The 63,773-nt window shown below is 59.6% G+C and overlaps 3 long non-coding RNA genes across 47 annotated transcripts; 1 reads left to right on the plus strand and 2 right to left on the minus strand.

Annotated features, from left to right (window-relative positions):
* The first annotated feature begins 31,333 nt into the window (after positions 1 to 31,333).
* LOC117199311 (uncharacterized) lies at positions 31,334 to 43,836 on the plus strand. 43 transcript variants are annotated; one of them, XR_007477456.1, is made up of 8 exons: positions 31,334 to 31,712; positions 31,814 to 31,908; positions 37,745 to 42,260; positions 42,669 to 42,783; positions 42,976 to 43,017; positions 43,283 to 43,371; positions 43,637 to 43,704; positions 43,752 to 43,836. It is a non-coding gene; the product is annotated as an uncharacterized LOC117199311 (long non-coding RNA). The 43 variants fall into 43 exon arrangements; XR_007477462.1 differs by having other exon boundaries at positions 43,637 to 43,683; positions 43,773 to 43,835; XR_007477461.1 differs by lacking the exon at positions 43,637 to 43,704.
* Positions 33,692 to 36,632, minus strand: LOC125964450 (uncharacterized). The gene is made up of 3 exons (XR_007477489.1): positions 36,268 to 36,632; positions 36,142 to 36,204; positions 33,692 to 35,952 (listed from the first exon to the last, which is right to left on the minus strand). It is a non-coding gene; the product is annotated as an uncharacterized LOC125964450 (long non-coding RNA).
* LOC125964449 (uncharacterized) lies at positions 42,159 to 44,005 on the minus strand. 3 transcript variants are annotated; one of them, XR_007477486.1, is made up of 6 exons: positions 43,894 to 44,005; positions 43,622 to 43,825; positions 43,268 to 43,356; positions 42,961 to 43,002; positions 42,654 to 42,789; positions 42,159 to 42,239 (listed from the first exon to the last, which is right to left on the minus strand). It is a non-coding gene; the product is annotated as an uncharacterized LOC125964449 (long non-coding RNA). The 3 variants fall into 3 exon arrangements; XR_007477487.1 differs by lacking the exon at positions 43,268 to 43,356 and having other exon boundaries at positions 42,961 to 42,981; XR_007477488.1 differs by lacking the exons at positions 42,961 to 43,002; positions 43,268 to 43,356 and having other exon boundaries at positions 42,654 to 42,763.
* Between the last annotated feature and the right edge of the window lie 19,768 nt (positions 44,006 to 63,773).

Consider the following 63,773-nt stretch of genomic DNA (forward strand, 5'->3'; position numbering starts at 1 on the left):
ATTAAAACCTCAAAAAATTCTTGGGTGGAACTGATTTTCTTCAAAGATCTCTTCCATCGTCTTCTGATTTCCATTGTTTCCTTAGGAAAGTTAGCTATGATCTTGGTTTCCTTTGACAGAACTTGCCTTTTTTCCTGCTTTTAAGATTTTCTCTTTGTCTTAGTTTTCGGTAGTCTGGCTCTGAGATGTGTGTGGGTGTGTTTTTCCTCAAATCTACCTGATCTTGCCTGGGTTTGCTCTGCTCACACGCAAGGGCTGGCTGGCTGAGGACTCAGCACTGCTGCAAGCTTCCCCCTCCTCCATCAGACCGGCATGGGCATGGTCTAACGGTGGTGGCAGAGACACCAGATGAACACGCCCAGCCGCACGCATGCCCCTAAAGCCTCCGCTTGCATCACCTTTGCTGATCTCAGTGGCCAGAGAGTCCCGTGGCTGGGCCAGTGTCGGAGCATGAGGGACCTCGAGTCACACAGCAAAGGTGGGAACCCAGGGTGGAGAGTGTGGTCCATCACTCCAACCTACCCACTTCTTCCTCGGAGCAGCCCTTAGGGCAGGTGTTATCAAGCACTCCTGTGTGTCAGGTGGCTGCCCACAGCACACAGCAGCCTGGAGTAGGGCCGGGACCCCACAGTCTGGCCCCAGAGCTGCTCCCTTGGCCACCACATTCAGCCAGGCTCTTAGCAGATGGCTGTCCCCACCCCATGGTCCTCTGTGAGGGTCACACCCAAGCTGGCCAATTGAGAAGGGCCACCCCAGCTTCATCCAAGTCCAGGGGTGACACCCACAGTACCCCCACTTCCGTCATCCCTTTTCAAATCCAGACACCGTGGTAACGTGCAGAAGCTCTGGGTTGTCTCCCCTACTCAGCTGGCCATGAGTCCACGGGCCTGCAGTACTCTTGGCCTGAGATCAGATCAGCAGGTGTAAGAAAGGACGAGGCTCTCGACCCCCCACCAAGGTCTGTGGTCACTGCTCCCCACCTGGCCTGGGCCAGCAGAACCCTCAGAGCTGGGCTTAGCTGTGGACCCCTCCCACAGGAGGAACTTGGGAAGGGGCCTGGAAGGCCATGTGGGGAGACAGTGGCCAGAGTCCCGGGACCTGAAGTCCCAGAAGCCCCAGAAGTTGTGGGATGCAGACCGGCAGTCCACAGCAGATGTCCCAGAGCCTCCCAAGGACCAGGGCGTCTGTCAGCCCTGGATCACCCTGTCCTCTGGCCCTGCCTGCTCCAGGCTCCTGGCCCTCATGAGAGGGTCCAGTTCCTTGGTCACCAGATCAAGTCAGGGTCAGGCAGCAAAGGGGGTGGGATTGGGATTCGGGGAATCTGAGGAATCCAGGAGGGTGTCACTTCCTCAGGACTGGACCCCAGCCTGGGATGGGGCCCAGAGAACACACACGGGGCCACCATGAGGCTCCCAGCACTGCCTGGAGCAGAAGGAACCCCTGGAGGTGGGCACTGTCCAGAGACACACAGGAGCGCTGCAGGAGGGAGTGGGAGACGGAACGGCGACCCAGGCCCCGAGTGCCCGTCCTCCGGGTGATGTCACCCCTCTCACTGCCACGTGGAGCCCAGAGAGCTGCTCAGCTCCTTCCGGGTTCCAGGGCCCAAGACCCCAGAGCCCGGGGGATGGGGGGGTCACACCATGGAGCTTAACATCACAGTGGGACAACTCTTTCCCACACTTTAACCCTCCTCAAGTTACAGAAGAGAAAAGGGAGGAGGTGACTCAGCAGACTCCCAACACCCGACCCTGGAAGAGGATGAGGGCGTCCTGCGGGGTCTCAGACTCTGACGGTGCAGGGATGACTCCACGGGGCCCGCTCGCCGTCGGGAGGCCTGTGGTTTCCGCCCACCCCCAGTGCGAACTTCAGCTCCTGAGAAAGGAACTCAAGCGTCCGAGTTGTTTTGAGTCACTGACCACAGGCCCCGGGAAAGGCTGGGCGGCCAGCAGTGCCCCTGGGGACGGGCCCAGGAGCGGCACAGGGGCTGACGGGACAGGTGTTCCTGTTGCGCTCCTTCCAAGGAGGGGAGAGCTGGCCGCCCCCCACTGCTGTGTGTGCATATCAGACCCTGCACCTGGGGGATAGCCCTGTGTCCCTTTGTCAGTGGTGGTGGTGTCACCCTGGAGCTTGGAATGTCTCTGTCTCTTGTTATCTTGGCTCGGGGTGGGGGGGGGGGAGGAGGGGAGGGGAGGAAGGGATGGGGGAGGGGAGGGGAGGGGCCATCTCCTGGAATTGTTTGAGACCACCTAAAAGGGGGATGTGCTCACAGGTTTGGGGGCTGCAGCGTCCTCACCCGACCTTACTGTGCCGGGAGCTGGGAAAGCCGGGAACGCCAGTCAAGGCAAGTGGCCAGGCTGCTGGTGTGTGCGTGTGCGTGTGTGGGTGGGTGTGAGGATGTGTGTGTGTGCATGCATACCTGTGTGTGTGCACGTGTGAATGGGTGTGATTAGACCAGACGCCCACGCTTCCTCCCACACAATCCTTCACTGTTGTTCAGGCCTGGTTTTCCTTGAGGAAACCTCCAGATGGTGACCCGGCTCAGCAGACGCACAGGCTGTCTGGGGGCACCCCCCAGGCTGAGGTCAAGGCCCCTCTGACAACCTAGGAGGTCTTCGTGGGAGGGCTGCCACTCAGCGGGGTCCCTGATACGTCTGAAGGCCCGTCCCCCCTGTTCTGATGGGGGTGACTTGGAAAGGCCTCCTGCCCCCCAGCAGCCTGGAGGCCGGGAATTAACTCGCGTGTGCTTTTTTGTGTCTTATGCTGTTTTAGACACAGATGTGACGTCAGGCACTGGCTGCCTGCAGGGCCCTCCCTGGAGCTTAGGGGGCTTCAGGACAGGGTCCCCCAGGCCGGGAGAAAGCTCTCACTTGAAAGAACGGAAACTGGCCCGGGTTCTGAAGGGCTCGTGGAGGAGACTTTCCCTGGAAAACCCACCTGGGGACCGACCTGGGGGAGGGGTAGAGGGGGGAGGGGTAGAGGGGGAGGGTCATTCTTCTCCCTCCATTAACCATGAACACTTGGGTTTATTGTGGTATTTTCTCTGACATTTGCTGGAGCCAATGTTTATTTGTTAAAGGAAAACAAACATTAAAACATTTGCTTTGTTACAAAATAAAAGCCACATTCCAGGAAGCGCACAAAGGCCATTACCCACCAAGAGGACCGCGAAAGTGACCTCCGCGCTGTGAGCACAGCCTCCAGGACTGGACAGAAGAAAGAGGCTCCAGCCAGCCCCACACTCTCCTTTTTTCTCCCTTAAAGACCCGGAGGAGAAAACAGTCTTCATTAACAAACACGCCCCTTGAGCTGGACTCTTACTGAAAATTTAAACCAGCCCCACGGAAGACCCCGAGTCAATCAAGTGCACAAGCCCTTGGGCCAGTCCTGGACACACGGGGCTGCAGGGGGGGAGTTCCCTGCTGTTTTCACCCCAGTACCCGCCATGGACAACAGGAAAGGGGCTGCCTGGGCCCTCCAGGCTCCAACTGCGCACGACAGAGCGCTGTGATCTGAGACCCCGCCGGGCTCACAGATCAGCTCCCGGAGAGGGCCCAAGACCGCCTTCCCCAGATTCCCCAAATCCTCTCCCAGCCCACCCAGCCCCACCCTCCCCGGGGTCCAGGTGAGGGAGCCGTCTGCACTCAGGTCACCATGAGACCTCCCACCCGCTCCTCAGACCTCCACGAACGTCCCCATCCTGGGTCCCCCATGGCAGAGCCCGCGCTGACCTCCTCATCGTGAGGGCCGTGACCTGCAGTCTCCCCACCGAGGACTCCTGTTGGCCCCTTGGCCTTGACCCCACCTCTACGCCCCTCTGAGCCCCTCTGTCCAGCTGCTGTCTCGATTTCCTCGCCCACACCTCCCCAAGCCCCTCAGACCCGACAGACCCCAACACGCCCTCCCCTCTGCCCCGAGCCGGGCCTCTGCCCCCCCGATGGCCACCCAAGGGCACAGCTGTGGATGCGGCTCCCGCCAGCGGCCCCACCAGGGGGGCGAGGCTGCCGAGGACCCCACCCGGGGACGCGGAGTGGGATGGGGGGCAGTCTGGCTTGCCCCAGACCCCAGATCTCACCGCTTCCCAGGGAAAGCGCACGTTCATTTCCCGTCTGTCTTCCCCGATTTCTCCTTTTAGCCAGTAACCTCCGTGTCTGATCCGGGCCACCTGGGAGCACATCTGACATTCCCCACCTCCCTGTGCAGCCCACCCCTTTTCTCCCACAGCACGTGGCCCCATGTGGCCTGGTCCAAGCCTCGAGCTTCACCCTGGTCTCCAGATGCGTCACTCATGGTCTTGATGCGGGGAGACTCGACTCACGACAGAGCCCGCAGCCCCCAGGACAGGATGCGCCCCGTGTTCCACGAGGCCCTGGCAGGGCAGGCCCCTGTCCTTGCTCCGTGTGCCGGTCACCCACACAGCACGCCTCGTCACACAGACAGCTGCTGCTAGAGGGTGAGTCGCAAACTGAAGACAGAATGGGGGGCAGGGGCACAGGGGCACGGAGGGGAGTGCAGAGGAGGGGGCAGCTCAGCCAGGCCGTGAGACCCGCTACAGTGACGAGGAGCCAGAGTCCTCGGTGGAGACACAGACCCCGGCGCCGGGTTCAAGGAAACCTGGTGACGCTAGAGTTTCAGCAGACACGCGCTTGGCTTCTAGAGAGAAGCCCAGAGCCTGGGGAAGCGCACGGCGGCCACAGCGGGGATCTCAGCCACCAGCCACCCTCCGAGAGAGCCTCCTTCCCTGGGGTGCCATGGGCCCCACAGAGAGGCGCTGGCGGGAGCCAGGCCTCTGTGCCAACTGTGAGCTCCCTGAAGGAAGGTCCCGGAGAAGCACCATCTGCCCTGGCGGAGGATAGGGAGTGGCCACCCTGCAGGAACGTCCCCTGTCCCGACGAGAGTGCCCGGGCTCCTGTTCAACTGCCAGGAGCTGCTCAGTGGAAAGGGCTCCAAAGACACCAGTCCTAACCCCCTGGACACGGGCGTGACCTTATTCGGAAAGGGGCTCTTTGCAGTGGGATTAAGTGAAGGGTCTTGAGAGGGGAGACCACCTGGCCTATCCAGGGGGGCCCTGGAGACCATCACAAGTGACTGCGAGGGGGGGGCGCAGAGGGAGACGTGACAGATGGAAGGGGCAGGGCTGCGGTTCTGCGGAGGGGCGACAGGTGAGGACCTGCCTGTGCTGGTCGGAACCGCTGGGGGCTGGAGACGCAGGAAGGACCCTCCCTGGAGCCTCAGGGGGAGCGCAGCCCTGTGACACCTTGATTCTGGACTTGGGGCCTCCAAACACTGAGACGATAAATTTCTGTCATTCTGAGTCACCTGGTTTGTAGTAACTTGCTGCGGCCCCAGGACGCTCACAGGACAGAGAGGCCGAAAGAGGGGGGTCTCGGCAGAGTCTTTGGGGGCGGAGCGGGTGCTGGGGGGCAGAGGAGGGAGCTGGGAGGAGGGGCTGCAGCGTCTGTGACCATGAGGGGACTTACCCTGCCTCATGCCCCGTGGATGGGAGGCCTGTCTGAGGAGCCTCAGCCCATCTCTCCACCCTCCTGTTTCCCACCTCAGGCCCCAACCCCCAGGAGGGATCCACGGACCACAGGCTGCGTGCTGCTCCCAGTTGGTCGAGCCCCGTCCCTGCTGGGCCAGGCCTGGCTTGACCTGCACTTTGCAGGAATCAAGGTGCAGAGGTGCGCTGGCCTCTGTCCTTCTGTCCCTCTGTCCGTCCCTCGGGACCCACTCCTCCGACCGCATCCCGTGGGCCCTTGCGGTAGGCTCGGCTGAGATGCTGGCTGGTCGCTGGTCTCTCCATGGAGATGAACACAGGCTGCTCCCTGCGTTGGCACCGAGGCCGGGCATCCACGCCCTCAAGCTTGACCCTTAGGTCATCCAGTTGGCCACTGAGACAGAGGCCATGAGCCCCACGTGGGGACCGCGTTAACCGAGGATGACAGCAGGGTGAAGCTCGAGGGAGTCCTTCCCCATCTCCAGCTGGCCTCCAGCGAGTGGTGACGACACAGTCTCCATGAGAGGCCCTTACCTTGCCCTGTGTCACCCTGAGGTCACACGCCCTTTGGTCCAGGGTCCTCAGCCCAGGCTGCACAGCACCTTCGCCAGGCTCTTGTGAAACCACTAAGGACCCTCCACCCAAGACTCCACTCCTGTGGGTGGCCTGATTCCGGTGGGCTTTCAGCTCCCAGGTGACTGCCCGCTGTGCCACGGGGCCTGAGCACCAGGCCAAGCTGGCCCTCAGCTTCAGTGGAGAGGACCTGGCACAGGAGGGAGGCACCGCAGGGGACGGAGCAAAGGCCCAGCACCTGGAGGCCCCACCGCCCGGACGGTGGTCTCAGCCCTCCCTCCCCACGCCCTCCCTCTGCCTCCTCCTCTGAGAAGACAGAAAATCTCTCTCAGGGTTCCCGAGAGGGTCGGCAAGGGCGTGTGACGGAGGTTCCAAGAACCAGAGAGGCTTTTTTCCTGCCTAAGAGGTAAATTCTCAGATGAAATAAAACAACAAAACCAGATAGGGATCGGCAATCTCTCGCTGAAATAGAGGTGTCCGATTTCTCTGACTCAGTTAAAAACGGTGCCAATAGAAACACGGTAATGATGCAAACAGGAGAAGGTCTGGAAGCGGTGAATGATGGAGCAGTGTGCTGGGGGCCCCAGCTGACCTTGGCAGTGGTGGCCTGGGGGTGCTGGTCACCTCGGGTAACTGGCAGACGCAGGTGTGTGCACGGCTCGTGAGGAGCATTCAGGGAGGTGGGGCCGTCTTGCTGCCCCAGGACCTGCTTGTGTGCTTTTCTGTTTATCTGCCCTCAGCTCTTGGCGGAACAAGTCCTCTGGTTTCATTTTTCAGAAAAGTACAAAACGTGCTTTCTCAGCAAAGACAAAAGCAAACTTATGTTCTGACGCACAGACGCCTCCAAGAAGGAGGAGAAGAACGTGACCTTTATTTTCCAGGCGCTGCTTCAGCTGGGCCTGAGGGCTGACACACTGGGGTCAGATCAAAATTGCCGGGGCTGGCACACATGCCATCCCAGCCATCGGTGTCTCCAACTCCTACAGGAAACTCTGGCTCCACACTCCTTCCTTCCTCACCAAAGGCTTTCACCACCCACCTGCCAATTCCCTCGCCCCCTACTCTCTACCACCAGAGCCAAGGATGTGGCCACGGGGGTGACTGTGGCCAAGTCCCAGCCCAGGGTTAGCATCATAGACCATTTCCAGGGTCTGCCAACCCCAAAGCATTGTGACCACATCTGAGACCACTTATTGCTCGATTAAGATAGATGGAAAGGACTAAAGATAGAGCTAGAACTAGGGATAGAGATGGAGATGGAGATGAAGCCAGAGATGAGATGCAGAAGGATGTTGAGATGGAGAGAGATGGGGATGGAGATGGGAATGGGGATGGAGGTGGGGATGGGGGTGGGGATGGACATGGGGATGGGGTTAGAGAGAGACAAAGTGGAGGTAGGGATAGGGATAGGTGTGGGGGCTGAGAAGAGGATAGAGGTGGAGAGATAGAGGGTTTGCTGTAGGGTGGAGATGGGAGAAGATCCAGTCTGCCCCTGAAGATGTGGGTGTCCCAGTGGGGAAGGCTGGGAGGAGTGGGGGTGAGATCCTGCCTCTGTCCTGCCCAAGGCAGACCCCCTCCACTGTGAGTGAGGGATGCTTTCAGGCGGGCATCTCTAGGCAGGAACCACCAAGTTCGGAAGAGAGCAGGCTTTGTCCTCCCACTTCAGTAGCTGCTTTAGGGCTCGGTGAGGGTGTGGGCCGATCAGACCGTGCTCTTGAGGGACCCCAGTCAGATGTGTCACACGGGGTGGGGTATCTCTACGGAAGCCGTACACTTCTCAGGAGACGCTGTGGACGCACCACAGTGCCTTGCCGAGGGTGGTGGATGCGCCAGACGGTTCCCTGGGGCGTCAGAGGCTGATCTGGTGCGCACATCCCTGCTGACTCAGGCGCAGACAGATGTGTCTCTGCAGGCACTATGCTTTCTCTTTGCATGCAATGGGACAATTTGGTTTTAAAAGAATGGAAACAAAAGCTGAGAGACCATTTCCTACACAGATTTTATCAATTTCTGCATCTCAGAGGCTGTGGCCCATGACTGCTGAGCCTGATGTGGGGAGGGGCCCGAGGTCCGGGGAGCAGAAGCACGTTTCAGTTGCACAGATGTGTTCTCCAAGGAGCCATTAGTCCCAGGAGACGGATTCCAAGCGCCGCCCCGGCTCTGGGCTCCCACCCTCCTGGGGATCCTAAGCTATGTGAGGAATCCGATTCAGTGCAGCACCCCCTGCGTGCACCAGCGAGGTTGTCCCTGGGAATGGGCGCTGTGGAGTCAGGCCCATCCTTCCAGAAGGAATTCCCAGCCAGCAAGTCGGGGCTTCCAGGCAGGTGGGCAGGCGGCCTGGGGCGGCCACCCGAGCTGGCCGTCACCTGCTGGGCTCACAGCTGCGGCTGTGGCTGCGGCAGGTCTGTGGTGCCAGGTGGGGGGACACACCTGGGCTGTCCTTTTACTGGAAGTGCTTTTGCAGGAAGCCCTTAACCTTCAAGCTTTCAATCCTGTTTCCCCGCAGCAGCCCCGCAAAGTGCTCTGCAGATAAAAGATGTTCTGAAAGCAAATCTAAACACCAGCGCAGCCCCCAGTTCTCCTCCATGTGCTCGTGTATCTCAGACCTCACTTTGCCCTAAAATAGACCTGGAGAATCACCGTGACCTTGACAAAGTCCCGACTATTTTTGCATTAGCGTCTCGGGGGACTGCAGCAATGACTCACCCATGACAAATCTTTCCTTTATGTTCCTCTGAAACCCACCCCACCCCTTCCAGAGATACACAGCTGATGCGGAGCCTGATGGTGTTTGAACGCAGCCCCACACGCTGGCTTTCACACAGGGGGAAACCCGCTTCATAAGTTGCACAAGAAGGGTGTCCCCGCCAGGCCCATCCCCGTCTGCCTGCACGGCTGTGTCCAGGCCCCCACTGACTCCTGCTGGTGGACGGAGCCCCAGAGCCTGTTTCCTGGAGAACCTCCCCGAAGCCTTTGTTTAGTTAGAGCTCTTAGAATTCGGCGCCTCTCAGCCACTGAAGCCCTTGGGGTGGGGCCCGCCGCCCGCCAGGCCCACCAGGCCTGGGTTTTTCCGATGGGTGTAAGTGCAGGGGAACACGCCTTCCCGTAAGGCTGCTGCCTCATTACTTCTAATCTCTAAGTTTTCCTTCAAAGGAAATGATCTCAGTTCCATGGCTCACAGATTCTGTTCCTGTAAATTCACCTACTCCCTGAGATTTACTGGAGCCACAGATCAGTACTGTGTGCTTCCGTGGTCACTGGCCGCGGTCGTTGCAGGGAGCGCTGGTCAGCTCGAGTCCCAGCGCCCGTTCCCAGCCGAGGTGGAGCGGCCAGCTCTGCCTTCCCGGTTCAGCTCCGACTGTGGGTGTCCCCTTCCAGATCTAGGTGGTGGCCGCCTTCTGCATTCGCCGGTGGTTTCATTTTAAACAATCCGCCCCCCTCCCGAGCTGGGGCAGGGCTGAAGCGCTGCCTGGACTCTGGGCGCAAGGGTGCACCTCAAGGGGAAAACCCATGTTAGAACAGGCTTCCCGCAGCCGGAGTTCATGTTGCCGCACGAACAGTACGTTAACGGGGAGGCTTTCCATAGCGACAGACAGGAAGTAGGTCATCTGTTGGCTGGTTGATAAAAATGTGACTGTTTCCCCCAGAGCTAAGGTTCAGCGACGGCTGATTCACGTTTGAGGCCACTTTCTAGAACACAACCCTACCAACTCTGAATCGACCCCACCGAGGACTCCTGAAACCTCACAGCTTTCAGTCTTCCATAGACGTGACTACTTTCTGTTCTGTTTCACCTTTAACCCCAAGGTGTGTGAAGCCACAGGGCTGACCGGGGCCAGGCTTCTGGGCACAGGGTGCAGGTCCTATGGAGGCAGCTCCGCCAGGGCCCTCGGGGGACAGGGCTGCTGTGTGCGTGAGGGCGCACGAGCGTGTGCGGACGTGTGGGTGAGTGCGTGGGGGCCAGGGCTCACCGTGGCACAGACAGCCCCCGGTGAGCACCTCTGGGCACACGCGGACTCCCCGTCTGTGCCGGAAGCTTCTGGAGTAAAGGTCTGCTGTGCTCGCCAAATCCCACTGAGCTCAAAGGGAAATCAGAGATGAGTACTTTCCCCCTCTTTCTGGGCGAGAAAGAAGAGCCTACACATCAAATCATGGCTCTGGGGACCCAGAATGTTTCCTGGAAACCTCAGGCCCCTGAGCTGACGTGACTCTCCTGAGGTTGCTGACGGGGTCCAGGCTATGAGCAGCGCCAGGGCTGGCGACCGCTTCTGCCCACTTCTGGCCTCACCGTGTCTTCCGGACACTGTCCCTGGTCCCTGGGGAAGGGGGAGTTGGGGCCATGTGCAGACTCCCAGCTTCCCGCTCCTGGACCAGCTGGGCCGGCCCTGTCCCCATCAGAGCACCCCCCGCTCCAAGAATGGCCCAGCTGGCCCCACGGCACCACTGTCCTTAAAAGGAGCTTCTCTCGGGGACCCTTATGTTGGGAATCCCAAGCTGGAGCTGGAGGCAGGAATCCAGGCCCTGGGCGCATCCGTCCTGTCCCCAGAGATCTTCTCTGCTGAGGTCATGGCTTTTTCCAGCTCTGAGGCATTCTGGATCCTTCCCAGGGCAGAGGCTGACAGGCAGGATTGTTCCAGGACAGGAAGAGGCCGTGGTCTTGTAATCCTGCCTAGAGCAGTGGGGAACGGAGGGGGCCCCTAGCCTGGGAACCCCTCAGGAAGTGAGAACAATGGGGAAGCCACCCCTGCCCGCCCGCCTCCAGGCTGCAGTGCAGAGCTGGTTCGTGGGGGTCCTTGAGCCCAGACTCTCCCCTCACTGGTCCTCGCGTGGCAGCGGCTGGTGGGTGTGCGTTAATTTGTCTTACGCTTCAGAAGAAGGTTCCGAGGTAGCAGGGTTTGCCCTTTTGTATCGGGGTGACTGTGATCCTGGCTCCTGCGCAGCCTCTGTGCACCCATGACCCCGCCCACATTCAGATGTGCGTGTTGTCAACCTCTTCTCCCGTTACAGCCTCTGTCAGCTTTCTCCAGGGTGTCTTCACTAGCGGCTCTTCCTGTAACCCAGTGCGGCCAGCCAACCGCTCCCTCCCAGGTGTGCGGGTCACTTCTGGCTCCTGCTGTCCTTTGCAGCCCCTCACACCTGAGGTGAGGCGTGACGGTGGCCTGCACCCTGGCAGCTGCACTTTGGCTTCTGGTGGGCTCCTCCCTGGGGGACGCCAGCAGGAGTCAAGACTGGGAGCTGGGTGAGGCCACAGACGGACTCCACAGGTGCCCCCACCGCTCACTGAGGGTCAGTGAGTCCCTCCACCTTCAGGACCCGCTCCCCACAACTCCCTCTGGCTTCCTGAAAAGTCCCTCCCTTTCCCTGGTGTTACCGCCCAGTGTGCCCTGCATCCTATATTGGGTTCCTTACACGCTGCCCACATCCTTGTCAATGATCTCTTCCTAAAATTCTCCACAAATGCTTTGTTCTGAGTGTGCCCTGTTTCTTGCCAGGACACTGACTGGTACAGTAGCCACACCTGTGCACCATGCTTGTGAAATCTTTTCCAACCTCAATGTCTAAAAGAAAGTCATGCATGTTTTCCACTTAGAATTTACTGTTTTGTCTTTAACATTTATGTCCTTAACCCATGCGGAGTTAGGTATATCTTTTTTGATGTGAGTAGCCACTTTTTTCTCGCTCCATTGGCAGAGGGTGTCTCCTTCCCCCTCCCCACCTTGCTCTCTCTTCTACTCACATGTATGTCTGCTTCTGGGGTCTCTATCCAATCCCGGTGGCCAGTTGTCTACCCACACAATAACCTTGAATCACCTCAATTACTGTAATTTCATGGTGATCCTGACATGTGGTAGGGAAATCCCCACTCCCCTTTCAGAAATGCCCTGTATATTCCTGGTCCTTTATCCTTCTGTGTACATTTTAGCCTGATCCCAGCATGTCCCATGAAATACCCTGTTGGAATTTTGATTGGAAATGCATTGAATTTATGCATCAATTTGGGGAGAATTGTCATCTTTATAACATGTGCCCCTATCCATGAATATGGTATGCCATTCCATGTATGTCTTTGAAATTTTTATCTTGATGAAATTTTATAATTTCTACTGCAGAAGACTTAAACTTTGTTAGATTTATCCTTAAACACTTGGTATTCTGTGATTCTGTTGTAAATATGTTTTCTATTTATTCCTTTTCTGGGGAATTGTTTGCTACTCATGTACAGAAATCCAGCTGACTTTTGTACATTAACCTTCTATAGAGTGACTTCACTAATCTCTCCTACGTATAATAATTTGTTTGTAGACTCAGGTTTTAATGTAAACAACCATAGCTCCTGAAAACAGCAGCTTTACCTCCTCCTTTTCAATCCTTGGTGGTGTCACACTGAATGTTAGATGAGGTAGAAGTTACAGGGTGGCAGATTGAAAATTCATACAAGAAGGAACTTTCTAACAATAAAGCAGCATAAAACAGGGGGCCTGCTGACATCAGTTGTTTTCTTTGTGAAGGGAGCACAAGTGAGTTTGGAGCAACCCATTCCTCAGAAAGCAGGAAGGAGTCTGGTGCAAAGGTAAGGCAGGTGTAGGCGGTGCTTAAGTGCCTTCCAATGCCCCCCCCCCCGCGCTTTTTGAGGTCCTGGTTCACTTCCTTCCCAGAGGGGCGCTGGGGGTGGCCACGGTTCTCAAGTCCAGAAACCAGAAGTGCTTGGGGCAGCTGCCTAAGGTCTGGTTCACAAGTTCCCTGTCTGCCCGAAGAGCAGAGGCTGCAGGAGGCTCTGAAGCCCCGCCACACCCTGCGCCCAGTGGCCCATCTGGAGGCACACTCCCCCCGGGCTGTGGCATTCACGCCTCCCTGCCACCCTGCGCCCTCGGCATGGAGGCCAGGCACTCAGGGCACTCTTCTGCTGGAACCCTGCCCAGCAGCAGTTCCCCAGGCTGGCCCTTCATCAGAACAACTCAGGGCCCCATGGGACACCCAGCCAAGCCTCTCTCTGCAGATTCTCATGTTACAGGGTCTTGGGCAGAGCCTTAGAATCTGTATTTGTAGAAGCAACACTCGGGTGATTCTGACAACCAGGACGCAGCCCCTGGTAGGGACCACCCCATGGCCATCCTGTGGGACCACCCATGGTGAACTGACGGGCTCCACTGGACCTCCCACCCACAGACTGCACCTAATGAAATGTTCTTACCTGAACTGAGAAGTTCTTATCTTAGTGTGGCCCACCCTTGCCTATGAGGAGGTTTCTGGGGACCTGGGAGAGGGTCCCAGGCAGGCAGGAGGAGGGGCTTAGGGCAGGGCAGAAGGTGGAGAGGTCCACCCAGAAGGTCCATGGGGTGGAGAGGGGAGAGAAGAGTGATAGCATCCCCAGTAGAGGTCCTGAGCCCTGGGGGGCATGTCTCGTCTAGTGATGGAGGGCTCGGCTGAAGGGAAGGGAAGGGAAGTCGGGGCTGAAGAGGTGAAAACAGCCGACGCCAATCAGGCTGATGTTGGAAGCACTTCAGCAGGTCCCTGTCAGGATAAAACCCCAGCTTCTCAGCAGAGCCATGACATCCCGAAGAACCTAGGCTCTGCTTGGTCTGTGGCCTGGCTCTACCTACCACCTCACCCCAGGCCAGCCGGGCCCTTGGCCGGTACCCAGTGCATGTGCTGTTTCAAGGGCATCGGAACTTGTTCTGATCCCACGTGCAGACGTGCAGACACAGAAATGATGTCATGAAGGAAGAAGTTTATACCCACAGACCCCAAGAATCAGGAGACACGTCACACCAGTCAGGGCCACACACGAGGAAGCACCAGGGTCGGTCCGGAGGCAGAGGGAGTGAGAGGAAAAGGTGGGCAAGTGTTAGATGGTGGTTTCCACAGGAAGGATGGGTGAGCAGGGTCAGCAGGCTTGGGATTGGCTGGTCTGAGTCATTCCAGCAGGTGCTGGGCAAAGGGGCTGTCCCCAGGTATCTGGCACCTGCCCTGGGTGATTATGGCAGGTGGACACTGGCCCAGAGTGAGAGTGCCCTGCAGGGTTGGGGGGTTGGGGTGTGGGCTCTGATTGGTGCCTTTGCATTTGAAAGAAATGTTTTCTGTCTCTAGGATTAGCTGACCTGGGCGGGGCAGGCCCTCCAGGGGCAGCAGAGCCCCGATTTCAAAGCATCAGACAGAAAATAAAAGGCGTGCTCGGCACACGCGCACACCAGGACATCATACCTCTTCACGGATGTTCCCCTCTGGGGGGCTCTTCTCTGGACCGATCAGGGAATTTAACATCAGCTCTGGCCTGAGCTCCATGGAGCTGAATATCCCGTCCCGGTGTCCCTGCTTCTGTGCTTCACAGAAGCCCCCTTCTTCATCTGGAAGGTCCTCTCCCCCTCCCTCACCCCGTCCACCTGGCGTCCACCTGTGTGCTCTCCAAGCCCAGGTCAAGCGTGACCTCTTGGGTCGACCCTTCCCCGGCCTCCATCAGGTGAGATGCTGCCCGTCGGTGTGGATTTCCAGGGACAGGTCGTGCTCATTTTTCTGGTGTAGCTTTCAATAGTGACCCCTTCACTCTCCCAGCTGTCTCGGTTTAGACAGTGAATTCCATAGTCACCCTACATGATTACGACTTTGTCACGACACTTGTCCTTTTTGAAATTGCATGAGTCTCTCCTGACCGACTGTAAGTTTCTGGAGACGGGGTGTCATTTTCCATTGATTTACTCTGGACCATAAATATTTATAGTTCTCAGGCGTATCTCCACTCCTCCTCGTGAGAGAAGGTGGGGGAGGGGAGCACGGAGGGGAGCTTGGGGGTATCCCCCCGCCTCACACCTGCAGTGCGTGTGTGGTTGTCTCTGCCCTCCGCTAGTTTTTCTGTGTCCAAATGTCGCTATAGTACTAGACATACTGTGGACTCACTTTTTTGTTCTTTTTTATTTAATAGTAAGATGTGATCCACATATTTTATAGACTTTATTGCAGTCATTTTCAACCTTGCATCATGTTCCGTTGTCGACGCGCCCTAACTCACCCAAGTCATTTCCAATCGTTGGTCGTTCCCATTGCATTTTGTCGGGGTACATAACGTCCTGCTGAACCTCTCTCTGAATGTGTCTTGGGAGTCACCTGAATCACTTCCTCACGATTCAGCCCAGGAACAACACGGCATTAGAGAATCTGAACATTTGTATGACTCTTAATCTATGTTGACAAAACGTGCTCTCGACATAAAGAAAGAAAGAAGGAAGGAAGGAAGGGAGGGAGGGAGGGAGGGAGGGGGGAGGAGGGATGGAAAAGAAACCAGGTTACACGGCTGTTGGGTTTCTGGGCGTGAGAAGAAAGACTTCATGCCTTAAAAAGGGTGGTAGACCTCGGAGTTACTATAAGAAAACCAGAAAACACTCACGTACCCACACACGCACACACAGGCACACGTGTACACGCATGCCCATTTGATTACCAGGCGTGGTCCCTCGCAGCCCCCAGAACCCAGGCAAGCACCACGGCCATGTCCCCTTTCCCCACGGGGCCCTGGGCAGTGCTAGCCGCAGATATCCCCTGAGCTCAGGGGTTGGGCATGCTCGTTTGCAGGTGAACTGAGGTTGGTTCCCCTGGAGGTGCTGGGTGAGTGGGAGGGTTGAGGCCCAGCTGTCCCTGAGGGAAGGAGTCCACCGTGTGTTTGGGGATCCCAGGCACCTATCCCTCCACCACCAGTGCCGCCTGGGTGGTCAGAGGGCGTTCTCCCTGGCCTGTCCCCACTGGGCACCCTGGGAACCTTCACTGGGCTTTCCTCTCCAGGCCTCCTCAAGGGGCGCAGCACCTCTGCCACCAGCACAAGGGGTGGGGCCCACACAGCCAGGAAGGAGCTCACACCTGCCCAGGGGCCCAGGCGGCTCCCTGTCACGGTATTTCTGTAGCTCGCAGCCTGTGACTCAGGGCTGGCTGGCTTCCCGGCCTGGTTTCCTTTTCCTTTCACCATAAATAAAATCAAGACCGGCCGAGGGCGTCTCTACAGGGTCTTTGTACAGGCTTGTCAGGGTGCAGACAAGGGCCCTGCAGCGAGCGAGCGGGATGGGACCCTCCAGAGCCTCCTTCCCGCACAGGCGGAGTCCAAAGCCAAGCTGGTCAGAGGGAAGTGCCGAGCCTGGCGTCCTTCAGGCCTTGGAAAGAGGGCACAGCTGGCCGTCGGCGTCCTCTCTGCCCGCCAGGCCCTGCACCCGCCCTTTCCTCCTCCTTCATCCACAGAAAGCCCAGAGGGAGGCTGAGGCAGAGAGAAGGGCCCGACAGAAAACAGGAAAAGGGGAAGCAGATGGGGAAGTGGGTGTGAGCTCAGAGGAAGGGGGACAATGGAGGAGGAGGAGACAGAGGGGGCTGGGCAGGGTGGGGGGCAGGCAGGGGCATCTGGGTCCACCCCCTCCTGGGCTCCGTCCTGGGCCAGCACCCCAGGTCTCCCTGCGTGATTCAGGGGGGCTCATGTGTCCCGTCACGGGTCCGGTGGCACAGGACGGGAACTGGTTGGGATGTCCCTCTCCAACCAAGAACTTTCCTGGAGAGTCCACATTGCATCACAAAAATTCATCGCCATTTGTAGTTCTGGTCTTACACATTCTAAGTTACTTTTCTTGTTGTAAAAGACATCATACACCCAGAAGTACGTTTATAATACATACACGGAGTTTAAAGAATAACAACTTAAAAATTGCACCCAAATACACCACTGTCTCTTCCAGTGGCTCCAGCAGCCACTCTGAGATGAGGATTCCAGCCAAGGAGGTGACCCCAGGAGACACAGACAGGTGGGCAGTGGGGCAGGAGGATGCGAGGGAAGCCAGCCTGGGCCCTGGAGACACCTGTGGACCCCGAGGCTCAGGGACGCCCCCCACGATGGCGAGGGAGCCGGCATCTGACTTACTGTGTGGGTCTGAGAAAGCCCTTCGGCAGGTGAAGAACAGACGCTGCTCTTGAATTCCCGACGGGCTGCCCTGAACTTGCAAGGCCCCGGGACTTGGTGGGGCCCAAAGGTGTCTGCTGCCCTGCCACCTTGAGAAGAGGGCCAGTCCCGTCCCCCAGAGCCTCTCCCCATCACTCTTTATAATGAACACCACGCGCACTGGTTTCACTTTCCGAGCTTTATAAAGAATCGTACTGCATGTCCTCTGCTCACTTTCCCCGCTCGGTTATTGACAGAATTTAATGAGGGGAGCTGGACACGAAGGGGAGAGGGCCGAAACCTCAAGCGGGCAACTTCGGGCTGCCAGAGGTGAACAAGGGGAGACGCTGTCACCAGAGCGGGAGCCAGCGGGGCAGGGGGCCTGACCGTGGACAGGCTGCCCACCTACAGGCCCCCTGAGGCCAGCAAGATGGAAGAAGCCCTGGCTTTCCCCTCCTCCCACCCTCCCGTCTCAGCCTGCACCTCCATGGGCTGAAGCTCGACTACAGCCCCTTGCTAAGGGAGCCGGGAAGCGTGGTTCTCAGGTACAGAGCAGAGGGGAGGGTGGGGGTGTGGCTCAGCAAGAGCAGCCGCTTGTCTGAGTTCACATGCACGTCTGTAGAGTACTCCCTCCTGGGGGACTTTGGGTCGGTTCCAGTGTTTCCTCCTATAATCCTTCTTGTGCGTGTCACCCGATACACACATACCAGATGAAAGTGTTTCTCTAGACAGTGTATTCCAAACTTTCTGACCACAATATTTTCATGGTGACACAGGGCACACCCACATGACTGAAACCAATGGTTATGAAGGAATAGTTACCCTAGACTGTGCAGTGTTTGCTGACATTTAGTACCCTGTTTTCTATTATTGTTGTTGTTGTTCTTACCATCATCACCAGCATCATCACCATCATCACCACCAGCACCACCATCACCATCACAACCATCACCATGACCACCACCACATCACCATCATCACCACCATCACCATTACAACCATCACCATGACCACCACCACACCACCATCATCACCACCATCACCATCACAACCATCACCATGACCACCACCACCATCACCACCACCATCACCATCACAACCATCACCATGACCACCACCACCATCACCACCATCACCATCATCACCATCATCACCACCACCATCACCATCACAACCATAACCATGACCACCATCACCACCACCACCATCATCATCATCACTGCTTTCATCATCTTATGAAATTGATTTCATCACTCACTAATGGGTGTGCAGTTTGAAAAACACTGGTCCAGACTATGTGTCTAAGAATGGCATTGCAGCATGGTGTGGCAAGTGTATCTTTAATTCTACTGGGAAATGTCAAATAGTCTTCCAAAGCAGCACCACCCCACACGCCCATCGGCAGTGTAGGATATTTCCAATCGCTCCCCATCCTTACCGATGTGGGGTGAGTACCCAGTGGAATCTCTTAGTAGGTTTAATTTGCATTGTTTACTAATGGGGAAGAGCAAGTTTTCATTTCTTTATGAGCCATTCCTACATCTTTTCTGTGACATTTGTTTTTGTGTTTCTTTTATGTCATTTGATTTTCTCCTTTTAAAATGTGTAGATGTTCTTTATGTATTCAGGATACTAACATTTTGTGGCAAGTGTCTTATCTCAGTTTTCAGCTCGTCTTTTCACTTTCATACTTGTGTCTTTTTATGAACAGTTCTTTAGTGTAGTCGTATTTATCAATCTTGTTATTTATGGATGAATGTTTTGTGTTTTAAGAAATCCTTCCTCCCCTTGTGATCATTAAATATTCTTCTATATATTCAGTTTAAAATACTTTTCCATTTGCATTCCTTTAATGTATTTGGAATTTATTACTATTTTTGAATCGCATTCTGAGAGCAGGATTCAGTTTCCTTCTTAACTACGTTCGTACTAACATTCCTGCACCCTCTGTAAGGCCAATCCTTTCCCGCTGAGCTGTAAGTGCGTTAACTGCATTTGTTTCCATATCTGTGAGGGTGGACTTTGGGGCTTTCTACCCTGTTTGGTTAATCTCTTTGTCTATCCCTCTGCTGATACTACACTGCCTTAATTACTGTATCTTTTAATACATCTTGATACCTAGCAGGGCAAATTCCCCACCTGGATCTTCTAGATAACTTAACAATTCATGGACATTGGTTCTTTCATACAAATCTTGATTCAATTTGTGAAGTTCTAAAAACTCTGGTACTTTATTTGAATTGCATCGAGCCTGAACACCTTTAGAGACACTGGACATCTTTATGAAAATTTGGTCTTCCTATTCATGAACAGGGTATTTCTCTCCATTTATGAATAACTTCTTTAATGAATTTCCAGGGGAAAGGGATCTGCTGTATTTATTAAACAGCTTGCAGGGTGGGCATGAGAGTGCGCTAATTGCTCAGCACTTCCAGAAGAAGCCTCAGGCCAAGAGACACAGGTGCTGACATTGAATTTTAGCAGCCTGTGCTGAGCCTCCAGGGGAAACAGGGGCATCACAGCATCTGCTACCTGCGAGGAACAGGATTTTAAAAAAGGAATTCCTGTAACTGCAAGAAAAATCCCCTTGTTCCAAGCCCACTCATTTGCTACGAGCTTTTTATTTTTTCACATATGGATGCAAACCAAACATTTTGTTTGTCATCTTCTCGAAGTGACCTTCTAGAAAACAGTAGTCCTATTTGCCAGCACTTGGTGTATTGAGTTGAATAGTGTCCCCACAAAATTCATATCCTTCCAGAATCTCAGTACGTGGCCTTACTGTGAAATAGGGTCTTTGCTGGTATAATTGGTTAAGATGAGGTCGCACTGGAGTGGTGGGGGCACTAATATGACAGGTGTCCGTGTACGAAGAGAGAAAGAGACATTGAGAGACACACAGGGAGGAGACACCTCGTAAAGACAGAGGTGGGGATGGGAGTGAAAGCCAACGGACTCCAAGGATCCCGGAAGGGAGGACTGGAAGGACGCTCCCTCACAGCCTCAGAGGGAACCAGCCCTGCCAGGGCCACCCCCAGGCCACGGCCCTGTCAGCAGTGTCCCAGTGTGGGTCACGATGGCTCTGGAAGGCCAGAAATTCTGGGGTGGGGGTGAGGCGGCGGCCAGCATCCCAGCTCCTCCCGGGGGCCACAGGGAGAGCCATGGGGCGGGAGCTGCCCCCCACCCGGCCCCTCTGACGGTGCCCACATCAGTGACTGGCACTCGGCTCTCTTGTATGCCGCCAAGACCTATGCTGGCCACTCGATGGTCGTCACCCGACATGGAGTCAACTCCAGGACACTGGACCCCTCGGGACATGTCCCTTTGCGGTGACAGTGGCTGTGCTTACAGAGGTGTGGGCGCCCAGGGACCCCATCCTGGCAACTGGAGTCTGGGGGACACCAGTCGGGGAGAGTGAGCCCCTGGAGGGCATCTGAGTGCATCATGCTGGGCCAGCGGCTCCCCTGCACTGGCTGCACTGACCTCCTGCCCGTGGCGGAGATGGGCCAGCGTGGCGTGAGGACCCCAGCCACGGGCCGGCGGGGGGCTGCTGGACCCCCCGGCATGCTCCTCGGCTTCTCCTGCCACGACGCCTGGAACCTGCTAGAGGCCAGCTGTGGCACCTCGTGTTCAGTGTCGGGAAGGAAGGACCCAGGAGCTGCTGGCTTCCCTCCTGGTGCCGCTTCAGAACCAGTGGCTTCAGCCCGGTCACTTTCAGGCCGGGCCTCCCACAGGTTCCCTGGGCCTGCTGCCCCCGAGCCCGTACATCCCCTTACCAGGTGGTACCACGTGCCCAGCCCCTCAGCAACATGTGCGCACCCCTGCTGCCCTGGGGTCTATACGCCCCAGGGTCCCTCGCGCTCCCCACCTGCCTTCCTGTTCCCTAGTCTCCATCCCAGTGCAGCCCCGGGTCACTCAGCTGCTGGACTCGCCCTAACCACACGCTGGCCGGCCCTACTGACAGCCCAACCCCCCAGCCACCACCAGCCTCTCCAAGCTCCTCCCCTTCCAGCCCACGATACCCGCAGTGTCCGGCCCACGCCCCGGGCTCCCCAGGCTAAGCCCCCCTTTGCCAAAGTACAGCCCACCCTGTCCTTCCTGCGGCCCCAGCTCAGGGGAGCACCCCACCTCCCCACACGGTCTCCTACCAGCCCCCCCGGTCACCCACCACCTCATAATACTCCTCCCCCCACTCCCAGTCTTCTCGCTTACCAGCCCAGCCATCAGCCGATGACAGTGAGGGGGGCTCGAGGGTGGGCAGACACGGTGGCCGCTGGCCGGGGCAAGGGTGACCTCCGCGGCCCTCCCACCCCCCGGCAAGGCATTGAAGGAAAACCATTCCTCTATGCACAGCAGTTCTGACACCAAACATGTGGGCTCCCCCACCAGGCAATGCTGACACTACCACCCAGAGTTAGTGCAGACCCCACGGGTTAAGGGCTCAGTCCCGCGAGACTGTCCCCCCCAGACACCAGCTGCCAGGATGGGGTCCCTGGATGCCCACACCTCTGTCCGGCTTGGTGACGAAGCAGAGGTTCCCACGAACCCCGCTGCGGATTCAATAACTTGCTAGAACGGCTCACAGAACCCAGGAAAGCACTTTGTTTACTATAACTGGTTTATTCTAATGGGTGTAAGTGAACAGCAGATGAAGGGGTCACAGGGCGAGGTCCAGGGTCCCGAGCACACGAGCTCTGTCCCCGAGGCGTGGGGCGCGTCACAGCCTGGGCAGGTGGGTGTGTTCACCAACCAGAAGCTCTCTGAGCTCGGAACTCTTCCGCGTAGGGCTTTTATGGAAGTTGCAGTGCGCAGGCACGACGGATTAAAGTATTAGCCATTGCTGACGAATACAGTCTCCAGCCCCTCTCCCTTCCCCGGGCTGAAAGGGCCGACCTCTGATCCTGCGGCTGGTTCCTCTGGCGACAGCCCCATCCTCCCAGGGTCACCTCATCAGCATAAGCTCAGGTGTGGATGAAAGGGCTTGCTATGAAGAGCGGAAGACCCCTCTCTGCCCCCCACTCAGGGAGTTCCACGGGTTCTGGAAGCTCTGTGCCAGGCCCAGCCGTGTGTCACAAAGCCCTTTGCGACCAAGTTCCCCGTGAAGTCCTGAGTCCATTTCCGATGGGCTTTCTGTTGTGGTCCCACGTGTGTGTGGGCGGCTCCCTCCTACCCCACCCCGGTGTCCCCTCCTGGCCTGCGGCTTGATGGGTGCGGCGGGGCGACGTGAAGTCCTTAGGGTGATTCCCGCTCAGGATCCTTCCACCCAAGCCTCAGTAGGAGCAAAGCTGAGGTTGCCTTTTCCCTGTTACTTTACTTTTTGAAGCTTAAATAAAGTTTACTAATTTTGACCACCACCACCAATGACAGGGTGGCGTTTGGTTATAATCTCAGCTAACGGCTATTTACCGTGTGCTCCCGGCCAGGGTGCCACTGTCTCTAGTGAAGAGTTTGTAATAGCTTTATTGACGTGTAACTGACATACGATAAGCTGGCGATACAGTGTGCATTTGATGTGGGTGGCCTCTGTGTACACCTGGGAACCCGTCAGCCCATCCACGTGGTGGACAAATACATCAGTGTGTGATCCGCAGGGTGTCCTGGCCATCTGTCATCTGCGCTCCCTGTTCCCGCCCAGCCCAGCCCAGGCACTGGCGCCCCTCTGGTGCTCCCAGGGCCTCACAAGGACGGAGCCATGGTATGCACACTCTGTCTGGCTTCTTCACTTGGCACGAGATTTTGACGTTTACTGCTTTTAGTGCAGATCAGTAACTAATTCCATTCTATTGCTGAACGGCGCTCCTCTGCAGAGAAGTTCCACAGCCTGTTTATCGTCTCACCTCCTCGTGGACACTTGCTTGTTTCCATGTTGGGGCTATTGTGCACTTCGGGGTAGGGTCTCTGTGTGGACAGAAACCAAGGAGTGCGTGGTTGGATCGTAGGTAGGTGTATGTTTAACTTTGTAGGAATCGGCCAAACTGGTTTCCAAAGTGTTTGTTCCACTTTATACCCAAGATTAGTGGCAAGAGTTCCGGTGCCTCCACACCCTTGGTGACACATGGCCCAGTTGTCTTTAAATCCTGGCCCTTCCGATAGGGGTGTGGGCATCTCCCTGGGCCTCAGCGTGAATCTCCCCAACAACGGACGATGTGGAGTGTCTCCCGTGCTCCCCCGGCTCCGTAGCCGTCTCTCTCTGTCGGCCCTCGCTCCCCTCGCCTATATGCTTCTCCGCAAAAAGTATTGTTGGGTGGAGGGTTCAATAAATATCAATGAAGTCTAGAGAGTTGACAGCATTGTTCATGTCTTCTGTGCCATTAGTGATTTTTCTGTCTACTTGTTCTAACAATCAGTGAGAGTAGAGTGTTGACATAACGACAGTTGGGACTTTATTCCTCCCTCCCATTCTATCCGGTTTTGCTTCATATATTTGAACCCTGTTGTTTAGGTACACACTCGTCTGTGACTGTGATGTCCTCTTAGAGAACTGACTCCTTCACCATTACTTAATGTCCTGCTTTATCTGTGATAATATTCCTTCTTCTAAAGTCTGTTGATGTCAAGGTAGCTACTCTGACTTTATTTTGGCTAGTGATTGGCGTAGTTTTTTCATCCTTATACCTGAAACTTACATGTCTTTGTATTTAACATGGATTTCTTGTAGACCCGGCATACTTTTCTTTTTAATCCCATCTGACCATCTCTACCTTTTACCTGGTATGTTTAGACCGTTCACTTTTAATGTGATCACTGATGATTGGATTAAAATTGTAATTTTGCTAGCTGTCTTCTACTTGTTTAATTGCTTTTTTGTTTCTCTTTTATTCTTTTTCTGCCTTCTTTTGGTTAATTGAACATTTTTTTTATCATTCTGTTTTATGTCCTCTTGACTTACTACTTTTACCTCTTTAAAAAAAACTTTAGCAGTTGTCCTAGGGTTTACAATATAAATCTTAAATTAATCAGAGTTTACCTTCAAATAGCATTAGAGGTTTCACATACATTTCAAATACAATATTTTCCTAATTCCTCCCTCCCACCCTTCCTGACGTTACTATCATACATTTTACTTTCACGTACGCTATCGGTGCAATACAACGCTACTGTTTTTCCTCTGGATGGCAGCTATAATTTATAGCAATTAAAAATAAGGGGAAAAAAGTTTATCTTATCTTCGTTTCTTGCATTTTTGGTACTCTTCATTTTTTGGTGAAGATCCAGTTGGCAGACTGATACCATATTCTTTCTGATTGAGGGACGTCATTTATCTTGTCTTGTAGAGCAGGAATGTCAGCAGTAAATTCCCATAGTTCTTGTTTATCTGAGATGGTCTTCTTTTTTTTTTTAATCCTTAATTTTTAAAAGATTTTCACTGGTACAGAATTCTGACCTAACACTTTTTTTCCTTTCAGGGTTATAAAGATATCCCTTCACTGTCATCTAGCTTGCATGGTTTCTGAAGAGAATTCTGCTATAACTCTTATCTTTATTTCTCTGAATGCAATGTATCTATCTTTTTCTCTGGTTTCCGTAGAGATTTTTCTCCATGGCTTTTTTTTCTCAGCAGCTTGAATATGTTACGCATATGGTTTTTTTTGTTTTTTGTTGTTTGACTTTGGGGGGGCATTTGTCCTGACGCATCTGCTCTGGGCTTCTTTGATCTGTGGTTTGGGGTCTGTCATTACCCTTGGAAAACATTCAGCCATTTTCGTCCAGATATTTCCTCTATTCCTCCCACTGTCTCCTTTCTCCATAAAATTTGATTCCAATTTTATGGACATTAGACTGACATTGTCCCACAGCCCTTGGATGCATTGCTCTGTTCTTTTTCATTCTGTTTTCTCTTTCTTTTTCAGTTTGGATAACTTCTGTAGAGCTACTTGCAGATTCACGGATTCTTTCCTTGGCTAAGTGGAGGTTACCGATCAGCCTGTCAAAACCATTCTCCATCTGTTTACTGTGCTTTCCGTTTTCGGCGTTACTCGTTTCATTCTGTCTCGCTGTTTCTATCTCTTTTCAAGGAAGTACATTATTTTAAGCAAATGATTGAAAACAACTTAAATCTTGTTAAGGTGGGATCACTCAGTATGCTATTTCCATGGGATATGTGTGCAGTCATTTAAATAAACTTGTATATGGGGACTTCCCTGGTGGTCCAGTGGTTAAGACTCTGCACTCCCAGTGCAGGGGGCCCGGGTTCGGTCCCGTTCAGGTCACTAGATCCCGCATGTTGCAACTAAGACCCGGCGGAGCAAAATAAATAAATAAATAGATATTTAAAAAATAAATAAACAAATAAATTTGTATCTACTGATGTGTCAAGAGCTATTGTGTTAGTGAAGCTAGGTTTATTTATTTTTTAATTAATTAATTTATTTTTGGCCGTGTTGGGTCTTCGTTGCTGCGTGCGGGCTTTCTCTAGTTGCGGTGAGCAGGGGCTGCTCTTCGTTGCGGTGCTCGGGCTTCTCATTGCGGTGGCTTCTCTTGCTGCGGGGCACGGGCTCTGGGTGCACGGGCTTCAGTAGTTGTGGCACGCGGGCTCAGTAGTTGTGGCTCTTGGGCTCTAGAGCACAGGCTCAGTAGTTGTGGCTCACGGGCTTAGCTGCTCCGTGGCACGTGGGATCTTCCCGGACCAGAGGTTGAATCCGTGTCCCCTGCATTGGCAGGCGGATTCTTAACCACTGCGCCACCAGGGAAGTCCCTAAAGCAGGGTTTAGAACCACGAGCATTATCCCATGTATGTTTTTAAACGTTTACAAAACAACTTTCTACATTTCTAAAGTAGCACATATGTGTAAAATGTATGTTTAAAAGCCAGCAGAAGGATAGTGACAAGGACGAACTCGGCAGGAGGCTGAGGTGCGGAGGCGGGTCAGGGGGACCTTAGCTTTATTTGTAACATTTGGGGTTTTTAGTGAGCTATAATCGAGTCAATTCGATGGGCTCTCACTCTGACTGGGGGTGAGGGCAGGTGGAGGAGGGGTGGCCCAGCAGGTGGCGCCGGGGAAGGAAGTTGGAGGCCGTGTTAGGTACAAACCGGTCCCACCCTGGAGGTTCCATCCTGGGGCTCTCGTGTCACTCGTGAGAAGGAGAACTTGGAATTGCCCTTCTCAGCTGAAATATACCTGTGCTCCTCCCTCCCTCCCTCCCTCCCTCCCTCCCTTCTGGTCTGTGGTGTAAAAAGCAATGGCACCACCCCTTGTGGGGGCAGGGGCGGGGCTGAATTCTACTGGAGGGAAGTGGGAAAACCACAAGCAAATAAACGGACAAGTGAACAAATAAAGGAACAAGAATGTTAGTGATAAGCGCTCTGCAGGAAGTCAGCCAGCCCCAAGTACTGGTGGCTGGGACGGCTCTGAGGACCAGGCGGTCAGGCTGAGATCCGCGGACACTGAGGGTGGGGCGGGGCAGGGAGGACAGAGGGAATCCCTGCAGAGTCAGGGCTGGAGGTGTGCTAATGCTGATCTTGAATGTGAGCAGACCCAGGTTGTGTGTGTGTGGTGTTTAGTTGGGGGTTGGTTTGTACTGAGCCGTCACCCTAGCTCACGTGCAGGGGGGAAAGCGACCCTCTGATTAACTCGTCTGAACGAGGTGGCTTTGTCGTGGTCGCGCCCCAGGGAAGGGAAGGGAAGGGGCCGGGGGTTCTGTTTGTGCTGGAAGGCTGCCATGTGGGCAGGAAATGGGGGGCGGGAGAGTGGCCCAGACACCTTCTTTCCATCTGAGGGAGTTGGCAACGTGCGTTTCCTCTGCATTGATGAGCCGCAGTGGGGACGAGGCAGTTCTCAAGAAATAGACCATCCTGGGCTATTAGCTGATGCCCTTGAGAATTCGGGGACCCCTCCCCTTCCCCCGTGACTCAACAGGAGCTGAGGCATTTCCGTGCAGCACTGAAATGAGGAAGTGGCACGGTCCAAAATTAATAGAAATGTGTGTTATGCACCTTTGACAGTCACTTCTCACAGCGGGCTCGTCACCTCCTCACATGCGTGTTTCCCATCCCAGCACCACGTGGCATCCGTGGTGTGGGACGTGGCTTTGCCACATAAACTTTTCTCATTTAATTCGATTTTTCATGGGGATGTCGTAGTCTATTTCATGTATGTCTCATCATTCACTTGCTGTTTCCAAATTCTGCTCTGACAAATCCCCCCATGAAAACCGGCTTCGTCAGCTGCCCTGCCCGGTGCCCAGGGTTCCGCTCGTCAGAGACTGAAGTCCGGGTGAAGCCGAGGGGAAGGGCTGAGATGCATAGGCTGCAAAGGCAGTGGCAATTCCCATCTTTCACTTGGCAGGTAATTATCCAGCATCCACCAGAGGCAGGCGTCACCCCAGGAGCTGCAGGTGCAAACACAAAAGGTGTGATGTCTGGGCACAAGGTAGGAGGCTGGCCTTGAGGGCAGCAAGCATGGAAACCAATAAATATACACTCTCGCTCACATAGTGACCAGTGAGGCGGAGAGAAGAAACTGGAGGAAGTGGGGGGGGCAGGGTCCAGCAGAGGTCAGAGCCCAGGGCCAGGGTCAGCCGGTCCATCCACTGTCAGGCCACAACTGCGTCTCAGATCCAGTGGACCGGCCATTAGGGCCTGAGAACTGACGTGCGACTAGATACGCCTTTTGGACACACTTTGTGCTTTTCACAGCGGGCTCTGCCTACCGTGTAACTTCTCTTCCTCTCCTGATGAAAAGTTACTTTTGTAGCACAGCAAGCCCCACGGTGTCTCGTTGGACACAAGGAGAAGGGACAGCCTGGGCAGAGGTCAGAGGTCCTGCCCTTTCCTCGTCCCTGGCCTTGCTCTGTGCCCCTGGCCCTGCGGCCCCTTCCCCGTACAGCCCCTCTCTCCCTGCACAAACCCACAGTCCCCAGCCAGGACGCGCCCACGGAGCAGGCGGACGCCCGCTGCACAGGTCCCAGACTTCAGCAGGTCCACTGTGGTTCTGGAAATGTCTGTGTCGATCTAAATCACAAACCAACCCACAGCCTTCTGTGGGTGGGCGACGTCAATCGAGCATCCTGGGCTTGCGGGTCCCTGCTGGACGGGTGTCTGGGAGCCCCCAACCCTGCGTGTCACCAGGATGAGCTGGAACGAGCACAGCACTTCTGTGTCACCTGTCGTTTACTTCTGTGTCATTTGTCATTTCTCCCTGCAGAAGGAGCCGCGAGACCCACTGCAGTGGAGAGGGATGGGAACCAGCACGAGGCACAGGGGAGAGAGAGGCCTGCACCTGCGTTCAGGCGGGTCAGCACTGCTCTCTAAGCTCCAGCCACCTCACCAGACGCACCACGTGTCCCAGAACCATACTGCGCTTGGGCTGGCCCTCCCCCGGCCCCACTCTTCCCCCAGGCCTTTGCTCCTGGACGTCGCCACGCCCCCCCAAGCCCCCTGTGGGGCACCCACAGGCCTGGGCCACCCCTGCTGCCCAGATTGTGCCCCGAGGACCTTGCCCAGCACTGGGCACGGCTGGGGTCCTTCTCTGGGGCGAGTTGGTTTGGGTGTGTCCCCCCTGGCGGGTGGGGTCTTTGTGGAGGAGGGCGGGAAGACACACAGCCCAGCGATGCTTAGTGGTATTCGGGGTCTTCTTTTCTTTGTGTGTGTATACGGTTTGTATTTTTCCACAGTGATCACATATTACTTGTGGATATAAAAGAAAAAATAAAACTCTAATAAGAAAAAGATGAGAAAGCCATGGGAACTGTGGAGACACATAGCAGTGAGTCTGCAATAAGACGTTCAGTGAAAAAAATGAGTATAAGATACGTACTTTCACAGATACAAGTTCAGCAATCATAGTGTTTCACGGTAAAAAGTCTTACTTTTCTACTTTTTTTCGTTGTAGCACTTTTCATGACATAGAATGCCCCTTGAAGCTGGCCCTCCCTCCCCCCAAAGCCCAGAAAGGTGGGCTCGCCCCTGCTGTGGGGCTCCCAACCTGAGAGAGGAGAGAGGGTAAATCCCAGGCCCCGGTGTGGGCAGGGACACAGCACTGCCCGCCTGGCCCAGCCTCTCCTTCCCAAGCCCACAGTCAGGCCCATTGGGCTGGATTGGGAGGGCAGGGGAGAGGGAAGAGGTTGAAAAGCCCCCCCCCCTTCAGCTTCCTGACCGTGGAGCAGGGCCGCAGCCCATGGACAGATGGACAGACGGGCCACAAGGCACAGGAAGGAACACTGTCAGGACCCAGGACATGCCTACCACACACAGGAGCACACCACACACACAGGGGCATGACACACTGAAACCGAGCAGGACCCTGCAGGGCCCCCCGGGCACAAAAGCCCCTCCGTGTCCCCCATTTCTTGTTTGTAAAAAAGCTTTAGTCTCCTAGGCCTTCCCGGAGGTCCAGAGAGCAGACGCAAGCAGTTACTAATTAGAGAAGTAAGGGAACCAGAAGCAAAGGAGAAGCAGTCAACCCAGGGCAGCAATGATGGCTTCAACCATAGTCAGCGATCAAACGAGTCCTAGCGCCTCCTCAAGGGACACACGCACATCCCTGAGCTGCTCTGCGGAAACCAAGACGCTCACCCAGGAGGAGGATGGGGACCACATGCTGACCACAGCATGCAGACCCCAGACCGGTTGGAACCAGATGGTTGATGATACTGACTCCTGATGACCTCCCTACCAGCCAATCAGAAGAAAGTCCATGAGCTGCAGCCCTCACCCCTAACGCTGCCTTCCCTGAAAGCCATCAGGGAGTTTGGGTCTTTTGAACATGAGCCGACGGGTCTCCTTGCCTGGTGCCTGCAGTAATAAATGCCGTACTGTCCTTCACCACAACCCAGTGTCGGTAAGTTGGCTTTGCTGCAACTGGGCCAGCAGACCCAAGTTTGGTTCGGTAACAGACACACCCACACACACCACACGCAGTCTCAGGAACAGCTCCATTACAGACTCAAGCATCCCCTTCACACAGACCCGTCGGCAGACACACAGAGCACGTGGACCCCACCCCACCCCTCCATCCACATATACAAAAAGTTTTGCATTTCTATGCAAGGCTGTTCTCCTTCACTTTTTAAAAATGAGGTCACAATCCTCTAAGTTGCTTTCTCTCTTCGCCATGGGCCATGAGCACACTTTTCACTGAACCTGGAAGTTCGAAGTCAGGTGAGGAAGGAGAAGCGAGCAGGTGGACGGGCACTGCAAGATGGGGCAGGCAGGGCCTGGGGTGCAGGGCAGCCTCCATCCGCCTTTGAAGACTAAAGCAGACAGGGGAGGGAGGGTGACGCGATGGGATTGGAATCCCAGCAGGCCCTCTGCTTAGGCTGGAGAGCCAGCAGGGGCAGAGGGAGGGGCTGCGGGCCGCCGTCAGGAGGGTCCAGGAGAAGCCCGCTGGCCGAGGCCTGGGGAGGTGGTGGTGGAGGATGGGTAGATACGAGAGGTGCCTGCAGGGCGCATGGCTTGGACCAGGCCAGGGGCTTGGTCTCTAGGCCAGGAGAGGGTGAGGTCGGTGGTGCCAGTGCCGCAGGGAGTACCCAGCAGGATGCCTTGGGTGGGGGGGTGGTAGGAGAGGGGTGTGGAGAGGCCCAGAGAGTCTACGCTGCAGACACTGCTCAGGGGTCAGGCAGGAGATGAACCCGGATCGGGAGGTGGCAGTGGGGAGGGAGGGAGGTGAATCTAGAGGGTTTAGCAGAGACACTGAGCCAAGGGCGATGGCACTGGGACCCTTGGTTTTGACAGCACTGGGGTTCCTTTCCCTGCAAACCGTGAGGGGACCAGATCCAGGGAAATGCGAGTTTCCTTTAAGAGTCGATGTGAGGGGCTCTGGCTGCCTGGAGAGGCCGTGGGTGGTCTGAGGAGTGGACCCCTTTCACAGCTGCCTGGAGGAAGGAGCTGGGACCTGAGGTCAGGCGGTCAGCTGGGGGTTGGGGAGCAGTGGCCTGCGGAAATGGAAAGGGCCGGACAGAACAGAACTCCCAGAGCTGCGGGGTGGCGGGGGGCGGGGGGGGGGGGCGCAGCTGGACCTCCAGCAGGGGGAGGGGCCTCCTGGGCCAGGTCTCGGAGGCAGGGGCGCAGGGCCCATCCCCTGGGGGGTTTCAGGAGTGCGCGCAACGTAGGGAGTGGGCCGTGGGGAACGCGACCCTCCTGGGCCCCAAGCCCGTGGAAGCAGCGAGGCCTGATGGGCTGCCACGACGCGGCCACGGCGCCCATGAGACTGGGCAGGAGAAGCCCGGCTCCCCTTTCCTCCATCCGTCGCCCCCCGGCGAGGAACGTCTTTGTTTAAATCGCCCGCCTTCCTGCTGCCCCATCGGACTCAGGGCCTGAGGACGAATCCCCTGGTTACGGTCACCTTCCCGAAGAGACGCCGGGCTGGACACCCTGCGTGTCCCTGGACCTTGCCCCGGTTTGCAGCCCGAGACCCCAGGTGACGCCTTGGGCAGCGGCAGGGGCAGCTTCTCCTGAGGCGGGGGCTTGGGCCGGCCACGCTGCCTGGGGACTGGGGGTCGGGGGAGAAACATTGCGGCTGCAACGCAGGGGTGCTAGGACCCGGGGAGCGGCCCATGATCGGGTTCCGGGTCCGCACCCGGCTCCGCGTAGGGTTTACTCCGCGCCAGGCCCTGCCCCCTGCCCGGCCCCCTTCCCGCCCACTGCCCTGGCCCGTCCTGCCCCCTGACCAGCTCCGCCCCGCCCGCCCGCCCTCCGCCTGGTCCCGGCGGCGGTCAGAGCGCGGCCGGCCGAGCCGGGGCACCGCGGCGGAGGCGCAGCATCCCGCAGCACAGACGGTCCGGCCCGCCTAGCATGGCGCCGAGGTGCGGGCCGCGCGGTGCCGAGGACGGGCGGGGGCAGCGGGGGCTCACGGGCGGGGGACGGGGGCGCGCGCGCTACCCTAACGTGTGGCCTGTGCCCACAGGTGGCCCTGGCTGCGACCGCGGCGGCGGCGCCTCCTGGACTTGCTCGCCCCCCTGGTCCTGCTGCTTGGGGTCGGCGCGGCGTCCGCAGAGCCAGGTAAGACCAGCGGGGACGCGAGAGTGCTCGCACCTGGCCCGCCCGCCTCCGGCCGCACTTTGTGCGGGTCTCTGGCAGGTCCCAGGCGGCGACGTCCTCACCCAAGCCCGTCTCGACTTCGGTCCCGGGAGGCGGCCCCGGCTCTACCCACGCGCGCAGGTGGCCCGCGGGCGGCGATCAGTGGGTGGACGGAGTCGGGCCGGGGCCGTGTGCCCGAGCGTCCCGCGACGGCCATTCATTCCTCGACTGCGGGGTTTCGCGCCACCTGGGCGCTCCTGGGACTCGGGGAGCGGGCCGGGCTGGGGATGGTGCGGGCCAGCTGCGTCCTAAGACCCTCGTGTCGTGACCAAACTTAGGCGACTCTGCGGGGAAGTTGGTGTGCTCGACGGACAGCGCTGCGGGCCGAGGGCCAGTGAGGTCCCGGAGCCGAGGTCGTGGTGACGGCCGTTACACGCGCGGTGGCTCGGAGACGCCCGGGCATCCGAAGCCTGACCGCGGGCCTGTGTCGCCGTCACCGGCCTGGTGCCTCCCAGCGCCTCTGGGCCCCAGCGTAACCGCGCGCGGAGTCCAGCAGGTCTCGGGGAGGACAGTGCGGTGCGGGGCACAGCCGTGTTGTTTCTAACCTGTTGAGGCAAAACTGCCCAGGTTTCCCCAGGGCCAGCCTTTGTGCGCCGCCCCGGCCGCCAGGCCTCTGCCCCCGCGTCCGCCGCGGTGTCGGGTTGCGCGCGGTCCCTTTGATGCGGCCGAGCGCCGAGCAGCCGCCGGGAGAACAATGTGCAGGGGTCCGTTGTTTGGCGGCGCCCGGCCGCCGCTGCTCCCGCGTGGACCGCAAACTGTGGTCGGGAAGGCCGTTCTGACCGCGCTGAAACTTCCTCTGCCCCTAGCTCCTGGGACCCCATTCCCAACCACGTGGCGGCCCAGGTCCTCTTCCCAACCGGCCCAGCAAAGGCCCGGGAGGAGCCGGTGGAGGTGCCAGGCCCGAGGGGAGCCCCCGCCCCCGCCCCCAAAGCGTAGGTGCTTTATCACAGGTGGAAATAGACAGCCTGCCCTGACATCCGTCCCGGGCAGCCGGCTCCCCGCGGCCACAGCGCTCACTGTGGTCAGCACAGCGGTCACCTGCTGCCACAGCTGGGGGGAGGGCGGGGCGGGGGCGGGGGTGTCGCTGGAGGGAAGTGTCCTGGGGGGAGAGCCATAGTAATTTGTTTCATTGTTTCCAGTCGGCTTGGTCATCAGGTTAAAGGGCAGCACAGACCTTTTAAAAAGGAATCACTTTGTAAATAGATGTGCGGAAAGCACCTGTCTGTAGTGTAGCAGATAACTCCTCAGGATTCGGGTTAACTCTGGGGGCGGGGGTGGGCGGCGTTTAGGGAGTGTGTGTCCTTATAGGGTTCTGTGGTCCCCGGGGTTCCTGGGGTTCTTATGACTGCCCGGGACCACATCGTGGCTTCATGGGCCATCCCCTCAGACATGTGCAGGAATGTGTAAGCCTGAAGGCTCTTTTATGATTATGTCTAGTCGGGAAAGGGAAGGACACTGAGGCATCCACAGTCCAGCTTGTGAAACTTTGTAATCAGGGAGAGGAAGTCAAGGGTGTTGACATTGAGCCTCAGAGAAGAAAAAATAAAATGCTGTGTTCGGGAGCTTGGGTGAGATGAGCTCTCTAGGTGTTCAAGTTAATGCAGGCTCTGGGGGCGGTGGGTGGCAGAGTGACGGTTCAAGAAATGGTGGGGTTTTTTTTTTCAATTTATTTATTTTATGTATTTATTTTTGACTGCATTGGATCTTTGTTGCTGCGCGCGGGCTTTCTCTAGTTGCGGTGAGCGGGGGCTACTCTTCCTTGCAGTGCACGGGCTTCTCATTGCGGTGGCTTCTCTTGTTGCGGAGCAGGGGCTGTAGGCGGACGGGCTTCAGTAGTTGTCGCATGCGGGCTCAGTAGCTGTGGCTCGCGGACTCTAGAGCGCAGGCTCAGTAGTTGTGGCGCACGGGCTTAGTCGCTCCGCGGCATGTGGGATCTTCCCGGACCAGGGCTCGAACCCGTGTCCCCTGCATTGGCAGGCGGATTCTTAACCACTGCGCCACCAGGGAAGCCCGAGAAATGGTGTGCTTTATCTTGTGTCCCGCCGTGTGGCTGCAGTGGGTTTGCCGTGGTCTCAGGTAGCCGGAGGAAGGGAGCCCCTTGCGAGGTGCCTAACAGAACGTGCTCTTGTTCCCTGGAGCATAAAAGCAGGAACCAGCCTCAGCGGGGCTTGTGTGCCGCCCACCCCTCCCCCGTGCTGGGAGAACACAGGCTCCTTTCCCTGCTGGGACCAAGTCCCCTTGGAATGGGATCATAATTGCCCCTCTAGATGTTGGAGAAGAGCAAAGGTATGTGAACGCCTGACTTAGCAGGGGCTCAATTTGTTCTAGAAACGCTTCAGAATTACCCTTGGGAGTCAAAAACTTAAGCCCCGTTTGCCGATTTGAACATTTTTTCTGACCCCAAATGATGCATTTTCCCAAGTCTGTCTCTGTGCTGTACTTGACCAAAAAAATAAATAAATGACGACTTTTGCTGTTTTGTTTAAGCTTTTGGTCGCTGTCATTCTGATGCTCTTGAATGGCGTCGTGTGTTTTCCCCCAGAGCCAGAGACCTGGTGGGACCTTGGCTGGGCGGGCTCACGAGCCTGGGGGCTCCACGCTACCTGCGGTCCCCGCTTCCGGAGGAAGTACCGGAGTCACACGTGCCAAGGTGGCGTCTGCCCGTGGGTCATCCTTCAGGGCCGAGGAAGGAGGACCTCGCCCTGTGGACACTTGCAGGCTGCCTGTGGCCACGCCAGAGCCCTGGGCTTTGAGTCGCCTTGTCTCCGGCCCCTCCCACAGGGGACTTCGCGCTCAGGCTCTGTCAGCTCCGCGCACACCCCAACCCCCAGAGCCGCGTGTCCCACCCTTTCTCACCACTAGGGTCCATCAGTGGGTCCAGGTCTCCGCCGATGGCCGTGGCCCTCCCTCCCCCCAGCTCCCTGGGTGGGCCTGCAGGGTTTAGACTTGACAGGACACGGCCAAGACCCTGTGGGTCCCCGAGTCCGGGGGTGTCTGTCATCCTGGGGTTCACAGGCACCCGGGTAAGGGATCTAAGCGGAGGGAAGGAACTTTTGTCCAAGGCAGGCTCGTTTGGAGGGGCAGCACAGATGGGGAGTCTTCAGGGTTCAGGAATAAGTCCTCTGAGGTAGTCTTGAATTTCAGCAAAACTTGTTTTTCAAGGCGCTCTTGTTTTCCTTTAGAAGAAGGAGGAGGGGAAGGTCCCTGCAAAGAAACCTAGAAGGAGGGAAACTGACTCCTGAGCTGTCCAGAGCTCGAGGGGCCTAGAGAGCCGGCCCCACCCGCCCTGCTTCACGCTGAAAATGCAGCTGCGCGTGCGCTCAGTGACTGCACACACACACGTGCACACACACACACACGTGCACACACAGATGTACACACGTGCACAGCCATGCACACGCTCGCTCTCCCCACCAGAGTGCCTGGTCTGTCTTCAGCTGGGTTGTTGAAAACATCCTGGCGCTCTGTGGGTGACGGAATGGGACAAGACCCGTCTTCTGACACGACGGCCAGCGGACTTCCTTCTCTCGTGGCCTGAGCACTGCGGGGAAGGGCCGGTCAGTGGAGGGGTGGGTGAGGGGCAAGCGGTCTTGCTGCAGCCGTGGCTGGTCAGCCCCCAGGCCCGGCTGTCTGCGGTGGCTGGTCTATGCCCCACGGCACAGGCCCGTCTGCAGTCCTGGGCGAGGCGTGCCCCCCCCACCCCGTGCCGGCGAGGGTCGGACCACAGATGGTACACTCTAGTCTCTGCTCGGAGGCTTGGAGGCTCTGGGTTAGCTGTCATCTGACAGAGAACCCCGAAACGGCGGCCCCTCTCCCCAGAGCACAGCTGGCCAGGCACCAACTGACGGACGTCTGGGTAGAAGGTGGACGTTGCAGGATGTGACGTGTGAAACTACCCGAAACCTCATGCTGGAGGTGGGTAGAAGGTGGACGTTGCAGGATGTGACGTGTGAAACTACCCGAAACCTCATGCTGGAGGTGGGTAGAAGGTGGACGTTGCAGGATGTGACATGTGAAACTACCCGAAACCTCATGCTGGAGGTGGGTAGAAGGTGGACGTTGCAGGATGTGACATGTGAAACTACCCGAAACCTCATGCTGGAGGTGGGTAGAAGGTGGACATCGCAGGATGTGACATGTGAAACTACCTGAAACCTCATGCTGGAGGTGGGTAGAAGGTGGACGTTGCAGGATGTGACGTGTGAAACTACCCGAAACCTCATGCTGGAGGTGGGTAGAAGGTGGACATTGCAGGATGTGACATGTGAAACTACCTGAAACCTCATGCTGTTGGCGGGAGGGAGGGATAAATTATTGGGAAAATGAAAATAGATGTTTGGCACGCTCATAAAATGATTGCATTTGATACATTTTGACGGCAGGGGCCCAGGACAGTGAGAGCGTTGTGGGAGGTGCCTGCAGTGCGCCCTGGGTCCCCACAGCTCTGCTCCCTCACCAGGTCACGTGGCTTCTCTGGCCCCCACGCCTCCCATCCCTGATGGCTTAGGGTCTGCGATGAGCTCTCTGCCAGCCCTGGCTCCTTCCCAGGAAGGCCTGGGCCTCTGAGCCCCTCCCTGCCCCCCGCCAGTCCTGGGAGGAGCACTGGGGCGGTGGGCGCTGCCTTGGTTTCCTGCTCTAACCCGGGGCGGGGACAGCCCCTCCCCCCTTCTGGGTGCCCCTAGCGGCAGGTGGTTGCGTTGTGAAGCCCCTCACAGCGCCCGTGTGTGACGTGCCTGGTGTTCGATGCTGCTCGTGGAATCTCAACACACGTCCGGGACCTCGCACCGTCCACTGCATCCCTCGGCGATGCTTGGTGGAGACGGGGAGCTTTCTCTGTCCCGCTCCCCAGCACTGCCCGGTGCCGGCAGGGTGTGGCTGGGTGACTTGGGCTGGCCCCTGGGGTCATGTTTTCGATTGGCGGGTCTGGGCCGTGCAGAACGGCTGTCAGAAGGAGCTTTAGATCACGGATGCGCTGAGTCAGACGAAATTTGGGGGCCGCAGGGCAGTGTCTGTGCTCCGCCTGCCAACCTGCAGGGGCGTGTCCTACCCCCGCCCCAGCTTCTCTGGCAGAGGAGACAAGTCCCGGCACGGCCTCCTGGCTGTCTTCAGCGAGTGCCCAGGAAGGAGGACTTGTTCACAGGCCGGTACACCTTTCTGGAATTCCATGCTGGCAGACGGGGACATTCCCGGGCTGGCGCACCGTGACGAGGCCGGTGGCACAGGGCAGGGGCACCCAGTGCTGAGCTGGGGTGATGGGTGGCGCTCTTGGCCACCCTTGGTTTCTGGAAGACCAAGAGGCTCTGTGGTGGGTCCAGCTGGCCCAGGCACTGGCCACGGGTCACGGTTGACCTTGACAGGGTGTTTCCCCACAAAGGACATGAGACCAGAGCCAGAGGCTCAGGGAGGAGGCCGCAGGGCGAGGGGATGGAGCCTGTGTGACCAGAGCTTGGTGGTGGGTTACAGTGGCAGGGCCTGAATGGAAACTGCAGAGACCACGTACGTGCTTTTGACGGATTGGTGGTGGTGGTTTCCGTGGAGCCCGGACGGAACATCTGCAGATACTGCGTGTTACTGATTTATGTTTTTATTCATTCAGTCATCCATGTAATTTTGGTCCGAAGTCCTCGTTTCTACTTTTTGCACTGTTCCTTGAGTAGATTCAGAGTTAGGCACGGTCAGGCCTCCTTGTTTTGCATCCAAGCTCAGAAATCTTGGAGACGGTACCAGGCTCCGGCAGCTGGGTCTCCTGTTTGCACAGAATCTGCTGGCACAGGCTGTTCTTAGCACGAGAGGCGCCCTTCTGCTTTGGGGAGACTTGAGCCGATGTGAAAGCGGTGCCTGGAGGGCACGTCCCAGCAGCGGTTGAACCGCATCTTGGTGCCCACCGTGCGAAAAAGTAAGCTTCTCTCGTCCTGGGAACGGGGAGGGCCCGGGGAAGAGCACCGACCCAGCTGCTGGGAGCTGGAGGCCGAATGCATCTCTGCTGGGGCCCAAGTCCAGAGCCCCCACGGCCTGTAGGGCGAAGGGACACCTTTCTTCCCCGTTTCCATTTAGGCAACCAGGGGACGTCATCTTGGAAGGGAAACCGTGATCTGTGTGGATGAGGCTGCTTTGACAGTGTGACGCGGGAAGATTCTCCCCCTCCCCTTGCAGTCGGGAGGGCAGGGCCGTGGGAGGAGGGGGTGATGTTCCTAATGCAGGGTGGGCCTGAGCCCCTGAGGTGGGCCTGCCTGCCCCTGAGCTCCCCTGGACCAGCCCGTTGGCCCACGGAGCCAGGGTCTCCTCCAAGCTGGGGTTTCTGCATCTGGGGCCGGGGGTCGGGGTTCGCGTTAGAGGAGAGCTTGGGAAGGCCTTCCTCTCGCCCCGGCTGGTCCGGGGCTGGGAGGCGGTGGGTGGTGAACCCAGCCACCTGGCCCCTTGGTCCATTAACCTCCTCTTTCCTGAGTCGTTTTTGAGCCCCTCTGTTTGCGCCCTGCCTGCCCCAAACAGGAGGGTGCACAGCAGTGCCCCTGGGTGACCGTTATCTCCCCAGCAGGCCGAGAGCATCCACTCTGGGGTCTGGGCTTATCTGGGGAGGCCCCATGGCAGTGCTGGGGCTGAGTGCGGAGGGGGCTGTGTGTGGGACCTTCGGGAGGTGGTGGACATCCCTCCGGATGGATATTAGTTCCGTGCAACTTTTCAGTCCAAACCGCCAGGGGTGGGCACTGTCACTTTGAAAATCCTGCTAATCTGATAGATGGAGAAATACCACCCTGTGCTCTATTCTGTGAGTTTCCGTCCAGCGGGGGCGCAGGTTCTGGAGTGTTCCTTGGCCTTCGCGTCTCTCCTTTTGCTCTGACATCCATCCTCCGTCTGTGTGCTGTCGTCCTCCTTGTCATGCCTGCCTGTGGTGTCACCTCCTGGGGGCACATTTGGCATATTTTCTAGTGTGTGGGCAGGCTTTAATTGGGAACGTGAAATTTCGAAAGCAGGGTGTTGTTTTTTTCCCTTATTTTTATGGCCTTTTCCTGTAGAGGTAGGACACGCGTGACGATCACGGCTCAGGGACAGCGGCCTGGGCTTATCTGCGTTGCAGGGGTGATGCGGGGGTCGTGAGAATTCAGAGAGGGAAACTGCGCGCGCCAGCAGGCAGAGTGCTGGGGGGCCACGTGCTGCATGTGGCTTTGGTGGGCGTGGAGTTAGAGCTAGTGCTTGCAGAAAACAAGTATGGAGTCACTGAATCGTGGTCTATTGCCGCTGGCTGGCAGCCTGGCTGGCCACTTTGTGTTTGTGGATGGGACGCCATCTGCCATGTGGGTTGAGAGCCCAGGCTCCAGGTTTTAGCTCCAGCTTTGCTTCTGAGCGCTGTGTGACCTTTGGCAGATCCCTCACCGTCTCTGTGCCTCTGGTCTGTAAAGTGGGGAGGGCAGTGGGGCTCTGTGGGACTGAATAGGGCATTCCTGCAGGGAGCTTCCTGGGATGTGTCCTGACGGCTCCTCCTTGGGCTCTGGGGACACCGTCGGGGATGGCCTAAGCCACCCGTCAGGGCGGGGCCTGGAAGGAGGGCCTGGTGAGCACCAAGAGCAGGAAGTGGGTCCTCGTGACCGGAACAGTTTTTGTGCTTCTTACTTGGCCGTGGGCTGCGCCTGCTAAGACCATCGTGTGTTTTAGACAAAGCGGCCCACTCACGCCCGCCGCTCCGAAGTCCTGCAAGTGTTCTGGGCCTGGGCGCCCGCGTGGTCTCGCCCACCCACGTGTCCCGTGGGGGTGATCCCGGGATCGCAGACCTGCCTCTGCCTGCTGGATCTTGTCCCGAGGCTGCTGTAGTTCGAAAAACGCTCCCACTGAGATTCCGCGGAGCCTCTTGCTCTGTGCAGCCAGGCCGGTTCCCGGGCTTCCCGCATTGAGGCCCCGTCTGTGCTGGGAATCTGAGCTCAGCCTGATGGGGCGTCTTTCGTCCGGGCAGTGCTTGCTCAGAGGACAACAGACGGGGCGGCGTCCTTTCTGTCCTCTGTAACCCCAGCCTTCCAACCAGAACGAAGGGAAGCCACCCTTGATCCCGTGCACGCCCACCTTCGGGGTCTCCCCACCTGGGGTAGACCTGCTCCCTCGCCAGTGGCTCTACCCCAGGCCGCCAGGCACCCCCACAGGCCCAGCTCAGACCCTCCTTCCCCTCCACACACGGCCGAGGGCTTTGAAAGGCAGGCCCCCCGGGAGAGGGCGCAGCCAGCCATGGGGACAGGCTTTTTCTACCATAAATGATCATTTCAACTAGACAGCTTTCCTTCTGCCGCCCTCGGCGTGTCCACACCTGGCCCTGAGCCACCTCTGCTCCTGTCCTCTTGGCCCCCGGAGGAGAGCACGGCCCTTTCTGAGCCCAGATGCCCCTGCAGGGCCCGGCCCTCCTGCCCCACTTCAAGCTTCCGGCTGTCACTTTCTGGCTCGCTTCTCCTCACTTCCCCAAGGCTGACCCAGGGCTGCGGGCTTGCCATGCTTCCGCACCGGCGGGTAGCGTTGGCAGCGGCCTCTGCGTGTCTTGGGTCCTCCCATCTTGGCCTTGTCCCCCGTGGCACCGGGGGACCCATCTTGTTCCAGGTCACTGGTGTCCTTGGGGCAGCCAGGACCTTCCTGTTTTCTGGCTAACGTGGGCCTCCATCCCCAGGGGACTCGGGCCCGGCTGGCGCTGACTCGGAATCTGCGATGCTCTGCTGTTCCTTCTTTCATGACCTTATATTGTGGCAATAGTCAAGAATGCCGTGGAGCCTCAGAAGCCAGAAGGAAAAAGTACCCGTTCCAGCGCAGCCTTTACTGTCAGTGTGGGGGAAATGGGACACCTTAAACGGACCCGGGCTGCCCTCCCTGCTGACTCCACTCCCGGCCTGTGTGGACGGCCCCTCTGGGTGCGGAAGCCTCAGGGCCCCCCGGAAAGCCAGCCGCAAGCGGGTCTGCTTCCCAGATGGGAACACATCCCCACCCCACCGCCCACTCCTGGGCGGCGCGCTGGCCTCCCAAGCGCCTGACTGCCCCCCATTTGAGACCCTAGACAACCCCACCTCCCAGCGTTGAAATGTTTTCTTCCCGTGGCATATGGTCTGCTGAACGTCAGCCCCCAAGGCCTCGCCGTCCTGATCCACAGGGCCGTGAACGCTGCTTTACGCGGTAAAGAGGGCTTCGGGTGGGATGAGGCTCTTGAGCTGTGGAGATAACCCTGGATTATCCGGGTGGGTCTACATGTAATCCTACGTCCTAAGAAGGGATGAGGGAGGCCAGAGGGTCAGGTCAGAACAAGGAGACGTGGCGATGGAAGCAAAGGTTGAGGGAGAGATTGGAATACAGGAAGGGGCTACGAGCCTAGGAACACAGGCGGCTTCTAGATGCTGGAACCGGGGGACTGGGTCCTCCCTGGGGCCCCCGGAAAGGAGCACAGTCGTGCCGACACCTGGGATTTAGGCCTCTGGCCTCCAGAACTGTGGAGCGCAGCTCGTGTGGTTTCCAGCCCCTGACTTTGGGGTCATTTGCTCCAGCAGCTGCAGGACACTGGCCAGTGTGTGGCTAGGTCAGTGGCAGGGGTGGAGTCGTGGTGACGCAAATCCTCTCATTGGAAAAGTGCTGCTTCTCCACAGTGTGAAACCTCTGATACGTTCGAAGGCCTTGGGACACCCACGCCCTGTACAGGGCCCCTGAGTGCCCTTCCTGACCCCCAAGTCCCGAGGGTCGACTCCCCGTCCTGCGCACCCAGCACCCTGGGCTGGGGACTCTCTGTGGAGAGGTTAGAGGGGCCTCCATCCTAGGAACCTCTTAGAGCTCAGCGGGACCCATTCTCAGGCCCTAGAATGACCTCCGCGTGTCCCCGGGTGGCGCCTTGAACGGGGGAGGGAGGCGGGCGGACAGAGGGCAGGTGAGCGGGGCCGGGGCAGACGTCGGGACGCTCGACAGTGCCTGGACGGGCCTGTGGGCAAGGGGACTGTGTGTGTGGGGTCTGTCCTGGGTCTGTCTCCGGCAGGGCCCTCGCAGGCCAGGGGCGGGTGTTATCGTCCACAAGGCTGGACAGCAGCCCGCTCTGTTCTGTTTTTGGAGAATGAGGCAAATGGCACAGGATCACATTCCCAGCGAGCGCCAGTTCTGCGCAGTGTCCTGGCGTGTCGCAGAAAGGGTTTATAAAGTAAAGCGGACCAGTTGCCGAGCAGGTGGATGGTACTCAGCACCAGTGCCTGTCAGCCTCCAGCCGTCTTGGGTACTGGCTGGACCTTCAGTTATCCGGGTGCTGGGTGGACCTTCAGTTATCCGGGTGCTGGGTGGGCCTTCAGTTATCCGGATGGCGGGTGGACCTTCAATTATCCAGATGCCAGGTGGACCTTCAGTTATCCAGGTGCCGGGTGGGCCTTCAGTTATCTGAGGTGGACTTCAGTTATCCGAGGTGGACCTTCAGTTATCTGAGGTGGACCTTCAGTTATCCAGATGCCAGGTGGACCTTCAGTTATCCAAGGTGGACCTTCAGTTATCCAGGTGCCGGGTGGGCCTTCAGTTATCTGAGGTGGACTTCAGTTATCCGGGTGCTAGGTGGACCTTCAGTTATCCGGACGCCGGGTGGACCTTCAGTTATCCAGGGACTGGGTGGGCCTTCAGTTATCCGAGGTGGGCCTTCAGTTATCTGAGGTGGACCTTCAGTTATCCGGTGCTGGGCGGACCTTCAGTTATCCGAGGTGGACCTTCAGTTATCTGAGGTGGACCTTCAGTTATCCGGTGCCGGGTGGACCTTCAGTTATCCGAGGTGGACCTTCAGTTATCCGAGGTGGACCTTCAGTTATCCGGTGCCGGGTGGACCTTCAGTTATCCAAGGTGGACCTTCAGTTATCCAGGTGCCGGGTGGGCCTTCAGTTATCTGAGGTGCTAGGTGGACCTTCAGTTATCCAGGGACTGGGTGGGCCTTCAGTTATCCGAGGTGGGCCTTCAGTTATCTGAGGTGGACCTTCAGTTATCCGGTGCTGGGCGGACCTTCAGTTATCCGAGGTGGACCTTCAGTTATCCGAGGTGGACCTTCAGTTATCTGAGGTGGACCTTCAGTTATCCAGATGCCAGGTGGACCTTCAGTTATCCAAGGTGGACCTTCAGTTATCCAGGTGCCGGGTGGGCCTTCAGTTATCTGAGGTGGACTTCAGTTATCCGGGTGCTAGGTGGACCTTCAGTTATCCGGACGCCGGGTGGACCTTCAGTTATCCAGGGACTGGGTGGGCCTTCAGTTATCCGAGGTGGGCCTTCAGTTATCTGAGGTGGACCTTCAGTTATCCGGTGCTGGGCGGACCTTCAGTTATCCGAGGTGGACCTTCAGTTATCTGAGGTGGACCTTCAGTTATCCGGTGCTGGGTGGACCTTCAGTTATCCGAGGTGGACCTTCAGTTATCTGAGGTGGACCTTCAGTTATCCAGATGCCAGGTGGACCTTCAGTTATCCAAGGTGGACCTTCAGTTATCCAGGTGCCGGGTGGGCCTTCAGTTATCTGAGGTGGACTTCAGTTATCCGGGTGCTAGGTGGACCTTCAGTTATCCGGACGCCGGGTGGACCTTCAGTTATCCAGGGACTGGGTGGGCCTTCAGTTATCTGAGGTGGGCCTTCAGTTATCTGAGGTGGACCTTCAGTTATCCGGTGCTGGGCAGACCTTCAGTTATCCGAGGTGGACCTTCAGTTATCCGGTGCCGGGTGGACCTTCAGTTATCCGAGGTGGACCTTCAGTTATCTGAGGTGGACCTTCAGTTATCCGGTGCCGGGTGGACCTTCAGTTATCCGAGGTGGACCTTCAGTTATCTGAGGTGGACCTTCAGTTATCCGGTGCCGGGTGGACCTTCAGTTATCCGAGGTGGACCTTCAGTTATCCGGTGCCGGGCAGACCTTCAGTTATCTGAGGTGGACCTTCAGTTATCTGAGATGGACCTTCAGTTATCTGTGCCAAGAGACTCGATGGCCGGTGGGAACTGGTGGCCAGACTTGCTTCACTGGCCCATCTGTGAGGTGGCTCCTGACGTGCAAACTACATCTTCATTTGCCTTCACATGCTGGGTGTTGTCACCTCTCCTCCGGCACAGGGACCTTTCTCAGATCTCACACACTCAGAGAGAGCAGGGACGTCCGCGCAGGGCGTGTGGCTGAGCTCAGCCTGGCTCCTGCAGGCCTGGCTTTGTACCTTCTGGATGGCCAGAGACGGAGCCCAGGGTGGTAGGCAGCCAGGAGCGGTTGGGGGCCGTGCCCAGGACCCTTGGGTGCAGTTTGCTCTGTTCCCATCCCCCGACTCCCAGAAGTGGATGGCCCCCCGCCTCAGGTCCTCTGTAGGCCATCTCAGGAGTGGCCAGGGCTGGCCCAGCCCAAAGGTCACTTCCTCAGGGGACTCTGCGGGGATGCTGCGCAGCTCCTCCCCAGGGTCATGGGACAGAGGAGGGGCAGGGCGCATGTCTCTGCTTGGATTCAGAAATCCAGGGCCTTTGGTGGCAGTGTCGTCTATCATGGCTGGTCACCTGGGTCTGTTCAGTCCCAGCTGAACACCCTGCTCACCAGGTCTCAGTGCAGGTTGTACTGGGTTTTGAATCCTAACTAGCTAGTAGACAGTGGGGAGCTGAATTCTAAAGCCGCAGCCCTCACCTGCCCACTGGATTGGAAATCAGCCCCGCCCCCCATCCTCGTTTCCCCAGTTACATGCGAGCATCCCTTGGGAACGATCCAGGATCGCCCCTTCCAGGGGCGCCGTCTCACTCTGAGCTTCAGGTGTTTGGAAGCGTCTGCTTTGACCTTTGCCCTTCTCTTCTACAGAAACAACCCTCGTACCTTAACGTGGTTTTACTAAAGGGCCTTTCTGAGTGATAAGGAGTCTCTCCTGTTTTCCTGGCTCAGGACGTGCATGTTTGGGGAACCACTTCTTAAAGGGCAGCCCTGGGCCTGAGCTTCTGGAGACCCGGGTCACGGAGATGGGGGTGGGATCCGCGGAGACCCCTTCCTCGTGCCGCGGTGTCCCGAGCGGACTTCGCCCTATCAGCGGTGACGGCCACTCGCTGTGACTGCCCGAGCTTCGGGGCACCGTGTTCTCTTTCCCTGTGCCTGTTAACCAGCCCCCCGGATGCCCCCACACGCCCTTCCGTGTGCCGGGGCCTGGGGTCCCTGTGGCCTCATTCTTGGGTGTCCTTGTTCTCCCCTGTGGTTCACGGCTCTGGGTCCCGGCCCGGCCACCCCCAAGGGGTCTGGGCTGTGCGTCCTGCGCCCCGCCGTCCCTCTGCTCCTTCTTAGTGGTCAACATGCTGACCCTGCCGTTTCGTGAGCCCCGGCTCACCCAGGACATGGGCGGGAAGACACCGCACAGGCCGCGGTGTAACCTGCTCTCAGCTAAAGCTGTCCCCCTGTAAGTTGTGGTTGCGTCGGCCCGGGTGAAGCCACACCACCTCCACCCCGGCCTGCGTCACACCCGAGGCCAGGTCGAGGTGCCGCTTCGTGGCCTGTGCCGTTCCCGGGCCGGGGGCTGCCTGTGAGGCGGGGGGACGCTCATGATGGGAGGTGGGGCTCCGGCTTCCGGCGTTGGGGGTGGCAGCTCACACCTGCTTGGGCCCCAGGTGGGTGCACTGGTGCAGGTTGCCCTGACTTCACTTTGCACCAGGCACAGGAGTTTCCCTCTCACGATTCACATCCCCTCCACCTCTGAGCTCTCTCATCGCTAATCGAGGACGTGAGGCCCCTCAGATGAAAGCCCCTTTGTGCACAGCCCGCAGCTGGCTCCGCCCTGGGCTGGCGCTCGCGGCCTGAGCAGGTGCAATGGCCCTCTCACCACAGGAATGTCCGCGCGAGGCACCGCGAACAGCTTCCTCCTTTATTCGTGCTATCAGCTCATGACGCTGTGATTTGGGTCCAATTCTATCTGGAGAAGGTCGTGCTGGGTTGCGTCTCCTCCTCGCTCGTATCCCAGCAACAGGATTACGCCTGGCGGGATGGCATTCCTGTAGTCCCGAGAGAGCGGGGTCCCAGTCCTCCACGCTCCGGAGCTTTCTGGGGACAGCGGTGGGTGTGGGCAGGGAAGGCACTTGGACCCAGCTGCCCTAAGGCTACCAAGAGTTAGCGGTGCGGGACTCCCGGCCCCGGACCCAGGGGCCTCCATGGGGAGCCGTGCGTGGCCAGTTCCGTGGTCCTGCTGCACACTCCTGCCTTTTACCAGGAGGGGCAGGGCTGCCAGTGGTCCGCCTGTGCTTCTCAGCGTGCCCCCCACTCACCAAGCTGGAAGGCTGGCCCCTCTCTGCGGCTCCCGACGGGTTGCCCAGCGGCGTCTGCACTAGTGCCTACTCTGTGTGTGCCGGCGTGGGTCCCGCTCAGCACACTCTAGGCTCCTTGAGGACAGACGGGCAGACGGAGGGCCTCTGGGCGAGACTGGACTTTGTCCCCGGAAGTGTTTGCAGTCCTGTTTCATCCTTGCTGAAATTTACAATCCTGTGCGCTCCGTGCCCCTTGCGAGGAGACCCGTGGCCCACATTCAAGGACCACCTGTGCCTCTGACCCCAGGGGTGACAGTGGGTGGGCCGAGCAGTAGGAATGGTCCCATCGCGGGGTCAGCAGTAGTCGGACGGGAGGAAGAAGGAGGTGAGCCCGGTGACTGGGAGGTTGAGGTCCATTGTGTACAGAGCAGCAAGGTTGTGCTGCGGGAGGAAGAGCCCTGACTACTTACCCTGGAGCAGAGTTCCACACGGCCGGCAGGGCCTTCCTGCATCTCACTGTCCTTCTGGGGCCTCGGTCAGGGGACGCTCCCTCCTCCCGCTCTGTCCCACGGCCCCTGACACAGCCTGGAGGGGGGAGGGGGGAGGGGTACGGGGTCCCGAGCACACCCTCCTTCCCGACCACAAGGCCGTGGGTGGAGGTTTGAGTGCCGCTCCCGTCTGTGGGCCCCAGGTCCCTCCGCTCCTGATGGCGAGGCTTGTTTGCAGTTAGCAGATTCCAGAACTGCTCACGATGAGAAGCTAGAGTCTCCGCATGCGGCTTATTACGATTTCCTTTGATTAGTAACAGCCCCTTCCGCCTGGCGATTCCTGCAGGCGCCTCCCGCGGGGTTGGAAGGGGTGGGCGCATGGCAGGGTGACAGGTGGCGTCTTTGCTCCTGGCTGACCGAGGCTCATGTCATTTTAAGTTAGGCCACGTGCGGGGGGTGCCTTCCTGACACGAAGCCCCAGGTACTGGGCAGCGACCGGCGGGCACTGGGGCTGGGAGGGCTGTCGAGATCTTCTGGGCACCGGACGCCGGGCACCTGCTTGTACTGGAGGAGCGAGAGCTCCACGCAAATGCCCTCGGCTCCAAGGGCCCTGGGTCACCGGCCTGTGGGGCTTCTGGGCGGCGGTGACCCTCACGCCCACGGTGGGGGGGGCCCGAGCCCACCCCACACTCGACCCGGCCCACACCTCCTTCCCTTCCACCCGGACAGCACACACGCACAGGCTCACCCTGAGGTTTAACCGAGTGGCACCCGCGCCCCAGGTCACCTCCTTGCAGGCTCGCGGCCACCATCCCCCGCACGCAGCTTCCTCCCGACCTGTCCAGCCGCCAACCTGCCCCTCGTCCTGCGGAGCCCGGCCCAACCCCCTCTCCCCAACCCTGCGTCCACCTGGAGGGAAGTGGCTACAGGCCCGTCCGGGCCCCCCACTCCTCGCTCCATGCCAGCCTCTCTGTGGCCTGGGAAGGAGATAGTGGGTCGTGGTCCAAGGCGCACTGGGACGGCCACCCCCAGGGGACACCCTCCTGTTTGACACCCTCCTTTGACTTTCCACCTGCTTCTCCTTCTACCCCTTCCCTGCCTGGTGGACCTCATCTACCCCCTGGACCCGACACCTGCACCTCCACTGCGGCCGCTGACTTTTCCCCTGCCCAGTGCCCTGGGCATCAGTGTCTGCCTGCCACCCCCCAGCACCTAACGTCATGCCTGGCACACAGCTGGGGCTCGTAAATGCTTCCCAGATGCATGGATGGACTTTTGAGGCTTCGTGAGAACGACGGCTCGTGAATTTGGCCAGAGTGCATGGCTGGCCCTGCCTGAAGTCTTGGTGGTGCAGTTTCGCAGGGCGAGGGCCTGCCTTAGGTGCACAGTTACTGGGGATGCAGAGGCGTTCCTGCACCCACGGGTCACCGGGGGGTTTGCCCACTCCTGTGTGGGCTTTGAAGGTGTGCGACACTGGTACTGCTCCTGTGCGGGCTTTGAAGGTGTACGACGCTGGTAGCCGTGGAGCCGCAGGAATGGGAGAGAGACGCTGCGGTCTGGCCTGGCTCCCCTCACCGGCTGGCCTGGCTCCCCTCACCGGCTGGCCATGGGCTTTGAAGGTGTGCGACGCTGGTAGCCGTGGAGCTGCAGGAATGGGAGAGAGACGCTGGAGCCTGTGGTCTGGCCTGGCTCCCCTCACCGGCTGGCCATCGCGCTGGGTGCTGGTGTCAGCAGACATGGAGCAGACGAGTGGGTCCTGCTGCAGGAGGCCACACAGCGCCGGGAGGAGCTCAGATGGCTGTCTCGGGGTGGTGAGGCTCACGGGCTCTCCCTGGCTGAAGGGCCGCCGTCCCCACAGGGAGATGGGGGTCTGCGGGGGAGACCCCTCCATCCTGGAGGGCAGTTTCTAGGAGGTTCAAGAGATCTTAGGGGCCCTGACGTGTGGCCAGCCGTGACTGCCACCTCTTCCTTGTCCTCAGGACAAATCGAGCTGGGAGATGGCGTCACTGAGCCTCGGGGTCTGACGAGGTCTCGCTGAGGCTGGGCACCTTCGAGAGCTTCCGTCTGTCCTGGGTGTCCCCAGGCGGGACGGAGCACGGGAGGCCAAGGCCGCAGACCGGCCTGGGCAGCCTGCCTGGCGGGGTGACCGTCAGTCGCCTTCTCTGAGTCCTGGTCGCCCAGGGGCAGCCCGGGGCAGCCCTCACTGCCGTGTGCACCCTGTCCCGGCCCTGCTGTGGGACCTGGTCAGCACCGAGCTCCTCAGCACGAGCGCCCAGGCCCCCCTGAGCCCCTCCGCGTTTGTGGAAGAATGACTTCCTTCACCCCAGACGTACGGTCGGCAGCTGCGGCGGCACCTTCCCTCCGGCCCCGTGGTCCCCAGGTTCAGCCAGCTCCTAGGAGCCGTCTGAGGACCAGGCCTTGCAGTGCCGTCCCTGCGGGCAGCGGCCGGGTGCGCCCAGCGTCCCCAGCCCAGACGTACTGCCGCGCGTCTGATTTGGAGTCTAAGGTGGAGAACGCGCGTGAGGCTTGAGAGGGTGGACGGCAGAGCCCCCCGTCCCCGCCGGGGTCTGAGTGCCTGGGGAGCCCACGTCCAGCCAGCCGTTCAGCGGCCTTCTGGCCGGAACCACCAGACACACTGCACTGGGCCTGGGGGAGCTGGGCTGCCCCTGCCACCCTGGTGGGGCAGCCCCGAGGGCCCGGCGCTGGCGCCATGGGGTCGGGAGAGAGTCTTCCGCCCGAGGACCCTGGTGGGCCGCCCCCTTGCCTGCGCGCCCGACGTGACACCCGCGGTAGCACAGCCAGCACCTTCTGGGGACGGGGACGTCGATTCACACAGTGCTGAGGAGCACGCCCACACCCGCTGAGCGCCTCCGTACAGCGGGGTCCTGGCCGTTGCCGGGCGAGCATGCTCGGTGCTGCCCGTGGCGGGCCTGTCAGACTCGGGGAGTGGACACGAGATCCCTCTCGCCGGGAGGCCCTGGAGTGGGTGGGGAGGTGGGCAGGCTGCCGGTCATCACGCCTGGTCCCCAGCTCCGCCGTGCGTCAGCGGCGGGGCCCGGGCGAGCTTTCGGGGGACGCCGCAGCATGGTGACGGCCCGGGGCTGGCCCCGCGCTGGCCTGGAGTCCCCCGCAGAGTGTCACAGGACGGAAGGGACGGTCTGCTCCCATTCTCACTTAGAATGTCCCCCCGTGTCTCGTGCTGCTCTGGCTGAGAGGGCTCGGGGGGGAGCTGTGGCAGAGGAGGGGCCCCCGAGACCCGGTCCAAGGTGTGGATCGAGCCCCCAGTTCAGGGGGCACAGGGGGATTGCGGCTGAATGCCTGTGGTTTCCGTCCTGCACTTTGGAAGGGCAGGGCACGGTCCTCCACCCGCAGCTCCCTCTGTGGGGCCCGCCGCTCACGGACCCCCCCAGTCTCCCACAGGTGTGACGAGGCCCGAGGCTGTCTGTCCCCCTCCCCACCTGGTGACCCACCTGGTTCAGCTTGCCCCCGGGCAGCCCCCGGAGGGTCTCAGGTTACTGGCTCTCCCTCCAAAGCCCACTGAAAACCCTGGTGTCACAGCAGGATCCCCAGGAGGTGGCTGGCGCCAGCCCAGGCCTGGGACACTGCCCAGTTCACAGGTGTCCCCGGTGGTGGCCTGGGCTGGGCCGTCGGGTGGGCCCCGGTAGAACCCGACCCGTGCTGATTAAAGCACTGACAGCACCAAACCCGAAACTTCCCAGAGTCAGAGGCCGCAGCTGGCTGCTTTCAGTTTCACTGTCGCTTGGGAAGGAATTTAAACTGTGTGACTGTCGGCCTATTGATCATCACCCCGCGGGATCCCGTCCCTGCCTGTGGTTTCTCATTCTCTAAACCTCATTTTTCTGCTGTCAGGATCCCTCCTGTGCTCTAATGCCTGACGGCACTGAGGGGGCCCGGGCAGGACTGGTTGGCCCATGTGGGAGCTCGGCTGCCCCCAGGGGCCTCCTGCAGGGGCGAAGGCCCCCGGGGTGTGTCCTTCATCCCTGCCTTCCCCGGCTGTGGCCCTGGTCCGGGGAGCGTGCAGAGCTGAACTCCAGACGGGGCTCCAGACGTGGGGTGCCAGGAGGGAAACGCCCCTGCCTGAGGACTTGGCGTGGGGTGACTGGGGGCCTCTGGGGAACGCCTGCTCCCCAAATCATCCAGGAGGGCTCCTCCCAGGGCTGAAGGACGTGGCTGTGCGCTGCTATGAACCTAGTTCTGTCTGACTTTAAACCCTGATAAATTAGAGAGACAGAGACAGAGACAGAGAGGGGGGGAGAGAGAGAGAGGCGGGGGGAGAGGGAGAGAGCGCACGCCTGAGCATCCAGCCCCAGGCCCAGGATTCCTGTTCGTCGACGCAGAAGCACAAACATCAGAGCCCCCTGCGACTCCCACGCGGGTGAAGCACCTGCTCCTGACCCAGCGACGTCCTTCTCGCCAGAACGTCGTGGGGCATCGTCTGTGATCCTGTTCGCCTCTTTAACCTGGACGAGAATTCGGGAGGGGCTGCGCGCCAGTCCCCTTGGTTTTCCCGCCTTTCTGCAGGCGCCCTGCCCGGTGTAGACGACAGCAAGTTTCTTAGGCCGCTTGCCTTTGCGTCTTCCCGAAGCCCTCAGCCGCCTTCAGAGGCCGGGCCCTCTGAGCGCCCGTCTCGGGGATCGTTCGATACCTCAAAACACGGAGCAGCTTCAGGAACAAGCACACGGCCGACGCGAGCTGCTGTTGGGGTGAGGGTCGAGGTGACTGGGGCACGAGGGAAGGGGCAGCTGGGGGAGCTGGACCACGGGCCATGTTTTCAGGGGAGGGGGTCCGTGACCCCCAGACACTGGGGAGCAGAGTTCCAGGTCCTCCCGCCCGAGCCTGTCCGGCCACTCTGGCCAGGCTGAGGGACGCAGGTGGGTGGCAGTGGGGTTGGGTGCCCATTCCTGCTGAGGCAAACCAGTGAGAACTGGCTCTTACGGCCCTGCCCAGGTCAGGCCCAGTGACTGTGTCAGGAAGGGCAGCGGGGGCAGCTGGTGGCTTTCGTTCTCCCCAGACCCCGAGGAGCCTGCAGGTGCCCTGGGAGCAGCAGGGGTGTGGGCTGCCCCCTGTGGACCGAGGTGCGTGCCCCTGAGGGTGTGGCCTTGTGCCCTCTGTCCCAGCTGGGGGGCTGGCCTCGAGGCGGCCGGCGAGGGCCCTGCGGCTTGGGCTCAGGGCTGCCTGCAGCCTTTAGGGTAGGGGTGTCTGGGCAGAGGCTTCCACAGCCAGATGGCCCTCGGGGTCCCCAGCCATGGGGGTCAGCGTCTGAGACGGTGAGGGTTGGGGCGGGACTCGGCCTGGAGGGCGCGCCCTTCCCGCCTTTTCTGTGCACCGACTGTGCACGGGGCCTGGTGTGTTCCCTGCTGGATTTCAGGGGCCCACAAGCCTCCATGAACAGTCCCGAGTGGAGGTGTGTCTGAAACCGGGGCCGTTTCTGCAGGAGCCAGGGCTCCGGGCTCCTGGTGAGCCGCATGGGAGCCCCTGTCTGCTGGCCGCAGAGGTGACGTCCCTTGGGTGATAACTCCGGCACCCCTGGATTTAAGGCTGGGCTGCGGATTTGTGGGTTCCACTATCTTCTTCCCTGGCTTGTCCTGTCCCCCGGCAGACACGCGCTGCTCAGGCCGACTCTGCCCGCCTCTTCTCCGTGGCCAGTGGCCCCAGGGCTGCTGGCTGGCGGGGGAGGACCCCAGACCCTGGGAGTTGCAGGGTCTCACCCACAGCCCCTGGTGGTGGAAGGAGCTGCCGAGGGCCGTGCAGGGAGCTCGGGGCTGAGCAGAGGTGGGAGGGTGTGATGGTCACTGAACACAGGTGTCCCCGAGCAAGTGGGCGTCCCGTCCTGCTGCCAGACAGTCCCTGAGGAGGAGAGCGCCCTTGCTTCATGAGACCTCTTCTTAAAGACCGTGAGTGTGTGCGTGTATGCGTGTGCATGTGTGTGAATGCACGTGCATGGGTGTGTGCAGGTGCATGGGTGTGTGCAGGTGCATGGGTGTGTGTGTGTGCAGGTGCATGGGTGTGTGTGCATGTGTGTGCGTGCAGGTGCCTGGGTGTGTGCAGGTGCATGGGTGTGCGTGTGTGTGTGTGTGAGAGGAGGTGCGTGTGTGTGTGCGTGCATGTGTGTGTGCAGGTGCATGGGTGTGCGTGTGTGTGAGCGCAGGTGCGTGGGTGTGTGTGTGCATGGGTGTGTGTGTGCATGGGTGTGCGCGCAGGTGCATGGGTGTGTGTGTGCACGTGCATGTGTGCACACGTGTATGCGTTAATCGAGGCTCCTCTGGGTGGAGCACTCGTGGGGCCGGGTCTGCTGAGCCTCCTGGGTGCTGTGTGACCATGTGGTGCCCGAGTGGGGAATGGCTGAGCCTGTCGTCTGGATGTTTCCTCCCGTCTGCTTCCATCTCACTGGAGCTTTCACTTCAGAATGTCCCCCCACCCGCCGTCCCCATCCCTCTCCTTCCCATGTGTGCACACGTTCCCAGAGACTCGGGGCCCAGAGCCCCCTCCCGCCCGCGCCTTCTGGGCTGGACCCCAGGAGGCAGGTGCCCCTCGGTCATGGCAGCCCGAGGCACCTGGCTCCCCTGGCCTCTGCCGCAGTCAGAGCCCAGAGCCCACTGCGCCCGCGCCACTGGGACGCTGCTTGGTGAGGGCGGTGCACCCTCTGGGTAGGGCCCCGCTTGCCCTGCCCCCACTCAGCGTGATCTCACCTGCCTGCCTGCGTGTCGGGGCCCCGCCGGCCGAGCCGGGCATGTCCGGGTGGAGCTGCCCACGTGCTAGCCACGTTGCACTGGCCCCTCTGCTGGACGGTGGGGTCTGAGCGGCCCGAGTCCCGCTAGAATCAGGGTTCTGATTTCCGCCTCCAGACACGTGGGCCCTGGCTTGTCTGCGCTCAGCTTGGGCCTCGGGGCCGGGCACCCCAGGGCTGACAGAGAAGCAGAGAGGGCACGGCCTCGGGGTGCAGGCTGGCACCTGGGCGATGAGCTCACGGCTGAGCAATGAGGCGCAGTGACTCAAGGCCCCGGGGGCCCCCAGGGGTTCTGGCCCCTCCGTGGCGAAGGCTGCTTCCTGCCATTGTCCCGGTTCCCAGAGGATCCCAGGGCTCCTGGGTCGGAGCCGAGGTGGGCGGATGTGCCCACACCACCTCCCTCACGCAGCCCTCCATTCAGAAGGGCTCCGGTCCCCCCAGGACCTCTGAGGGTGCATCTCCCACGCGGTGCCCCTCAGGGCCTCAGGAGCATGTGGGTGAGCGAGGCTGGGGGCCGTGGATGTGCTGCGTGATGGGGTGGCCTTCCCGGACAGGGGCTGAGGAGACTGGGGGAGGTGGGCCACCCTCACCCACCGGGTGCAGGCGGTGACCGGCTGGGCGTGGCCAGGGCGAGACTTCGCGACACGGGTGTCATATGCTCTCTCTTCTTTAGGCTGGGGACCAACTAGACTCCTTAACTTTTTTTTATTGTTTTAACTTTTATTTATTTATTCACATAGCATAAAACTAACCATTTAAAGTGAACAATTTGGAGACGTTTAGTACATTCACCGTGTTATCCAGCCATTGGCCCTGCAGCTGGAGAACATTCTTGTCGTGGAAGCCCTGTGCCCACAGGCCCAGCGCCTGGCTCCCCCTCATCTGCCTCCTGTCTCTGGATTCGCCGCTCTTGACGTTTCATGCGGATGGAATCCTCCGGTGTTTGTCCTACAGAGTCTGGCTTCCCGCACTGAGCAGCGTGCTTTCCAGGCTCATCCACGTAGTAGAGTCAGTGCTTTGTGGGGATTTTCGTTTGTTTTGTTTTAATGACTAAACGATACTCCGATGTAGGTCCTTTCACTTTTAAAACATTTTCTTGTGTATCTGAACTGTCTCTGGACTTGGGACTCTGGACTCGCGACTGTGGCTTTCCCTAAAAGCACCCAGGTTGTGTCTGAGGGTCCTTCCCTTGGAAGTCCCGTGGGACCGTGTGTGCATAGGACCCCGGTGGCGGCCTCCTGAGGACCCTCAAGGATGGAGGGGTGTTTTCTGCTCACCACCGCGGGGCTCGCGAGGCGCGGGCAGGGGGCAGGGTGGGCGGTCGCTGCGGGGAGCGGCAGAGCAGGTTAGGAGGAGGCTTCCCGCCGGCACGCGTGGCTGGCCCGGGGGTGTCTTCCTTCACGATCCTCCGTCCACTCATCCGTCCACCTGTGTGCGCAGCGTGGCTGGAGCCGCATCCAGGGGCCTCAGTTCCGGGTCCCCCCGCCCGTGGTGCCTGGTGGGGCTGGAGGCGTGGTCTTCCAGCTTTAAGCTCTGAGCTGATGAACAGGCTACGAGCAGGCAACCAGGCCCCACAGCCGTGATGAAGCCCCTGAGAGGAGGAGGCGGGCAGGTGGGGCGGGCAGCGCAGTGCCTCCTGGGCCCAGGTCGCCGTCTGTGTCGGGGGTCCTGTGCAGCCAGACACTCTGCTGGGTGCCTGGTTGCCCATCCCCAGCGTCTCGAAGGCACTGTCTCAGCATCCCTTGTGAGCTGCGTGACTGTGACCGCCGCTATGGGACCTCGGCCGCCGGTGCCCCCTCTCCACCTCCCCGGGGCCCATCTGCACCTGGACCTGGTGCCCCGGGTGGCTGCCTCTGATCCCCCTGGTGGCCACCCCCTGTCCCCACAAGGGCTCCTGCTGCCCCCCTGCTTGTTGCTTCTACCCTGATGCTGGGGGCCGGGGAGCATCGTGACCGTGAAGTGGGAATGTGGGCCCCGGCGGTCTCCGCTGCATCCCTGCATGTTCAAGGACCCTCTGCGGGGGCTCCCAGCTGTAGTCCAAGCAGTGGAAGGTCCCTCCTCAGCTCCAGCCCCTTTGCCCCCTCTTAGGGCAGGCGGCTTGAAGCAATTAAAGTGGCAGGAATGGGGGTCCTCCCCACTGCCCTGGGGGCCTCAGCCACCTGCCTGGGTGCCTGGGAGGGGGTTCCAGTTGGGGTGCCCCAGGCTCCTGCCCCACCTGGCCTGTGGGAGCTGCAGAAGGGGGCTGGGACTGTGCAGGGCAGGCTCGGGGGTCGCTCCCGGTGACCCCGGGTCCGGTTCCAAGGCAGATGGAAGCCTAGGAATGTGCAGGCCGCTGGTCCGGGCCTCGGGCCTCGTGGTGCGGCGGGTGAATTTGTTTTCATGTCTAGACAGAGGCCACACGGAGAGAACTTTTAGGGCCGCAGACCCTTCTGGCAGAGGCCCCAGGCCTGGCCCTTTCATGGCGCAGGCCGTCAGGCAGCGGGGACTGGCCAGCCGGGAAGCTGGGGCCACCAGGCTCTGAGCACAATCACAGTCACCCTGCACGGCGGGCCTGCCGGGCAGAGCGGGCACCGCGGCAGGGGATCGGAAGGGACCGACACAAACGAGCGGGGAGGCCACGGCTGCCGCTCCCGTCTGTGACCCGCGGGGACTCTTGTCATTTGTCTTCCAGGTGGTTTCTTTGCCAGGCTGGGGCCCGATGTCCCCGGGGAGGTCACATTCCACGCCCAGCAGCTTATCTGGGCTGTCAGGCAGCCTGGGAGGCGACCTGAGACAGAACAGAGCTCTCGCAGGGGCTGAGGGCGGCGGGCATCTCCAGACACCTCCAGTGAGCGCTGCCGTGTGCAGGGACCGTGTGCAGCCCCACCTCTCATTGCTCCCCGCCCGGAACCCCCACTCAGCGGCTGCAGGGCCGGGGGGAAGCCAGGCCGTGATGGCCCAGGGTGGGGCAGGGGGATGGATCTGATGAACCCCCCACTCAGCGGCCGCAGGGCCGGGGGGAAGCCAGGCCGTGATGGCCTGGGGGGGGCAGGGGGTGGATCTGATGAACCCCCCACTCAGCGGCTGCAGGGCCGGGGGGAAGCCAGGCCGTGATGGCCCGGGGGGGGGCAGGGGGTGGATCTGATGAACCCCCCACTCAGCGGCCGCAGGGCCGGGGGGAAGCCAGGCCGTGATGGCCCAGGGTGGGGCAGGGGGTGGATCTGATGAACCCCCCACTCAGCGGCCGCAGGGCCGGGGGGAAGCCAGGCCGTGATGGCCCAGGGGGGTGCAGGGGGTGGATCTGATGAACCCCCCACTCAGCGGCCGCAGGGCCGGGGGGAAGCCAGGCCGTGATGGCCCAAGGGGGGCAGGGGGTGGATCTGATGAACCCCCCACTCAGCGGCCGCAGGGCCAGGGGGAAGCCAGGCCGTGATGGCCCAAGGGGTGCAGGGGGTGGATCTGATGAACCCCCCACTCAGCGGCCGCAGGGCCGGGGGGAAGCCAGGCCGTGATGGCCCAAGGGGGGCAGGGGGTGGATCTGATGAACCCCCCACTCAGCGGCCGCAGGGCCAGGGGGAAGCCAGGCCGTGATGGCCCAAGGGGTGCAGGGGGTGGATCTGATGAACCCCCCACTCAGCGGCCGCAGGGCCGGGGGGAAGCAAGGCCGTGATGGCCCAAGGGGGGTGCATGGGGTGGATCTGATGAACCCCCCACTCAGCGGCCGCAGGGCCGGGGGGACGCCAGGCCGTGATGGCCCGGGGGGGGCAGGGGGTGTATCTGATGGGGGTTCCTGCCACCCCCAGAGGATGACAGTTTTCTCAAGGCCCCAGTGGTTGTGCGGGGTACGCTTCTGAACCCAATAGAATTTTCCCTGAGGTGTCAGGGAGCCCCCTGGCCGCTCTCTGAGCTTTCAGTGTCTGTTACTTGAGACAGTTTTGGATGCAGGCCCGGGACTAATGCAGAGGCCGGTAAGGGCCAGGCAGCCGGCGGGGCTGGACGGGGCCTGGGGTGGACAGAGGCGGACCTTGGAGGAAGGTGAGAAGGGAGCCGCCCAGGTGATGCTCGGCTGGCCCTCTGGGTCCCTGGCAGGAGGCGTTGATGGTAGGCCTCGGGGACCCCACTGTTCTTGTCTTGGAAGACTTGGTCTAGTCAAGTTGCTGTCAGGTTTAAATGGAGCAGATGCCTACCAAGGGCCCAGGTGCCGCTTCTAGGCCCCTGTGCTGAGGGACTCGGCCTTGGGGTGGGAGGGCATCCTGCAGGGTCTGCTGCGCCAGGGATGGGCAGGCCAACCTGACCCTGGGACCCCGGGGAGGAACCCCGGGGGCAGAGGCAGCGGCCCCCGAGGCAGCCCCGGAGGTTGTGCTGCGCCCGCCTCCAGGCTTCCGTGCCTCATACCCCTCGCAGGGCCTGGAGCAGGTGGCCCAGGGCAGGACCCCTCCCTCACACCCCTGGTGGCTCCACGCTGTGAAGACGTGACATGGGACCTGCTGGAGGTGTCCCTGGGGAGGGCGCAGTCTCGTCCCCTCCTGCCCGAGGCTCGCTCACCTCTCCGTGGACGGAAACGGCACAAATCAGACTGGCCCGCCTGACCTCCAGAGTGATGTCGAATGTGCCGTTGAGGGCCCCCGAGAAATGCCCCCTACAGGGCACCCCGGCCCCCTTCCTGTAATGACTGCGTGAGAAAACGCCAGAAGGTTTCTGGAGAAAACAGCAGCTCGCCCAGATGCTAATCCTCTTTGAAGCTTGACTTAACGGCGTAGCCAAAGAAAATAGCCACAGCGGCTTCGTTCTGAAGGGGTCACAGGCTCTTTTAATGTTTGATTTCCTTTGACCTCCTGAGTCTTGTGGAAGAACACGGAGACAGAAGCATGTTGAGTTTGTTCCGCAGTCGGTAGGAAGTCTGGCTCATGAGATGGGACGTTTTGGTTCAATCTTTTAAAATTTAAAAAATGCTTCATTTTTAACAGGTACATTCTGGACAGACTTTAAGGGACTAGGTTGTCACGACTTGCCAGGGGTGCCAGTGGGACCATCCGGTTCCCGAGGGAGAGGGAGGCTCTGTGGCGCTCCCGGGCTGGGAGGGGCTCGGACGGCCCAGACGCGCCCCGGCCTAGGCGGTCTTCGCGCTGGATGCGGTTCACAGACCTCTGCCCAGGACCTGTGAGGAGGCCCCCCTTCCCCAAGGCCTCTGTGGTCTCCTCACAGGTCCTGGGAAGCGGGGAGCTCGGTCTGCTCGTCGGGGAGCAGGTCTGGGGGAGCCTCTGAGAGGCCCCAGCAGGCCCCATTCTCTGGATGCTTCTGACACGGCGACCGGCCGCGTGCCTGCCCTGCACCTCCGGCCGCGAAGGGGCTGTGAGGCTGTCGTGCGGGCGCTGAGAAGTGGGCGGCTAGGGGACGGGCTCTGGCCTCTCCGGGAGCCCCAGCCCCATGGTCGCCTGCACGGGGACCCAGGGGGCGTGGCCCCCGGGGGTGGGGTGCAGCTGCCTTTCTGCCCTTTGATCCCGGCCTCGGGGAGCAGGATGCAGGTGCCCCCACGTGGGCACTGGTGCGGGGGCTCCTGAAACCGCTGCTCTCAGCTCAGAGACCATCTGACCCCAGGTCGAGGGTGGCACGTCCAAGTGGGAGGATCTGTCTGTCCTGCTCAGCCCGCACCGCGACGGGGCCCCAGAGGGCGCAGCAGGTGGATTTGCAACTCGCATCTTCTTCCTCAGCCTCCGTCCTACCAAGGGGCTGTCAACGCAGGTGGTTTGGGGTGTGTCTGCGGGGGCGGAGATAGGGGGCGTCCTGCAGGGTCCGGAGGCTACTACCCCTCATCCCGGCCAGGGGCCCTGGAGGGCCGCAGCCTCTGGAGCTCGGCTTCCTGCGGACGCTCTCATCTTCATTGGGTGGTGCTGGGATGGCTCTGGGTGTGGAACGACCCCAGGGCCTTTGAACAGCCTGTTCTAGGCAGATGGGAGCTCTGCGGTCCGCGTTACACAGACAGGCTGCACTTTAAGAAGAACCCAGGCGTGGGAACCCTGTCAGGGCGTGGGTTGGGGGGTAAATCAGGGAGGCAGTGTCCGACCCCCATGGCTTTCTAGGAACGTGCTCAGTGGGCCCTGTCTCTGGCGCGCCCGCTGCCCTGCTCTCTGTGTCTGCAGCCCTGCCCCCTTCCCTGATGGCACGAGGTGGGAGAGGAGCTCGTGCACACCCAGCTGGGGGCCCCGAGAAGGTGTGGGTGGGGTGAGCCCCCTGCGGGGGGTGCAGGCACAGGTGAGGGTCCCAGGGAGCAGGGTGGGGCAGGAGGGGGACAGGAGGGGACACACCTCCTCGGTGCTGTGGGAGTGGTTTGGTCCGAGGGCAGGCGGTCAGGGTGGGTGTGGGGCCCAGCGTCTGGCGCTCAGCTGTGGGCACAGAACCATCCAGAAATGGCAGCCCTGCCCTTGGTGAGCGCTGGGGGCCAGGGTGCTCCCCATCCTGCAGAGGGAGCCCCGCGTGGCCTGAGTGTCCGGCAGGTACGGGCTGAGCCCTGAAGCCCTACCCAGATCCATGGCTGGGGGACAGACAGGCCAGCTCAGGAAGGGACATCTGCAGGGTCTGCAGGGGGCGGGGTCTGCTGGGGGCAGGGTGGGGAGCGTGGCCCCCTCGCGGGGGCAGATGGGAGGGGCTGACACCACTAAGGAGGCCCCCACGGGGCCCAGGGGTCAGGTGTGGCCCAGGGCTGGGGCTGCGTGGGGGTCACGATGACACGTGGTCCCCTCGCGTGGCGTGTGGGTGTGAATCGGGACTTCTGTGAGCACCCTCCCTTCCGTCACCCACAGGAGCCCCTCCTGGCAGCGCTTCTCGTGGAGGAGCGGGACGGGTGGCCCGGTCGAGGGCCAGCGTGGGCCGTACTGGGGCCCCGGCTCTCCTCCTGGGGTGCCCTGTAACGCCAGGATGCTTCTGGGCTCTTTTAGACAACGTCCTCTGAGAAGGAACGTTTTCCCAGGGAATTCATCTCCAGGCTGACCTGCAGTGCCCCCATGTACTCTGTCATCTTGTTGGTGACACTGATTTTAACCTTTCGTTGATTTCCTTGGGCCACCTGGGTGGGGACCTGGTTTGAGAAGCAACCTCTCAGGAAGGGGGGCCCCTTCCTCCTCCAGTGGAATGCGGCACGGAAGCAGCCGCACGCCGTCCTGGACCCCGTCCAGCCGCGTGGAGGGGGAACGGCCCGCGTGACGCGGGGTGGGCTGTGAAGGGGGCTGTGCCTGGTGCCCCAGTGAAACAAACCGTCTTCAGATGAATCAACTTCCACTTTTATAACTTCCTGCAGCCCACATTTCTCGTGATTTTAAAGCTTAATGGAATACCCATTTTCAACTCTCCTCTGGAACAAGAGAGGCTGTTAATTAGGGGACAAGGTGGCCTTTGTTGGACGCAGCTCACGGCCAGGCTGCAGCCAGGAAGCCGCCGTTAGAGCTGATGGTGTGTCCCCGAGCGTCCATCCCCAGCAGCTCCAGGCCGAGAAGGACTGTCCCTCCCAGGTTTGGGCCAGCCTAGCTGCCCGAGTTCTGGAGGTGGGATGTGTGTGTCTCACACACACACACACACACGCACACACACGCAGATGCACACACACAAGCCCCGGGTGGCGACTCCCACAGCCGGCTCATGGGTGCGGCAGCCGTGGGAGTGGGTGCCCCGGCCGTCCGTTCTGCCCTTTCGGTAAAACCCCTCCTTTCCCTCCTCCAGCTTCTCACGGCCCCGCCAGCCCCAGCCTAGGGCTCTGCTCTCCTGTAGGGCTGGTGGGTCTGGCTTGGGGGCAGCTCTTCCCCTGGAGAGGAGGGGAGGGCCGCGGGGCTTGAGCCTGACCGCGGCCCCTCTGTGCTCGGCCTTCCGCTGGCCCCGCGCAGCGCTTCTCAGTGGTGGTTCTCTGGAAGCGGCGGTTTGCTTGCTGACCTGCGTGGGCAGGTCTGTCCCTGCAGCTGGAAAAAACCGACTCAGATGCCTTCGTACGTGGTGACGCAGGGCTCCCGGGCAGTTTGGGGTGAGGGCACTGAGCACAGAAAGCGACAGTCCCCGTGTGGAAACGCTTGTGTCATCTTGCATCACTGTGACATTTTTACTGTATTTTATAGAGTATTGGCCGTGACAGGTCGGGGGAAGCGGGTCCTGGCCGTCGGGCTGAGAAGCAATGGTCTGAAGGTCCCCATGTTAAGAAGGAAACTGCAGACATCAGGCTGTCATTCAGGACAAGGCCGGTGGCATCACAGTGCTGGGGGGCGGGAGCTAGAAAAGAACCCACGAGAGCGAGGGACGGAGTGTTGATCACATGAAAATGAAACTGAGAACAAGCCAGAGAAAGTGTTTGCAAAGCTGAGTCAGAAGGAAGCCTGTGCCCCGTAACAAAGAGGGCCGGCAACCCGCACCCCAAATGTGGAAGAACAGGCTGGATGGAGGAGGGACCCCCGAACGTGGGGATGCAGGTGCTGCTGGTCACAGGTGAAGGGCCCACCTCAGAGCAGGCAGGAGATGCAGAGCGGGTGAGGGTCCAGCAGCCGCTCTGACCAATGACCACAAAGTCAGTGCCTTAAAACTCCGCAGGTTTATTCTCTCAGAGCTCTGGAGACCAGAAGGCTGACGTGGGTCTCCTTGGGTTAAGATCAAGCTGTGGGCAGGGCTGATCCTTCCCGAGGCTCCAGGGGAGAATCCGTTTCCTGCCTTTTCTGGCTTCTAGAGGTGCCCACGTCCTTGGCTGTCTGGGCCCTTCCGCCTTCAAAGCCAGTGACACCAGTTCAGTCTTTCTCGTGATGCCATCTCTTTGGTTGTGGCTCTTCCGCCTCCCTCTTCCCTACTTAAGGACCCTTGTGAGTACAATGGGCCTGTCCAGTAATCCAGGATCATCTCTTTAAGGTCAGCTGACTAGCAGCCTTAATCCGCCTGCACCTGAATTCCCTGCAGTGCTCACAGGCCCCGGGAACAGCACGTGTGTCTTGGTGATTCTGATTCTGTCTGCCCCTCCCTCTGGCCCATGTGCAGAACACGTTCATCTCCCGCCTGCACCCTGCGTGGAAGAAACACGAAACACGCCATCCGCACTGCAGGGCTGGCAGTGCCGGGGCACGTGGATCCCGTGTCTTCATCGGAAGGGCTCGACCCTCTCTGTTACCTACATTCCAGGAACTTGCGTCTTTGACCCCATGACCCCATTTTTGGGAAGCACTTCCTGTCAGGACGTCAGTTCAGCAGCATTAGAGCAGCCAGACCAGATGAGACCCACTGGGACCCAGCGCCTGTGCCTCCCGGTGGCCCGGTGAGCCGGCTGGAGCTGGGTCCCCGCAGGCCGGCCTGGAGGGTCCCAAGGTTCAGAGTCACCGGGGGTCCGAGGGTGGGGACGGAGGAGTGGGTGTCCCCGAGCTGCGGGCGGGAGCGGCTGCTTCCTGGGCCTTTGTGCATCACAGCAGGTACGATAACTTCTATTCTTTGAAAGGACCCCACAAAGTGAACTTTTTGGTTCCATCGCCACTGGGTCTCCCATCCCTGGGTCTGTGGCTCCCCCCAGTGGCCGGTCCCCCTCATGACAGCCCTGCGCTCGCGGGACCTGGGGCGTCTTCCACGCGCAAAGCCTGTTGACAGCAGAGCGCGGGACAGTTCCGGACGCACGCGGGGAGCATAGCTAGGGGCTTGGGAGGCAGATCTTCTGCACAGAGCCTGGTGTTTGAAGGGTGCTCAGTACGAATGAGCCCGAGAAGGGATTTACAGGCTCCCGCTATGAGTTCAGCCAGAAGGGAAAGTGGGAGCCTGGTGGACCACAGTGTCTGGACGCCTGCCTGTGAGAGTGGAGCCCCAACCCGATCCTTCCACCCGTCCATGTCGCCGGCGGCCCTGAAAGGGCAGGAAGCAGGGCCCGTGGGTTGGCTGCCGGGTCTCCTACCCCTGGTTCTTGGGACATCTCAGGCGGCAGAGGAGATCATGGCCCAAAGCAGCTGTCTGTTCCGTAACCGCTCGGGCGCCAGCTGACCAGTGACATCTTCTGGATCCCGGGTGGACTTGACTGCCCCCTCCAAGCAAGTGCTGTTCGATGGTGGGGCGCGGCGGGCGGGGGGCGGGTGAGCAAAGGATCCGAAGCCACGGGGGTCAGGGGCTGCGATGTCCCTCCCTTTGGCTTCTCAGCCCGTGGAGTGGACCCCTGAGTGGGTGGCCCGTGCAAGGGGCGGCATGGGGTCCCCGCGCTCTGACCAGGGCCGACTCTCCCGCTGGGGTCTTAGCTGAATGGAGCCCTCCCTGGCGAGGCCTGGAGCCCAACGGGCAGCCGGGCACGCGCTGTCTCTGCTTCCCCACCTGAGGCCAGAGCAAGGCGACCCTATTGTCCTGACCCCAGGGGACAGCTGAGGCCTCTGTAGGTGAGGTCAC

This window comes from Orcinus orca, chromosome 5 (assembly GCF_937001465.1).
Source record: "Orcinus orca chromosome 5, mOrcOrc1.1, whole genome shotgun sequence".
Classification (NCBI taxonomy): domain Eukaryota; kingdom Metazoa; phylum Chordata; class Mammalia; order Artiodactyla; family Delphinidae; genus Orcinus; species Orcinus orca.